This window comes from Lycium barbarum, chromosome 1 (assembly GCF_019175385.1).
Source record: "Lycium barbarum isolate Lr01 chromosome 1, ASM1917538v2, whole genome shotgun sequence".
NCBI classification, from domain to species: Eukaryota; Viridiplantae; Streptophyta; class Magnoliopsida; order Solanales; family Solanaceae; genus Lycium; species Lycium barbarum.
Genome location: NC_083337.1, coordinates 147,921,858 through 147,993,946, shown reverse-complemented (window position 1 = coordinate 147,993,946; position 72,089 = coordinate 147,921,858). Strand labels below are relative to the sequence as shown.

General features: G+C 35.5%; 3 protein-coding genes across 5 annotated transcripts; all 3 read right to left on the bottom strand.

Annotated features, from left to right (window-relative positions):
* Positions 1 to 19,055: 19,055 nt before the first annotated feature.
* Positions 19,056 to 21,677, bottom strand: LOC132642602 (pentatricopeptide repeat-containing protein At4g02750-like). Its single transcript, XM_060359704.1, has one exon. It carries the CDS (start codon positions 21,327 to 21,329, stop codon positions 19,323 to 19,325), a length of 2,007 nt encoding a protein of 668 aa, XP_060215687.1. The 5' UTR covers positions 21,330 to 21,677; the 3' UTR covers positions 19,056 to 19,322.
* Positions 21,678 to 23,265: 1,588 nt separating this feature from the next.
* On the bottom strand, positions 23,266 to 46,996 carry LOC132642575 (alpha-mannosidase I MNS4). Of its 3 annotated transcripts, XM_060359698.1 has the most exons (18): positions 46,766 to 46,904; positions 46,137 to 46,217; positions 45,750 to 45,869; positions 45,566 to 45,658; positions 43,878 to 43,964; positions 43,628 to 43,718; positions 42,900 to 42,955; positions 42,113 to 42,185; positions 40,564 to 40,673; positions 39,275 to 39,325; positions 38,655 to 38,743; positions 38,101 to 38,182; positions 37,863 to 37,976; positions 37,218 to 37,297; positions 27,342 to 27,477; positions 25,924 to 25,994; positions 24,840 to 25,086; positions 23,266 to 24,091 (listed from the first exon to the last, which is right to left on the bottom strand). In XM_060359698.1, exons 2-18 carry the CDS (start codon positions 46,143 to 46,145, stop codon positions 23,858 to 23,860), a joined length of 1,743 nt encoding a protein of 580 aa, XP_060215681.1. In that variant the 5' UTR covers positions 46,146 to 46,217; positions 46,766 to 46,904; the 3' UTR covers positions 23,266 to 23,857. The 3 variants fall into 3 exon arrangements, with proteins under 3 accessions (XP_060215681.1, XP_060215676.1, XP_060215678.1); XM_060359693.1 differs by lacking the exon at positions 46,137 to 46,217 and having other exon boundaries at positions 46,766 to 46,996; XM_060359695.1 differs by lacking the exon at positions 46,137 to 46,217 and having other exon boundaries at positions 24,855 to 25,086; positions 46,766 to 46,994.
* A 2,008-nt stretch (positions 46,997 to 49,004) lies between these two features.
* On the bottom strand, positions 49,005 to 51,422 carry LOC132613996 (CBL-interacting serine/threonine-protein kinase 4-like). Its single transcript, XM_060328358.1, has one exon. The coding sequence runs from the start codon at positions 50,550 to 50,552 to the stop codon at positions 49,218 to 49,220; it is 1,335 nt and encodes a 444-aa protein (XP_060184341.1). The 5' UTR covers positions 50,553 to 51,422; the 3' UTR covers positions 49,005 to 49,217.
* Between the last annotated feature and the right edge of the window lie 20,667 nt (positions 51,423 to 72,089).

The window sequence follows — 72,089 nt, the reverse complement described above, 5'->3', positions numbered from 1 at the left end:
AGAAGGAAAATCATGCTACAGGATTCATGCCATGGAAAGAAAGGACTAGCCTCACATACCTTTCTCGCTTAATTAGTTTATCGCTCGCTTGTTCTCCTTCAATGTCACGTGTCTACCTTCAAGAGAGAATTCGCATTAACGTTAGTTACTCATCCCTAAGAACGCGCTACTAATTCTAGGGAAAATTTGACATCATTTCCTCTGTTTACACTACTTTCCTCCATACTCCATAACAACTCCCAACATCCATAACAACAATCACAATATCATAAACAATAAGCATCATCTAATTATTTTGCCCACAATTCACAATTTCACTCCAATTTTTCATAGCTATGACCAAAGTCCATTATCGCGTTCTTTCTCGTACAATACTTATTCCATGTTCTAAATGTCATTTATAATGTATTTATAATCTCAACATACCAACATTTATGATTCATTTCAAACCTTCATCCAACAATGTCACTATTCACCTTTCATGACCCATTTCCTACACTCTTCTTCAATCCAAGTATTTTAACTTATCAACACTTTAATCATCATGAGAAAGTCATGAAACTTACCTTAAATAGTGGTTGAACAAGTCTTGAGTGGATTTACTCCTCTAGCACCAAAACCCTACTTCACTTCCCTTGGGTTTTCTTGAATTAAATGAACTTTGGCTACTCTTCATACACTTGGGTTCATGGATTTGGTGTTATTGATCATGGATTTCCCTTGAATTTTTCTTGTGGATGAATGTTAGAGAGTATTCTAGAGGTTTTCTTGACCAAGAATGGTGAAAAATATGATTTTTGGTCGAGTTAGGTCTATTTAAAGTGGTCTAGAAAATTCTGGACCGACACAACATGCGGCACACTTTGCTAGACGCAAAGTGTGCTATGCGAGCCGCATGTTGTGTCGCAAAGCTTTCCAGCTGACCAAATTCCACTGGCACACTTTGCTGTGCAACTGCGTGGCCGCATGTCGTGTTTGCTGGACGCATGTTGTGCCGCAAAGTGCGCCAGAACATGATATTTTTCAAACTTCCCCTGAAACTTATATCCGATGATCCAACGAGTCTTAAACCTCCCTGAAGCTTACTAAACATGGTGTTACTCCATTATATACTCAAGATGGACACATCTACCTTCATGACCTTGCAAGACTTATCCTACTTCCTGAAACTAGGACAATTAGCATTCGGCGGAACTCTCTCTCTCTCTCTCTCTATATATATATATATATATATATAAAAACGAGAGGTGTAACAACTTTGCCTCTACATAGTGGGAAACTCAAGTGAAAGCGAGGAGATTGCATGGACTTGCCCCTACACCTACTTGGGAAGGGCTAAAGAATATCTCGAGGCGTAAGTATGTCACCGAACATTACAAGCAAGAGCAACTCAAAAAGATATATACTTTGAGGCAAGGAAAAAAGAGTGTGGAAGAATACTATGATGAGTTCCAACTTGTGAAGATGAGAATAGACTTTGAAGAGGACGCACTGAATGCTATGACTCAGTTTCGAGCCGGGTTAAATAGAGAAATTGCTTCCCAAATGAGACTCCACAAATATAGTGACATTGATGAAACTCTTAAAGAGGCTATTGAGATAGAGGAGGGTCTCAAGGAAGACAAGATCAATAAGTCGAGAGGCTACATAAGTTCATGGAACAACAAGGAAAAAGGAACATCTTCCTCCAATTGGCGAAAAAATAAGGGCACCATGCAAGAATTCAAGAAGCCCTTTGTGAAAAACAATCAAGTTGAGAAGCAACCCCAAAAGTTTGCTCCAAAAGAAGGAGGTACAAAATCTAACCCGATCCGATGTTTTAAATGTCAAGGCTTTGGCCATATAGCAAGTGGGTGTGCCAATCGTAGAGCATTTATTCTAAGAGAAGCGGGTAGTGATGATGAGGGAGAACATGAGGTGGAAGATGATGAGGGTAATTATGGGGATGATGAACGTGGGAGTGATGAAGAGCAAGATGATATGGAGGGTGATGGAGATGTCACCGTTCCAAATTGTTTGGCAACGAGGGTGATGACATGTATGGACAAGCCTCAAGAAGGGGACATCACCGTCCCTAACTATGTGGTAAGGAGAACAATGATAAGCAAGGCCATGGATGATCCTAGCCAAAGAGAGAACCTTTTCCATTCTAAATGTGTTATCAACCAAAATGTGTGTCATGATCATTGATAGTGGGAGTTGTGCAAATTTTGCAAGTACGACGTTGGTTGATTTCTTGAAACTTCCCACCATCAATCATGAAAATTCTTACAAACTCCAATGGCTTAATGAATGTAGAGAGTTGAAGGTGACTCGACAAGCCTTTATCAAGTTCAAAATTGGGAAGTACCAAGATGAGATCCTTTGTGATGTTGTTCCCATGCAAGCTTGTCACCTTTTACTTGGAAGACCTTGGTAATATGATAGGTCAACCAAGCATGATGGAAGAACCAATCGGTACACTCTTGTTCATAATGGGCTTAACCATGTGTTATGTCCTATGACGCCTTTGCAAGTTAGTGAAGTTTACCACAAAATGAGGGAGTTGAAAGAGAAGGGCAAAGGTGTACAAGGAGATAGTGAGGGAAGTGGGAAAAAGAAGGAGTCGAGGGGAAAGGCTAAGGTGGTCCTTTTGGAAAATCTAGGAGAGATTAGGGAGGAGTTAGAGGAGCGACAACCGGTGATCCTCCTCCCTCATAGGGACTATGCTTTGCACACTAACGAACTAACCTCTTCCTTGCCTAGTTCTATTTCTTCTCTTTTGCAGGACTATGATGATGTGTTTCCCACGGAGCTTCCAAAGGGATTGCCACCATTAAGGGGAATTGAGCACCAAATTGACTTTGTCCCGGGGTCTCAATTTCCAAACAAACTGGCTTATAGGGCCAACCCGGATGACACCAAAGAACTTCAAAAGCAAGTAGATGAACTCCTTAAAAAGGGGGTTGTGCGAGAAAGTATGAGTCCATGTGTCGTGCTCGTGATCTTGGTGCCAAAGAAATATGGAACATGGTGCATGTGTGTTGATTGCCGAGCCATCAACAAGATAACAGTAAAGTATCGCCATCCCATACCTCGTCTTGATGACATGCTTGATGAATTGAATGGTTCATGCATATTTTGTAAGATTGACCTTAGGAGCGGATACCATCAAATCCGGATAAAACCCGGAGATGAGTGAAAAATGGCATTCAAGACCAAATTTGATCTATATGAATGGTTGGTGATGCCTTTTGGTCTCACTAACGCTCCTAGTACTTTCATGCGATTAATGAATCATGTGATGAAACCTTTTATTAGCAAATTCGTGGTTGTTTACTTTGATGATATATTGGTGTATAGTGGAACCTTGGATGAGCATGTTGATAATTTGAAATGTGTGTTTGAAGTGCTCAGACAAGAAAAACTTTATGCTAATGTGGCTAAATGCTCTCTTTGTGTTGATGAAGTTGTTTTCTTGGGTTTTGTTGTGAGTTCAAGGGGCGTTGAGGTTGATGAATCCAAAATAGATGCTATTAAGAATTGACCAACTCCTAAATCCATTGGTGATGTGAGATGTTTTCATGGATTGGCTAGTTTTTATAGGCGGTTTGTTAAAGGATTTAGTACCATAGCCGCTCCTTTGACCGAGGTAATCCGAAAGGATAAGCCTTTCTCTTGGGGTAAGGAGCAAGCAAGGGCTTTTGAAACTTTGAAACAAATGCTTAGCTCTGCACCGTTATTGCAATTACCCAATTTTGATAAAATCTTTGAAATTGAATGTGATGCTAGTAAAGTAGGTATTGGTGCCGTTTTGATGCAAGACCAAAAAATCATTTCCTATTTTAGTGAAAATCTTAAGGGTGCGATATTGAATTACTCCACCTATGATCTTGAATTGTATGCTTTGATTAGAGCTTTGGGTAATTGGCAACATTACTTGTGGCCTAAAGAGTTTGTTATTCGAACTGATCATGAGTCCTTGAAACACCTTAAGGCCCAAGGTAAGTTGAACAAACGGCATGCCAAATGGGTTGAATTTCTTGAAACTTTCCCTTATGTAATCCAATACAAAAAGGGGAATGCCAATGTAGTGGCAGATGCCTTGTCTAGAAAACATGTTTTGATAAATACTTTGTCTTCCAAATTAATAGGTTTTGAAAGCTTGAAGACATTGTATCCCGAGGACCCTATTTTTGCAAAAAAAATTCAAGGTAGCGAAGAATGGGAAAAGGAAAGATGATTAGGGATAGGTCTTCTACTCCCTATTCGAAATTTGATGGTTTCTTGTTCAAAAACAAGCGACTATATGTGCCCATGAGCTCTTAGAGGGAATTATTTGTGAGGGAGGCATATGATGGGGGATTAATGGGACATTTTGGAATTGATAAAACTTTGGGAATTCTTGTGGAGCAATTTTATTGGCCTAATATGCGTCGGGATGTTGCTAAACTTTGTGGGCAATGCATTGAGTGCTGTGGTGCTAAGTCTAGGCTCCTTCCCCATGGTTTGTATACCTCTCTCCCCACCCCACAAAGGCCTTGGCTTGACATTTCAATGGATTTTGTATTGGGTTTGCCAAGGACAAAAAGGGGCAAAGATAACATTTTTGTTGTTGTCGACCGCTTTTCAAAGATGGCTCATTTTATTGCATGTCATAAGATTGATTAAGCATCTCACATTGCATCTTTGTTTGTTGAACATGTGATCAAATTGCATGGTATTCCCAAAACCATAGTGAGTGATAGGGACTCTAAGTTCCTTAGCCACTTTTGGAAGGAATTGTGGGGACGACTTGGGACTAAATTGTTGTTTTCTACATCTTGTCACCCACAAACCGATGGCGAAACCGCGGTTGTGAATATGACTTTAGGTTTTATGCTTAGAGCCATGGTTAACGTAAAATTAGCATCTTGGGAAGATCATTTGCCTTTATTTGAATTTGCGTATAATAGAGTCATTCATAGTACAATTGGCATGTCTCCATTTGAGGTTGTTTATGGTTTTAATCCACTAACCCCTCTAGATCTCACCCCTTTGTCTCAAGATGTTGTTTTGAGTTTAGATGGAAACAAAAGGGCCGAGGCCATGAAGAAGTTGCATGAAAAGGTGAGACTTCACCTTGAGAAGAAGAATCAAGAGACGGCCAAGAGAGCAAACAAAGGACGCAAGAGAGTTGTGCTTGAACCGGGTGATTGGGTTTGGGCACATTTTCGCAAGGAGCGGTTTCCCAACAAAAGGAAGACCAAGTTGATGCCTAGAGGAGATGGTCCATTTGAGGTGCTTGAGAGACTCAATGACAATGCATACAAGATTGATCTTCCCCCGGAATATCAAGTCCATAACACCTTCAATGTGTGTGATCTCTCTCTTATGGATGTGGATGATGGCGACCCCTTAAATTTGAGGACAAATTCTTTTCAAGAAGGGGAGAATGATACAACCCAAGTTGCATCAAGGCCTTTCACAAGAAGCCAAGCTCGTGAACTTCAAGCAATGCAAGGGTTATTCATGAAGAGGGACGTACTTGAGTACACTCTAGAGCCCTCCCGGGGATTCCAAGTGTTGATGATTGCATGGGAGGAGGGATTGGAGAATAGTGTTGAAGATGGCTATGCTTGTAATGAGGCTATTACTTAAAGGCTAGCATTTCCAAGTTTCATTTATGAGGAAGACCAACCAAACAATGCCCTTACTTTATTAAGGGTAGAATTGTAATAACTTAGTTATCTTCCTTAACTTTCTAGTATAAATAATGTTATACCCCATTTTAACCTGGGTTAGAGCGGAGTACAACATATTGGTGATTCCTAAATTTGTTTTGTTTAAAGGAGTCGCCACCTAATTGATTTTTTACGGTGAATTAGGACACCTAATTATTAACTAAGGTAAAGTTAAAACTAAACCTCTGTTAATAGTCTGCTTAACCAGTGTGATTCTAGGTAAGGGTTCTATATTATCCTAAAGGGAAGGGGTTAGGCATCCTTTAGAATCCGTTAACTCACGGTTATCCGACTAAACTTAGATTAATTAATCAATGTTGGATATAGTGTTTAAATTTTAAAGGAAAGCTTGTGCAAATAAGACTTGTAAAAAATATAACAATTTATGCAAAAGAGGATTTTAAAAACGTCATTTTTTATAAAGAAAGAAGATTTTAAATAATGAAAAATGAAATGGGACTAATAATTCGCATAAAAGGGGATTTTAGAATACTATTTGAAATAAAAGTTTATAAGTGCTGCTAAGGCTCTTAAATAAAATGCTAATAAAATCTATAGAAAATAATATAATAATTTGTATAAAAGGAGACTTCAAATGCCATAAAATTTATAAATATTGTTAAGACTTTTAAAAAAATGCTATTTAGAATGAAATTTGTAGAAAAATATAATAATTCGCATAAAAAGAAACTTCAAATGCTATTTAAAATAAACTTATAAAAAATATACTATTAAAATAAGATTTTCGAAAAAATAGAAGAAAACGCAAGTTTGTGCAGTGTTTTAATGAATATTTAAACAATTCTGAACGATGGTATATTAATTTACGTTGAGTTTCAAAAGTATAAATGAGATACAAAATAACTAGTAAGTTTCTTCATCCTTTTTATTATTATTTTTAACTATGCTTAATTAAGGATATTACATGATTGACTCAAACTTTGAAGGGTTATTTAAAATATGTCTAAAATTACATTCGCACATTAGTGATGTCTTGAAATTAGTATAATAAGAATAAAATGTGATTCCTTTAACTCAAAATGAATTTATGTCATTAATTATTCGGGGGGGTAAAATATTCTAGAGATTGATTTGTGAGTTTTTTCTCCTAGGTTTACTACCCAATATGTTAAAATTAATTCACTAAATTCACTAAGTTCATCTAAATCAGGAAGAACAAAACAAAGTAAAATATTAGTCACATAGTACAAATCAAATGAAAATGAAATATAAAAAGGAGTAAATCAAATGGGCCCAGCCCATTTTGGGGCTGTTGGACCTATTTGTTGTTGGGCTTCGGCCCAACAACTCTCTCTCCCTTTTTTTTTTTTTTGCCATGGATCTGGGCTACTGCCGCTCATGCTTATTGGGCTTTGGCCCAATATTTTTTTTTGCTGTGAACTGTTGCTACTGCTGTGTGGGCTTAGGCCCAATAATAGTGACTCGAGCGGATTTCGTTGGGCTTTAGCCCAACATCGAATGCGGAAGAAGACGAGTCCGAGGGACTCGTATGCGATGGTCATGCACAAAATGGAAAGAAAAGGATTAGTATATAACAAAAGACTAAGGCTTAAAGAAAGGGACTAAGTACACATCTTGAATTTAGCACAAGACACTGTAAAAAGACACTTTAAGAAAATGTTCAAACCCAAAACGAGATAATAATAAAGAAAAAAGAAATTGCAGCCCACATGATCAATTTCATATCGACGAGTGAACTTAGGCCCAATAGAACCATATTCCAAACATTTTGGACAGGGGCCTAATAAAGAGAATAGAATTCCCAAAGGCAAACACTTAACAGTAGAACTAAGTGTCTAGACCGATACATCCAATATACGTTTGATATACCCTTATATATATTAGGACGAATATGCAGAGTTGAGTATACTATGTATATCTAGGTATATTTCATGTATGCACATTTACAAGAGTGTATAGAAGGAACATACCTAAAATTTAATGCAAGCGAGGTAAAAGATTCAGAAATTAGAAACAAGACCAACCCAACAGGAAGAAGACCGAATCAAATGTGAATTGTGATAGTGCAACATCACAGTTGAAACAAGATGCTTACAATACTCAAAATTGAACATACACATGTCACATTAAATTCATTTTTTAGGCATGCTGGGGTATGGAAATCAGATTCTTATTTTTAGATATTGACTCATGCTTATTCTACGCTTTTAGGATTTAAAACTCAGTCTCAAAAGAATCATATAAGTATCACAAGAAGCCAGAATTATTTAGGGACAGGGAAGGGTTCATACTGGACATAAAATTTACACAGAGATGTGAGGACAAAGCTCGAGGGGCTGCAAGGAGATCTAGATAGTTCAACAGGGCAAACATGCTAGCCAGTAGCATAGACAAACAAAACAATTTCCTGAATCAGCCAAATGCAACACATTCGAAAGAAGAAAGAACTTAGCAAAAACTGTAGAGAGAATAAAGAGAAATCTGCAGGGGCTCCTTCAATTCATGGCATTAAATAAAACTCAAATCTTTTAGTTGCAATAGAATATTTTTTTAAGACTGAGTTTAATATTCGCATGGAGATTGTCCTAGGATGGGGACTGATCTCTAAGGTCTACTAGGTAGAACATCACCATGGTGGTTGGTAAACCAAAAAGAAACATGCTAAACATGCCACACATAGCATATTTGATCAATACTGGAAAGGAATTTAGGCTGCATATTAGCATCATTTCAAACAGTAGCTGACACCACTATCAATCGAACCAAACAATGGCCTTAATACAACACAGCTAAACTGACCAAAATAATAAGAATTAATGGTCGACACCAAAATGTACAGCCTTGACTATAACACGTCAAATACATCACAATTGAAATAGGATCAAGCCATGTTAACATACTCTTCAATCAACAATTTGGGATCATGCTTAACAAGGATAAATTGCACAATGCTTTCATGCATATTTAAACTAACAGGTCGGTTATAAGTATAAAGTAAACTCAAACATTAACCAGGAGCATTCAAAACAGATCCTAAACTGAACTAACATATAATGCAGGCAAACTAATATTATTATCCGAGAGGGGGGTAGACAGCTAAACAACGGTTCGAATATCGGCTAGGCAATACTCGAACATTGTCGTGTTCATACCAACAAATCATCACTTCCAATCTGATATTCAAATAAACACATATCAACACACATTAAGGATAAAGTAACTGAGTAAATTTAAACCTATACGAACCTATGCAAAAAGAAAACTATATCCAAGTAAACACTGGTACAATTATTCATTACCCTTGACAAAAACCAGAGCAAACAGCACAGAACAAATAAGATCAAAAATAAAAAAAAAATAAGAAAATGCGAAGGGGAAAGGGAGAATCACCTGTTTCGGGTGCAGCGAAATGGGTACGGGGGAGTCGATCTATCCGCGAACACTCCGAATCTCCTTCGACCCAAACCCGAATCAAACTTGTGTGTTCTCGAATTCGATGCAATACAAAAAAGAAAGAAAGAAAAAAAAACAGAAGATCAATTGCCTATTTTAAATCGATGTGGAACGTTGTGACGACTACGATCTTAATGCTTTCTAGGGAATTTCTGGTGATAGAGATGAGGGCTTAATGATTTCTTTTTGGGGGGTTTTTCCGATTTTTGATTTTTTGAGGATTTTGACCACTGGAAATTTGTTCCTTTTTTGAGGGTTTTGGTTCGTTGCTATGCGTCTTCTCCTCCTCCTCGTTCCTCTGTCCCTCGATTCAACTCCGCCCCTTTATAGGTTTTTTTTTTGTTGTTTTTGTGCTGAAAAAGGGAAGGAGGAGCGGGAGAGAGAGAAAAGTGGGGGACAAGAGTGAGTGGGGAGCGGAGAAGAAGGAGGGAAAAGGGGGGAAGTGGGAGCGGCGGCGAGGGTTTTCGGGGAAAATGAAGGGGACGGAGGAAAGGAAAAGAGAAAAGAGTGAAGGGGGAAACCCTAAAGGGTTTCCCTTAATTTTGAGCGAAAATGGGCCGGACCCAGTCCATTTGTGGACTGGGTCAAATTTTGGACTGAGTATTGAAAGAAATGGCTAGAGTTAAAAAACATAGCCTGGTCTAAAAACTGAGATAAAAAATATGGTTTAGTCCAAAAATATTAGGAGTTAATCGGACTTTGATTTGGGGTCCGGTAAGTCAAAATACGGACCGAGTGCAAGAAATAATTTGGCTTCTAAATTTGAATAAGAGACACATGTTGATTAACGATGTACTAAGGGTGCCAAAATATCACCTAATACAGAAATATGTAATTATAAAAAAACCCGGGTAAAAATTATATGATGTCGCAAATGACCGTGCAATAATATTTAATAACAAACGCTATCATTAAAATGTGCGAAGTAAATGCGATGCGTATGCGGAAGTTGGTAGAAACGTTGAGAAATGCAAGTTTGAATAATACTAAATAATAGCAGCAAATAAATAGCGGTAGTAATACTGCTAATAACAATAATGATAATGGTAATAATGATAATATTGATGATAATGGTGATAAAAAATAATAATAGATATAATAATAGTAGTAATAACAAATATTGATAATTAAAAATGATAATAATTAATAATAATAAAGATGATAATAATTAATAATAAAATAATAATAATAAATAACAATTATTGATAGTGGCAAAATGTTAATAAATTAATAATAATAACAATAATAGTGGTAATAATAAGATAATAATGATAATAATAATAAGAAATAATAATGATGATAATAATAATAATAATAAATAACAATTGTTGATAAAACAATGATAATAATTAATAATAAAATAACGATGATAATGATGATTAATAATTGATAACAAAATAACGCTGATAATAATGATTAGTAATTAATAATAATAATAATAATAATAATAATGGAAATAACAAGAAATAATAATTAATGACAATTAGTAATAAAATGATAATTTAAGAATAATAATAACAATAATAATAATAATAATAATAATAGTAATAATAATTATAATAATAATAATGACTGCAGCGGAATAATAAAACGTGGGTGTTAATAAAAGACTAATAATTATAGTAAAATTTAAATGCATATTTTTTAATTTCTCAAAACACTAGAAGTATTAATAGGTATTTCGGGGGAGAGGCGGGACAAAATTGAGTGTCAACAAATAACTCGTCTAAACATTTTCTAGGGTAGATTTGGATGAATATTGAAATTACTAAACTCATTGAGAGTAGAGAGCTTGTGAAGCTTTTGATTGTGAACCTTGTTGAAAGGATTGGTTGCTTGGGATCACAAGTCCCTTGAGGTCATCCTAGGAGTTTGGTGCTCTGTTGATTACAATTTAAAGGTCTTAGTTATTGTAGAACTTTGGTTGTCAAATTGTGTCTTTAGTTGTGTCAATCTAGTTATCCTTTGTTTTCCTTGTCATTTTCTTGTCCTTTTATTTCCTTTATTGTATCAGCCAAGGACGATATCCGATAGGTAGGAGATGCTAGGCGTATGCATGATCCTGTTCCAGAGGGTCAGTATCAGGCGGCGCGAGGAGGCAGAAGTCATAGAGGCAGACGGGGAGTACAACCAGGCAAAGGAGGTGGCGATAGAGGACGTAGTGGCATAGGGGGTGGTGATAGATGACGTGGTGGCAAGTGACACCATCTGGTAGATGAGCCCGATGAGGTCGCAGCCGTTCGAGCCCAGCTGCAGCCCGACTGTCGACTTCATCATGACCGTCGACACTTGCGTTTACACCGGCACGCCTATTTGCGGATATTCTCGAGTCTTCATCTCAGCAGAGTCAGAATAGGTACCTCGGGATATGTGATTGTTGACACCCAATTTTGTCTCGTCTTTCTTCCAAATATTTATTTTTGATAGATTAAGAATAGTTGTTTATACTTTACCACAATTTTAATCGGTTTTCTATTAATACCGTCGCTTTTCTCATTATTATTATTATTATTATTATTATTATTATTACCTTTATTATTATTATTATTATTATTATTATTATTATTATTATTATTATTATTATTACATTTATTATGTTCACTTTTAACATTTTTATTTACCGTCTTATGCACACACGCATCGCATTTTATTTTATGCAATTAAATAAAAGCATTTACTTACTGTTAAACTTTTAAAATATTATCGCACGGCTATTACAACATCGTACAACTTTATTTAGTAATAAATATATTTTATAGTAAATAATATTTTGGCACACGTTAATATATAATTAATGGAAGAGGGTCTTTTTATTTAAATCTAGAAGCCCAAATTGTTTCTTTCATTCAGCCAATATCAGCCCAAATCTGAACCCAATCAACCACCAACATTTTTCTTCGGATCAGCCCAACACGACGCAACCCATTTATTTCGTTGACCCAACTGACCCATTTCATCTAAACCTACAAACCCGGCTCGTATCTTTTATCTTTTCATTCCTAAACCTAAACGATTATCCCTTCTCTTTCACGCCGCACCCCCACCCGGCCCCTCTCTCTTCCTCTCAATTTTCAGCAAAGCTTCTCCATTTCTTTAGCCGTGAACAGTCTTGCCTATTCCATTTCCACGCAAAAATTGTCTCTACGTCTGCTTTACCTGAGCGTTCTGTCGTTGACAGGGAAAGGCCTTCCCATTTTTGCTTCAAGACGCAGATAATCTTCAAAGACCAGAGAAAATCGGTCCATTTCGGGCACAAATCTGCAGCAAATCACGTGAATGATCCCTAACATTCGAATATTGTGATAGATATTTCTTCAGCTTTTCTGTCATGATTTGGACTGACCTTCAAAGGGATTTTGAAATGCAAATCGGAGATTGTGAAATTCCTCCCAAAAAGCTTCGAATCTTAAAAACCCTATCTGGTGTCCTATAAATATGAGCATTAGAGAACCCATTAGGAAAAAATGGAAGCCGCCACCCTTGTTCTTAAAAAACTAAAAATTCCTTGTTTTCTTCTCTCTTCTTATTTTTTTTTAAATTCGCTGTTCGCTGTTATTTTTCGCATACAAAATATATTCAAGTTCGACTGTAGATCCGAGACCCCCGCACCCCAGATTCGCTGCACAGAAAAGAGGTAATTCTTTATCCCCTTTTTTTTTTTTTTAAATTTTCTGCACTTGTATGTTTATGTGTTGATGTGCTTTGTATAGTGTAAACTTCTATTTGTTTTCATTATGTTAGACTGGTTGTGTGATTCATTTAGGTTATTAGTGGTTTAGTTTATGTGATTTGCTTAAAGATAGCATTATGGGCTGTTAGGACTTATGTTTAGGTTTTTAGCTTACTATCATGCTTAGTATAATAGTATCTCTATTAGTTGTATGATAGGTAAAAGTTTCATTACATGATTAGTTGGAGCAAATAATCCTGTTTAAACCATTACTAGCTATGCAATATACTTGATCAATACATGATTACATGTTTAGATTAACTAACAAGTTGCCCTTGTGAGGTTAATTTAAAGATAACTGTTTGGTTATGCTTTGTGTTGAACATTGTTTTAAACCTTAATGCATAATTTGACTTGAAAGGAGCATTTAGAGTCTCTGCGTAAGTTAGGAGGACTGTGGTACAGTTCTGTGTGTAGGACATGGCCTTGGGTTTAAATTGTTTGAGTTTTCAAGATAAAGTTATGTTTTTAAGCTAAGATGTTATAAAGAATGCATGCCTTATTGAGACTCTGTTGTCTTTAAAGATGTAAAGATCACATGTTTTAGGATGTTTGAAGTTTCTGGTTCTTTGTTTGAGCATGAAGGATTATATGTCCAACTTGATGGGGTTTGGTTTGATCCAGTCTGTTTAGTATGTGTTTATTCTAGAACTGTATGGAGCATGTTTGAAATGATTAAGGATAATGTTTTACTCTTTCATTTGAAAATATGAGTTTTGTCTTGGTTTAAATGTGTATAAGGTGTTTCTCCTGTTGAAAATGAGGGTATATTAACTAGAATGCATATTAGTCACTGGTCTGAAGTGAATCATGTGTTAGAGGGCTAGGGTGCAACCTAGGACCTATGTTGTAATGTTGTGTTCAGCTCCTACTTTGTGAATGGGGAATGCTTTGTATGTTTGAATGTGGGCTTTGCCAACCCAACCTTTCTGTGAATACATTGAGCATGTGAGTCTGGATTTCCATGAGCATGATCCCTTTCCCTACCCCTATTTGCTATGGTATTGAAGATGGGCCAAGTGTTCTAAGAGAGTCTATGTTTGCTCTTATCGATGTATGTATCCTAACAGTGAACTAGTTTAGGGGACCATGGGTCAACTCTGGTCATTACATGTATTTGATCATATTAAGCCTGTTTCATCAATACCTTAAGACTGCCTGCATCTAATTGTATTATATCTATGATAATCTTCTTTCCTGCTTTGTTTAGCTTCAGTTAAATAGGATCAAAGTGCTTCATGTTAGACCTCAAACCCGTAGCTATGATCTGTCCAGTATGCTCCTCTTGTTGTGCTAAATTTTTATTGATCCAGTTTGGCTTTTAGAATTCTATACTCCCTCTGTTCTTGTCTCCATGATGTTCAATAAGTCTTAAGGGAAAGTGTAGCAGTTGGGGTTGTCCTATTCCCCCGGTGTTAGCCATGCATGAGATTTATGAAATCCCTTGGAACTTGTGCAGCATTGGGAAGACGGGGGCGAAAGCTTTTCAATACTAACCATCTAGACATCCTTATGAATGTGTATATGCGAAGTATACTCAAATATACGTAATATATACATAAGTTATTTATTCTGAAAACTGGAACTGCCCTACTGTATTTTGGGCCTACTTCACTTTTTCTTTTGTGTTTTGACACGTTTTGGGCCTGCTCCCCTCCTTGTGTCTGTTATCATTTTAATTGGGCCTGCACCTATTTTATTTGACTGTTTGTTGGTATTTGGGCCTTACTGCCCATTTTATCTGTTTTCGTATGTCACTAGTTTCGGTTGCAAGCTTTTGTTTTTGGGCTGGATATTTCTTTTGCACATGATAATTGTCTTTATGTTTTCCGTGTGTGATGATCGTGTATATTATAAAAATTATGTCGTCGCTCTAATTCTTTTTTTTTCTTTTTTTTTTCTTTTGCATGACATCCGGGACTGCGAGGAGTCTCAAGTGAGACTCGACTTCGATATTTGATCCAAACAATTCCACTGCTCCACCCGTGTTCCTAGTTCATTAAGCTCGGCCGAAGTTAATTCCATGTGACGATCGGGATTAATTTATCTATTCGAACTTCTCTTCTCCCCTCGGAAAATGCCCAGTCCGAAGCAATATAGAGAGGGGAGGAAAAATGAAAGACTGTTGCGTTCTTTTTAGCATATCTTATATTTGTTTAATTGAGTTATGTTTGTAGGTGATTATTTTAGCTACTTTAGAATAATTAATTTAGTGGGGTTAATTGGGACGTTAGCTTACATAATAATGGAAATCTTTTCTTTTTAGTTCATTTCGTGAAATGTTTTAGTATATCTTTAAAAGGTGAAAACGGACGTTAGCCTATACAATAATGGAAGTCTTTCTTTTTTTAGTTATCTCGCGGGATGTTTAAGTATATCTACAAGAAGGAAAAACGGATGGTAGTTTGATATAATAATGGAAATGTTTTAATTCATTTTTTGTGAAGTATTTTAGTACATTTTTTTTTAAATGGGCATTATTTCTATATAATAATAGAAGTATTTTAATGCATCTTTTGAAAGGAAAAAATAAGTTTTCAATGTTTTCGAAGCCTTCGTTCTCGCCAAGTGCCTAAATTGACCAAGGAAGGTCTATTTGTAAAGTTATTTTTTTTAATTTGCATTAGCCATTTATCTATCTTATTTGGTCATTCAACATATTTTTTAAGTTGTTAAAATCAATTAATACCTAGTCATTGAGTTATTTCAAATATTGCACAATCTCATATTTTCGTTAGTTTACTTACAACTAAAGTCTTTTATGCAAATTATTATCTTTCTACAAGTCTCATTTTAAATAGCATTATTATAGTTATAACCTTAGCCACACTTACAAGCTATTTTCTTAAATATTTAAAATGTTATATTTGCATTTTTAGGCCTTAATTAATTAACCTAAGTTTGGTCGGTAACCATAATTAATGGATTCTAAAGGATGCCAAGCCCCTTCCCTTTAGGATAACCAAGAACCCTTACCTAGAATCACACTAATTAAGCAGACCATTAACGGAGGTTTAGTTTAGCTTTACCTTAGTTAATAACTAGGTGTCCTAATTCACCATTAAACAATTAGGTGGCGACTCCTTAAGTTAAATAATTTGGGAATCACCAATATGTTGTACTCTACTTTGACCTGTTTAAAATGGGGTATAACAGTGATGACATGGATTGGGCTGGTCTTCACGCATCATTATGTGAGGAGCAGCCATTGAGAAATGTAGACGGTCCTAGGTTTGTTGATTTCTCGGAGTTTCGTATCTCGATTAGTATTTACAATACTTATTTAAAACATTAAAATACTTATTTTAAATATATATGATACTTATTATTTTGTAATTTTTGATATTGTAGGATTCGCCGACAGTAGGTCTATCAGAGCCACCCATTCAAGTGTTTTCTCATGAGCCTGCCGAGCCACATGTAAGATTTCTAGTAAAACTTAATTTTATTCAATATAAGTTGAATATTACTTTAATCTTTTTAACATTTATTTGGACCTCAAAAAACACACTGTCTAGCTCCAGTTGTACAGGATCTCGTTCATGACACTGCTTCAGGTCCTACACCAGACCCTTCTCAAGAGCCCGCTCTAGAGCCCGTCGACACACATGTTTACAAAAGTTTATGTATTCAATAGAAATTAAAATTAGTACTAATTTTTTATATGTTTCAGGTTCATCCTTCGGCATCTGCGGACCCGGGGATGATGGGGAGGGTGATGTTGAGCCATTTGACCCTACTAATCTAGACAGATTGGCTCCGGTAGTAGCAGTCGGCAACAAACACGCTATGGTTCGGAGTCCGAAGAAGGGAAAAAAAAGTGGTGGATTATCATGGCTTAGAGCACTCGGCTATTAAGAGGAGGAAGGGGGTGGAGATGATAGCGAGGGTGGTGGGGATAGACTTAGGCCTCAGGGTATTCTAAAGTCTACTACATGCGGGACCTGTACGAAAGTTGCCTAATTTAGTTAGATAATATATATTTTGTGTATATTTTCTTAGTGATAAATATTATCTTTAGCATTTATTATCTTTTATTACCATCTCGTGTGACATCCTAAATTAATGATAATAAAAAAAAATCGACATATTCCAAATAAAGTTATGCACTCACTAAAAAGTAACGCGCTTAAATCTAAACCCTAAAAAAATATAACACTTAAACCTAATGATAACAAGTTTCAAACTTACTTCGGACACTTTACAACCCCTAAAACGACGATCTGAACTATTAGGTATCCTTGATGTATTAAGTCTACATTATTGTTCGCACAAAAAAAAACATCGGGTTCTATTTAAAATATTGACGTTCCGGAGTCTTTAGACATGAAAATGGAGTGAAATATAGAGTGAAACAAGTGTTGGAAATTTTGTAACCTCTTTAACGCAGGAATTTCCTGCGTTATAGGAGTTAACCCATATAACGCAGCAAGGATAGTTTGTAACAACATTTTTTTGGGGTATTTTGATTCATTTGGTCTTTTATTGAGTCATTTAGGTTCCGGACTCTCCTAGTTTAGCATCCTAAAAACAGATGTATGTTGATGTCTAAAGGCTTTTTTTAAAAAAAACTTTTTCAAACATAATTATCATAGAGCCCTGGCACGCCAGCACTTTAAGCAAAAAGTATATGGTACAATTAGAGATTTAACAAATTCCAAAACACATGAAATATAACAGATGTTCGTAGTTTCAAGATTATTCTTCATTTAACAATTTATTATAGCAACTTCTTTTTAAATAAATCTGTGTTATAGTGGCGGGGTTAGACATTATTCTCTACCTAACATAAAACTAATAAACAGCAAAGAATATGTTGTAGGAAAGGATGAGATTCTTTACTTATATAATTTTTTTTTGTGGCTAAAATACATGATTCTTTAAATGCTTTCAACTTAAATTCAAGTTTAACAAACTCAACTCTTTACATCTTGCATAACATGTGAAGTGTCTTATTTAATTGATCTTTCAAACTTGCTTAGTTTAAACCTTATTTCTTCGAGATCCCCTTTTGGTTTAAATTTAATCAGCTTTGCAATCAATAATGAATCTAATTAAATCTCAATCCTGTCAAAGAGTTATAGCAAACCAGTCTTGCCCATAGTTTATACCATACTTTCTACAGCAATATAACTACGTTATTGTCCTGAACTCTTAATATAGCATATATAACCAATGATCTACTTTGTCTTTTTGAAAGAATGGGGGTTGCTATATTCTTTTTCGAAACCCTGCTGGGATAACAGAGTTGAGCAAGACAATATAATCATGTCCAATTATCCCACCTTCAAAAAGATGGAACTTCCTTTATTCACTATCCATATGATGCGTAGCTCAAGCTGATTTTTAGTGTCCACATCATCTCTATACATAAGATTGACCATAGTGCCAGGATAAGTCTAGTACAATGTTTGGCATCAAGGAACCTTTACTACAGAGATGCTTTAACTCTGTAATTCCAAGCTTCAAGAGTAATTAAAAACTTCATGTAAATATCTGAAATTCTAATTCCCCTTCTTGAGTATTAGGATAACACAGATTCTTCCATCAAGTCCAATTATTATTATTTCCCGTCAAGAGGAGACTAGAAGGAGTGTGCAAAAAGATACTTCTCAAGCTGCAAATCATGGTCTTTGGTGGATGACATATGTCTATAGCAGATAACATGTTTAACTAATAAAGCCTTGCAATTAGAGATAAGATAAGGCCCTGCTTTCCTTCATAATTTTAATGGTCAAATCTGAAAGTTAGCTTACTTTCTTCCTCCTGTAAATATGGCCAGCCAGTATAGCCTAGATGGAATTCATATGGTTGAAAATTCAAGCATATGATAATTCCAGCAGCCTTTTGGATTTAACATTTTGCAATCCTCCAAAAGAAGCTTTTGCTGTTGTAGATTATCAATGCAGTAAAAATACCAAATATGTTTTATCGTCTTCCCATACTTCTCTTTCAACAAATTATTATTTTACGGAAACCATATGCCAACAAGAACCTCACGGAGAAAAGATCACCGAATTCCCCTCCGCCCTCTGGTTGGTGACCGGCCTTGTCTCAAGATAACGGATAGGATATTCTTATTCTTAGTTTTTCTCTAGATATGTTCCTCAACCATCACCTCATTCGGTTTAAGTTCACCAAAAATCTAGACAAGAATGAAGACATTTTGTTTTCCCCTTTGGCGGTTATAATAATGCCTGTCAAATACTCATAACAACACAAACGGAACTAAAGGAATATGCAACATTACTCGGAAGCAGGAAGCTTTCAATTTGGCTATGAATGTTGCAAACTTGCAATTAATTCTTTAAACAACACACAAGCCTGTTTAACTAAAATTTTATTAAGGACCAGGTTACAAATCCTAAACAATTTCAACATTCAAGATAAGAATGTTATACTGTCCAAATTCTTTATCAAGGACAAGTACCTTGGCATGTTGTGCCAGAAATCAGTCAAAACAGTTCCTCGTCCATTTCAGTATCACTTGAAAGAGACAGATAAGAGGGGTACAATGAACAAATTGGATTCAGATCTTTAGTTTTGGTATATCCCGAAAGCTTCATATCTTCATTTAGTAGACTCAATATGAAGCCTATCCTGTCTGTATCCACATGCGAGACATCTCCCATTACAAACTCATGCACTGCAGAATCCAACTCAATCCAGCTAGATCCCCGATTTTTCTTCACGTGATGCTCTCTTATCATTGCCCTTACTCTAGCTACATCACGCCATCTTCCTGCAGCAGCATAAATATTGGACAAAAGAATGTAATTTCCAGAATTCTCAGGCTCAATCTTGAATAACTCAGACGCTGCAATTTCAGCCATCGGGACATTGCCGTGAACATTACAAGCTGCGAGCATTGCACCCCAAACGGCTGATGTGGGGGCCACATGCATACTCAATATCATCTCATGGGCCTCCTGAAGGAACCCACCACGACCAAGGATATCAACCATGCATGCGTAATGTTTTTCTGTGGGCTGAATTTTGAATTCTTTAGTCATTTGTTTGAAGTACCTCCTGCCTTTATTAACGAGTCCTCCATGGTTGCAAGCACTGAACACCCCAAGGAAGGTTACATCATCAGGCTCTATATTCTCTCTTTGCATATCCTCAAATAAACACACTGCTTTTTCAACTAAGCCATGATTAGCAAATGCAGCAATCATCGTACTATAACAAAGCAAATCTTTTTTCTCTGCCATTTCAAAGACTTGCCAGGCTTTCTCAATATTTCCACATTTTGCATAGAGGTCTATTAAACTGTTAACAACACGTGTGTCAGAAAAATATCTGGATCCTACATCATCACTCATAATTGACTCAGCTGCATCTGCAATCCCTAATTGAGAGCAAGCTGAGATGATACTCAAAATAAAAGCCTCATCCAGTTCAAGACTCTGCTTTCTAAAGCTTTTGAACAATTCCAAAGCAGCAGAAGGCTTTCCATTCTTAGCATAGCCACCAATCATGGTAGACCAAGTAATAAGATTTTTCTCCGGCATTTCATCAAATAAACACCTTGCTTCATGCAAGTCCCCAGACTTAACATAGCCATCTATCATCATAGTCCACGACACTACATTCCTACAGGGCATTCGTTCAATGCATTCCCTCGCTCTTTCTAACTCGCCCACCTTACAATACCCTGATATCATCAAATTCCATGTCCTAGTTTCACGAATAGGCATTTCCTGAAACAAAAAACTCGCCATGTCCACATCACCAACATCCATATACCCCAAAATCATCACATTCCAGGCAGCCATATCCTTACTAGGCATAGCCTCGAAAAGATTCCTAGCCTCTACCATATCTCCCTTCTTAACATAGCCACATATCAAACTAGTCCAAGAAACTACATTTTTCTCATCCATGCTATCGAACAACTCTCGTGCTATTTCAAGTCTTCCATTACTCACATACCCCGATACCATCGAGTTCCAAGAAACGACATCTTTTTCCTCCATCCCATCAAATACTCGTCTCGCAAAATCAACTTCTCCACATCTCATAAAACAATCAATCAAAGAATTTTGCACTAACAAATCAAAACCAAACCCACATTTCCATATAACCCCAAACAACCCCTCACAATCTCTCAACCATTTCAACCGTCCCAACGCCTTTAATATCGATGATATCGTAAAATTCAAAGGCATAACATCTTGAATACGCATATCGCGGAACAGCGAAAAAGCATCATTTTGCTGAGAATTTTCAACATACCCATGAATCATTGAAGTCCAAAGAAAAGGGTTTCGTTCAGTAATTTCATCGAACACCTTGCGAGCATAGTCCGTCGCACCGAAACGAGAGTAAAGACGAATGACTTTGTTTAAAACAAGGTCTGATGAGGCAATGGATCCACATACTAATAAATTAGCGTGAACTGATTTTAATCTCTTAAGGGTTTTGCAAGTTTGGAGAATATGAGAAACAGTTTGATTCATTCTGTATCATGGCGCCAACGGCCAAGGGTTTTAAATTAGGGGCTTAGCAGTCATATGATTTTTTTTTAGAAAATAGCTAAAGTTCACAGATATTTACGAAATGTAGCTGCATTTAGCTTATGTACGAAACGTAGCTACGGTTGCTATATCAGATAGGTATAGCTGTATAGTAAAAGAGCTTTAACAGTTAAGCTGCGCGAAAGCGCAAGTTGCATAAAGAGTTGTGTCAACAAGTATTGTGTATTTGCTATAAAATCTAAAGTGTAGCTATGTTTTGTAATTTTTTGAAACAGAAGCTACATCTCGGGTGATTTTTCCTTTTTGTCTGCGGTCATATGAATTCTAATGCTGTTCTGGGCTTCTCCAATGGGCTGACTAATGTGAGAAATAACTCAATTTGGGTCTTAGAATTTTCTTACTTTTGGTAGAGAGATTAGATTCTTATGAGGAAATTACCCCCAATGATCTTGAAAATGGGTGATCTTGACTTTTTAACTTCTGTTTATTACATGGGCAAGTTTTCAAGCTCAAAAATTTAGGTAAAAGTGGCAAAACTTGTGAAACTTGAAGTTTTGTGCATCGGACAAGAGAGGTTAAAAAATTCAAGATTCTTTTACCTTCAAGGCCAAATCATTCTTTTTGTTGGGCTAATTTTCTTTATTTTCTATGTTTTATTTTTATTTTACATTTTTATGGTAGATTGGTGAACCCATGAATAAGAACAAGCAAAATATAGAGGAAGAGAGTATCCTTCGACGATAAGAGCACAATTAGCTCTATGACATTTTTCTTTTGACTTTCTCAATGTATCTGTGAATAATAATTCAAGCGCGTGAAGTAAGTACTTTCGAAGAATGGAAGATATTGGGAAGTGCTTTATATACTTTTGAATTCTGATTGTGCTCCGATTCATAGATTCCTGGGAAAATGAACACCATGAGGCAAAGGATAACATAGGATTGTACATGAACTGAAGTTGTCAATATTAGATCATACTACATTATCACTCATCCTTTTTCATTTTATTAAGTGTGTGTATTTATATGCTAGAGATACATTGAGGGTGTGTTTGGTATGAAAAAAAAAATCTATTTTTTTTTTGTAAACAAGTGAGTTTTCAATTTATTTTCTAATGTTTGATAAGTAAGCAAAACAATATTATTCCAAGAGCATTTGTATGTAATTAACAAAATATTATGGGGTGGGGAGTGGGGTTCAGGGATGGCAGGGGGTCCGATGGTCAAGGACTGGGGTTAGGCGTATTGGGTGGATGGAGAGGAGACAATGAACTTTGAATGCCACTTGTAAAATTTGCTTTCCCTGTCATTTCCTTATTTTTAAAGAATTTGTTTTCCTAAAGAAAATGTTTTTCATAATATTTTGATCAACTAAACATGAAAAAGTGATAAATGTTTTATGGAAAATATTTCCTCCCTACCAAAGACACCCTGAAACTCACATCTCTTCTTCAAGTTAAAAGTTTAGAGATTTACGTTAGTAATTTGGTTCTTACACCAAAACTAATGCAACCTACCATATTAAGTGATTTAATAAAGGAAAAATATATATTAATTAATCATAGTTAAGTGATGATTCTATATGTTCCAACACATGCACCTTTTATTTCCTTTCTTCTACTCCTAAGTGCACACTTTGCCTAATGCACTTGGTTGATACAGAAATCTCTATATTCGACTCGTTTCTGCATTTTTGGTTTTACTTCTTCAGATGCTCATCGCAAAGCACATATATCCAGAGTTGGAAGTATATATTAGACATGGATAAACAGTTCGAAATCCGATGACACTATTTAATCATGCCTTCCGATATAAAAAAACTCAAGAATTTCTTCTTCAAAAGCCGGAACTGGCTTCTTTAATTATTAAGTTAAAACTCGACTACAAGTATAAAAAATTCTAAATTTGACACCACTATAGAATCAGAAAACCTGTGGTCCACAGTACTCCAAAAATGTTCTCCATTGGCACTGACTGATATATTACAACATGAATTTGGGAAAACTGTAATCAAATAGCCTGTAGAAAATAACTGACCAAGGAACATTCGATACCTAGTGTTAGCAATTCTTAAATATACAAAAAATGAATACTCTCTCTTCCTGTCTCTGATCTGGATCACCAAAAATTCAGTCTTGCCAACTCCGTCGCAACAGTTAATAGGTTAGCAAACTTAGTATACAGTAAGAAGTCCTGGATGATACCTTGTTATACATATTTTAAGTCACCTGCTGATTCCGTCGTTCTTGGAGGATACAAACTTGACGTAAAAGAAGCATATGACCTAATAACCATTTAAGAATCATCATGGAGCACTTGCCACTAATACCATCTTTCTGGTTCCAATGGTTATCAGTCAGATCACCATATACTTGTAGAATCCGCACTTCACTTTCCAGGACCTTGAAGCTTGAACCCCTTCCAAATTATGACCAACTCTGGCAAGTCCTTTAACGGATAGCAAATTGGAAAAGGCTAAATTACATTACAGGTTGCTACCAGTCATCTTCTTTATTTAGAAGAGGGACTTTCTTCTTGGGGCGCATGAGCTGGGTCATTTTCATGATCATTATGAGAACCTGATAAGGAAACCTCAGGATTGGGGTTTGAAATCAGCACAACTGAATGACTCTGAACTTCAGTTGTCTCCCTTTGGCTTGAATGTTCATCCTCACTACTTGGATGCACCGGAGACATGAATGATATGCCAAACCTTTGTCCATAGGTTAGCCCTGGACAGAGTCCCTATCATAAAAAAACAAATCTTCCTCAGCATGGTGAGTGAAAATGACTCTTCTAGTAACATTAAGATCTCACTAGTTTTTTATTTTTTATTTTTGGGGGCAAAAGCAGTGAGAATGTCACTAGCCATAGTATCTATATGAAATAGAACAATGTAGTAAATCAAGGTTCATAAAATGAAGTTTCTCCTCAGTTTGGACATCCAAAGAATTTAACACATATTACACCAATAAAATCACTTCCCTCCTTTTACGGATTTCAAAATTCCAGCAAGAAAGGAACCACGAGAACTTGAGCTTAAGATTATAAGGAAAAACATGGTAATTTGGGTACGTGTGAGAAACATATCCAATGTATTTTAACACTGCATTTCTGAAGATAGTGCTAATGATAAAAAGGAAAAAACCTCAGCTACCTAATACTAGAGAAATTGGCAGTTTAGCCGATATAGGAATTTGAGACGAGCTAGTTTGTCTTCTCCCTGGAGAGTAATATCCAAGAATATGGATGTGTACCTATCTGAAAGGTTATTCTAATTTTTGTTTGATACATAAGTATCTATTTATGATATCAAGGAAGTGCTAATGCCTTGCAACTTGGTTCTCACAAAAAGAAAGACTTATGTCCAACTTTTCATCATACCGTCATGCATAATTTGCTAAACTAAATTAAACAAGGGGCATTTCATTTTAGCAAATTCTCAATGATTGGATCAAACAGTCAATGGAAACTAGTCAATAAAAACCTTTACCATTAAATTTCTGACCTTCAAACCAGAGAAAGGTGGAGTACTTTGATAACTGGAGCGTGATAAGAAACTGGAGTCTGCAGGCCCTGTTTGAGAGCCACTGGAATTAGTTTCTGCACTCTCAGGTGAATGAGTTTTCAGTCTCAAATTGCTGTTCCTACAATATGCTCCGAAATATGAACAATGCTCACGTACTAAGGATATTTGAGGAGTTGCAGGCAATAAATGGCCTTCTGTGCTGAAGATATACCTTAAGAAAAAAAAGAGTCGCCAAAAATAATGAGTGAAAGCATCTCTGCTGAGAAAGGATGCTGACGAATAAAATAATAAAGGAAATGGAACAGAAAGTGGTGAGTCTTCTTTTTTTACTTGCATATATTTCTTTTTGGGAAAAGGTGCAAATATACCCCTCAACTTTGCGATTTAAAGCAAATATATCCCCCGTAATATAAGTGGTGTAAATATACCCCCGCCTTTGTAAAATGGTGCAAATATACCCTTTTTGCTGACGGATTTTAAAAAAAAAATTATTTAGTTTATTTTTTAATTAAAAAATATACCACGTGGCCTTAAAAAAAAAAGTCTACCCATTTTTTTTTTTGAGTAGACATATTTTTCTAAAGCCACACGATAATTTTTTTTTCTGGTGGGTTGGGTCTGGTTCTTTTAACAAAATGGGTAGACTATTTTTTTTAAAGCCACGGAGATTTTTTTTTTTTTAAACGAACCAGACCCGACCCACAAGAAAAAAATTTACCATGTGGTGTTAGAAAAATATGTCTACTAAAAAAAATGGGTAGGCTTTTTTAAAAAATAAGCTAAATGATTTTTAAAAGAAATCCCGTTAGCGAAAAGGGTATGCACTATTTGTGTAAAGGCAGGGTATATTTGCACGATTTTGTAACGGCAAAGGTATATACACCACTTTTTTAACGGGGGGTATATCTGCTCTAAATCGCAAAGTTGAGGGGTATATTTGCATCTTTTCCCTTTCTTTTTTCTCTGTGTGGTCAGAGGAGGAAGGGAAACACAAAAACTTTAAAGAAAAGCTAGATAATGAATACGAAGGATGCTATAGCTGTTTTACTTGTATGGGCCATTCTCAACCAGGTTATCTGGGCCAGCAGCTAAATCAAAAAGAAGCCACAAATATTTAACCTGAAAGAAAGTATAATATCAATTAGATAGATAGATAAATAAATAAATAGAAAACTAGATTTGTTACAGATGATTGTCAAGTATAATCATGCATTGGTTCAGGTAAATGAAGCAAGCACTTATAAGCGAGGGCAGTCTCAAATATAATACACATTCCTTTTCATTTCTTTTTTCGTAGATAAATTATAAAGTAGTAAGACATAAACACCAGAAGGTTACTTCTCTTGTACTAAGCTAAGATCAGATTATAAGATCGGCCTCATTATCACCCATAACACATTGTCTTGTCTTTACAGTGAGTAGTAATCATCCAATGACCTGATTTTGATGACTAACGGACATTAATAGCCTACAATGTTAGGTCTTCGAACAAGACTGCTGGATATGTGATCATAGTAATCATCCACCGTCCTGATTTTGCCATCCTTCAATGACTTTTATATAGGCTCACTGTAGAAATATCTAAAGCCGAGGGTCTATCGAAAACAACCTCTCTACCACACAAAGGTAGGGGTAAGGTTTGCATATATCTACCCTCCCCAGACCCCACTTGCGGGATTTCACTAGGCATGTTGTTGTAGAAAAAAGAAGAGAAATGATACTTGCCTTAATCATGTCACTAAGTAAGACACCCATAAGATGCCCAACCACCCACGTTAAACATCAATGCTACCCTAAGTGCTTCACGAGGTTTCCGCAACAATGTTTTGCAGGTTCACGAGGTTTCTGCAACAATGTTTTGCAGGTTTTGGTGTCAAGATTGCAGAGCATAAGCCAAGGTTTATAGGGTCAGAAGGCGGTAGAAGGCCTGGAGAATCAGAGAAGCTGGAGGGCTACTAGTTTTCATTAATTTGGCTGAATCCAGCTGCAAAAGGACCAAACGTGCTTGACACACAAATTCAAGGTAAAAGCTATGTGCACTAATAAAAGGACTAAAATTGGAATTAAGAAATAATTCGAGAACAAATGATTTTTTTTATTTTCTTGTACTTGTACTTTTTAACTCCCCCAGTGTGATCTTGCTCACATTGCTAGCCCAAAGCCCAGTTAAAGGAGGAGGGTTGTGGTAGGCTGGCAGCCAATGTAAAACTTTCCAATTCATGATGAATCCTTCAATAAATGACGAAACATGATAAGTGAGGATTCATATAGCCGACCGCAACTTGGCTGAGGCATAGTTGTTGTTTTGTTTGTACTTTTACTTTTCCCAGTGTTATATCTCCTCGTTAATACCCAGGAGTAGAGAGTACCGACAGGATCATATCATATCATCTAGACAAGACACGGGAATAAATTGATATACCACAGACAGAAGAAGGTCAAATAAAATTGTGCCTTATTCCTTACAGTTTCTGCCAAGAAGAAGCTCTCCATGTGATCTTCTTGTTTGTGAAATTCAACATCAGATATATGACAATATCCGCAAGTGCATCGAGCGCCATATTGCAAGCTAGCAAGCATATCCCTTCCAGCATCAAGATACCTATGTCAAATGATTTAACAACGTAAATTAAGAGAAAATTAACGCATCTGAGTGTATTGATCAGATTACTGCCGAATGCCGATGATGCGACAGCCGCCAATGAAGAAAGAAAGGGAGCTTTAAATCCTTGATCAAATTTTTCAGGTCGTATTCAATGACCATGCAGCTTACTCAGACAGTGCGTAGTCATTAACCATTCTCTCACTCACCCTTTCTGGACTCACCTTTTTGTTTTTGGAGAACTGGCAGCCAATTAATTTTTGAAGTAGCTAATGTTTCTATAGAAGCATGGGGAAGTATTAATGGTCATAATGCTTATTATTTTATTTTTATTTCATTTTGTACACGGTTGGCCTGAGATGAATTTAAATGAAGAAACATGTTCAGTGAGGGTTCATATAGGCTAGAGCCGACCCTAACTTGTTTATGACTGAGGCGTTGTTGGTGGTAACAAGTTGAATTTACCTTGCTTAGAAAATGATAAATTGAGCACAGGTAAGATAAGCAGCACCGGTTAATAACAGCAGTGTTTGGAAACAAACAATTATACAAACGGAATAAGGAATCAAAGGCATTGTTGCAGATAGTTAGCCGCTATTTGCACTTGGTATTCACAATGTAAAATCTGAGAACTTAAGCTCGCTTTATGACACACCCAATTGTGAGGTTTCTTAAGCTTGCTTCATGACATATCCCCAGGGAGCAAAGAATAAGAATGACGGTATCTGAAGACTAAAGTTTGGGAAGAAGCTAAAAATTTAAAAGAGACTTAACACATAACTCTGGGAGGGGGAAGAGTGTCAGAAAGTCTGCGGACATATGAGAGAAGGCTTGATAAGTGAAGGAGAAACTTTCGGTGGGAGGGGAACAATTAGAGAACAGCTTCCCTCCGGTAAGCAGTAGCAAGGTGGCTGAGAACAGGAAGCAGGGTAGAGTGGGTATTACGAAACTTAGTCTAATAACAAGAGCCTGCTACTTAAAGGGCTGTAGAGCTATAACGAATCAGAACACGTAAGCAAGGCTTAATATTAGTGTAGTAGGTTCTGGTCCTGTGATAGGAACATACAGAGTAGGAGTTTGGAAGAATATCAGAAAGTTAAGGGAGCAATTTACCGCACACATTTGCTTCTCTATTAGCAATGGGAAAGAATTTAAATTCTGGCAGGATACTTTGAATGGACAACAGCCCCTTGAGGATGAGTTTTTGATTTATGCAGCTTTCATAGGGTAAGAGAAAAGAAAGTAGCACTTCACTGGTCTCAAAATGGCTGGGAATTGTCTTTCAGAAGGTATTTGAAGACTGGGACACAGGAGAGATGTTTCAACTGCCAAAAAAGCAGGAAGGAGCCAGAATCTATCAGGAACCAGGCAAGCTAATATGGAAGGACAATAACACTGGAGCGTATTCTGTCAAGTCTTGCTATAGCAGATTAGCTTCATCAGCAACACCAAAAGACAGTGGCCATGGAAGATCATTCGGAAGACCAGGGTGTTGGGTCCATCCCCTTATTTTGAGGAAGAAAACACCTCCCTTATTTTAAGGAAGAAAACACTTCCCTTGTTTTGAGGAAGAAAACATCTTCCTGGTCTTTGGAAAATTGTCAAGTGCTTGCTTGAGTCACTAATGACATCAATAGGTTCATCTCATACCTATAAATAGGGAAGCTTTCTCATTTGCTAGACACACCAAAAATTGAAGAAGACAACACATCCCAAAGAGAGAAAAATCTAAGAGAAATACTCTTAGTGAAAGGCCTAAGTAAGAGAAGGTCTTTGAGAGAATGTTTAGAAAAAATTCTTGAATGTAATTGGGATTGGGGTTGTGAGGTTGAGTGTTGTAAACACTTGTAATATTTCTTCTTTAATAAGATCTGCAGCAGCAACGTGGACGTAGCTCTCACATTAAGGGTGAACCACTATAAATCTGTGTGCTATTTATTCTTCGCTTACATCACGGCATAAGTAGGTTCTGTCTAAGGAGGTTGGTATTTAAGTGGTCCAGCTGTGACCCTCCAATCTTTCCTGGAAAAGTGCTTACAAAGGTCGGATTTGGGATTCAAATCCTAACAACTGGTATCAGAGCAACAGGTTGTGTTGTGATTTAGAAACGATGGGAGGCGAAGATGGTACGACGCACGGCATCGATAAATTCGATGGTACAGATTTTGCGTTCTGGAGAATGCAAATTGAAGATTATTTATATGGCAGAAAGCTTCATGAACCTCTGAGTCCGAAACCAGAGGAGATGAAGCAAGCAGATTGGGATCTCCTTGACAGACAAGTTCTGGGAGTCATTCGGCTAACGCTGTCGAAGAACGTTGCTCACAACGTGGCAAAGGAGAAGACCACCGCAGATATGATGAAGGTATTGTCTGATATGTATGAGAAACCTTCGGCAAATAATAAGGTATTTCTCATGAAGAAACTATTTCATCTAAAGATGATGGAAAATGCTCATGTTGCTGCACACATAAATGAATTCAATACCATTGTAAATCAATTGTCATCGGTAAAAATTGATTTCGATAATGAAGTACAAGCTCTAATTTTGTTGGCATCCCTACCAAATAGCTGGGAGCCAATGAGAGCAGCGGTTAGTAATTCTGTCGGCAGTGACAAACTAAAGTTCAACGATGTTAGGGATCGTATCCTTGCTGAGGAGGTGCGCAGGACAGATTCTGGAGAGGCATCGACGAGTTCTGCTTTTAATGTTGAAAACAGAAGCAGAAATTATGACAGAAACTACAACCAAAATAGGGGCAGATCGAAGTCAAGGAATGGCAGGGGTCAATCCAGACCAGGACGAACACTTGAGTGTTGGAACTGTGGAAAACCAGGTCACTTCAAGAAGAACTGCAAGGTGCCAAAGAAGGAGGACAACAAGGGGGCTGGAATCAACGCTGCTACGGAAGACATTGGCGATGCGTTGTTGCTATCGGTTGACAGCCCAATAGACTCTTGGGTGCTTGACTCAGGAGCGTCCTTTCATACAACCCCACATCATGATATAATGACAAACTACGTGGCTGGGAATCTCGGCAAAGTTTATTTAGCCGATGGAGAGCCGCTAGACGTTGTTGGCACGGGAGACATTAATTTGAAGATGTCAAATGGATCCTCGTGGAAGATTACAAAAGTTAGACATGTTCCAAAGCTGATGCGAAACCTGATCTCAGTAGGTCAGCTTGATGATGAGGGATATGATCTCAACTTTGGTAATGGGTCTTGGAAGGTGGCGAAAGGTGCTATGGTAGTTGGCCGAGGAAAGAAGATTGACACTCTCTACATGACGACTAGCTGTCGTGATACTGTTGTTGTGGTTGACAACACAAAGAAGACAGATTTGTAGCATTGTCGGCTGGGACATATCAGCCAGAAGGGGATGAAGCTGTTGGTGACAAATGGCTTAATTCCGGAGCTGAAGACGGTGGACCTTCATACGTGTGAGAGCTGCATTCTAGGAAAACAAAAGCGAGTAAGCTTCTCAAATGCAGGCAGGGAGTTGAAGGTCGAGAAGCTGGAATTGGTGCACACAGACGTGTGGGGACCTACCACTGTCCCCTCTCTTGGAGGATCACACTACTACGTGACCTTCATTGATGATTCAACCAGGAAGGTGTGGGTTTACTTTATGAAAAATAAATCCGATGTGTTTAGTGTATTCAAAAGATGGAAAGCCATGGTTGAGAATGAAACAAAGCTCAAGTTGAAGTGTTTGAGGTCCGACAACGGTGGAGAATACACTGATGGTGATTTCAAACGGTACTGTGCCGATAATGGGATCAAGATGATGAAGACTATTCCTGGAACGCCGCAACAAAATGGAATAGCCGAAAGAATGAACCGAACGTTGAACGAGCGTGCTCGGAGTATGAGAATACACTCTGGACTGCCCAAGACATTCTGGGCAGATGCAGTCAATACCGTGGCCTTCTTAATTAACCGAGGACCGTCAGTTCCCTTGGATTTCAAAATTCCAGAAAAAGTCTGGAGTGGCAAGAAGGTAAATCTTTCATTTCTGAAAGTGTTCAGCTGCTTATCATATGTTCATAATGATGATACGGCTAGAAGCAAGCTTGATCCGAAATCAAAGAAGTGTTACTTTATTGGCTATGGTGACACCGAGCTTGGTTACCGATTTTGGGATGAACAAAATCGGAAGATCATCCGAAGCAGGAATGTTGTCTTCAACGAAGAGGTACTGTACAAAGACAAGTTGCAAAAAAATTCAGAATGTCAGGACAAGGAATCAGAAATAGTCGATTTGAGGGACTTCCCGACACCTGAGCCGCAGCCAGGTACAACCGAGGCAGAGGAACAAACAATCCAAGAAGGTGCTGATGAAAGTGCCGATTCTGAAACAAATAAGCAGACGCCAATCACAGAACTACGTAGATCATCCAGGATCAGGAAGCCGATTCACAGGTACTCTCCATCCCTCAACTACATTCTACTCACTGATAGAGGGGAGCCGGAATGTTATGAAGAAGCAATGCAAGTCGATGAATCGACCAAGTGGAAGCTGGCAATGAAAGATGAGATGGATTCACTATCGGCAAATCATACATGGGAATTAGCCGAGTTGCCAAAGGATAAGAGGGCATTGCAAAACAAATGGGTTTATCGGATAAAGGAAGAACCCAATGGAAGCAAGCGTTATAAAGCAAGGCTGGTTGCAAAGGGATTTCAACAGAAAGAAGGCATCGACTATACGGAGATCTTCTCTCCCGTAGTCAAGATGGTGACTATCAGAACTGTTCTTGGACTGGTAGCAAAGGAAAATCTATATCTGCAACAGATGGACGTGAAAACTGCATTTCTTCACGGTGATCTAGACGAGGAAATCTACATGCGACAGCCGGAGGGATTCAAAGTCAAAGGAAAGGAGAATCTGGTGTGCAAACTTCAAAAGAGTCTGTACGGACTAAAACTGTAATAACCCATATTTTTTTTTTAGGCTTAGTTGGTAATTTAAATAATAATAATAAATATATATATATATATAAGAATTAAGTGGTACAAAATAAAAAAAAAAAGAGGATTAAAGGGTCCTTTAAAAAAAAAAAAAAATGTGGGCCAAGCCCACAAAAAGAAGAAAAAGAAAAGAAAAAGAAAATAAAGAATAAAAGGGAGTAAAAGGGGTCAGACGTGAATTTGCAGAAGCAAAAGCAATAGAGCCGAATAGAGAAAAAACACAGTGGAAGAAAGGGAGAAAAGAGAGGAAGAAAGAGGATAAAAATAAAGATTCTTCACCCAACTCATTAAGGTAATGACTCTAATCTTTTATTTAAGTTTATTATATAATTATGAGGAATTGAGAAAGTTTAGTTTTATGGGTGAATCTTTATGGTGAAACATGGGGATATTTTGAGGAATTGAGAAAGTTTAGTTCTAGGGTTCTTCAACTAAAATCATTGATTTGAAAGGGCAAATAGCGTCGGATTTTAGACTTCTATATATCGTTGGAATCCTCTCGTTAAGGCCTTTCCGAAAACATAAGTCTTGTCGGGTTTTGAACACTTTGACCAGAGGGCGTTTTCGTCCTTTAAAATTTGACTTTAACCGTTTAAGCCTCTAAAAATATAGAAGTGGTTTACCCTAAGGGTTTTGACCATTCTAAATCCGTTTTGTGTAGTTTGAGGCAATCCGGAGACCCGAGAACGCAGTTTTGATTTTTTTGGGAAGTGTGCTTGAATTGTGAATTTGAGGTAAGTGAGACTTTAAGCTTTGGGTAATTGCTTTTCAAAACCCGTTTTAAAAATATGTTTTCTCTGCCTGGTCCATGTGTTGGAACGAGCGTGTGCTTGGCAGAATCGGTGGTCCTTCAGGCCAGCCGCATATACTTTATTTTCAAATAATCCAAAACTCTCTTTATAAATTATTTTGTGATGTGATATAGCTGTGAGCCATGATATTAGGGCATTGTGTATGCTTCCCTTAGCATTGTGTATGCTACTTGATTATATTGGGGCATTGTGTATGCTTCCCTTAGCATTGTGTATGCTTCTTGATTATATTGGGGCATTGTGTATGCTTCCCTCAGCATTGTGTATGCTTCTTGATTATATTGGGGCATTGTGTATGCTTCCCTTAGCATTGTGTATGCTTCCGGACATATTTGGCACATTGTGTATGTTGCCGTGGATTCATAGTGTCGTCTAATTCTTTCACTGCCACTTATGGCGGTTCGTAGTGTAAATTGTGTTGAGATATATAATATAATTGATAAACAGTGGTTTGGACCTTGGTTGCTATTATATAATGATATATTCATGTGCATAATATTTTTGTGCTTGTTGTGTGTTTGTATTTTTTAACACTTGTTCCAGGGGTATTTGAAGTGGCGGGTCGAGGATCTTACTGGGTTATATTTATGTATAACTCACTCCTTACCTGCATGTCCATGCAGATACTGTTGTTGAGAACGAGGCTGGTAATTGAAGACTTCGTGAGTGGACACTGTTGTTGAGGTGAGCCACCGCATAGTTCGTGGAGGCAGCCATTTCAGCTTTATCTAGTTTATTTCTAGTTATTTCTTTTATTTTGGGTTTACATGCCCGACACTCAAGCTCATGTAACTCTGTTAGATGCTCCATGATCTTAGCGTGGGATGTGGGCTAGAGATTCTTTTATCTTAGCGTTGATTGATTTTCATAAATCGATTATGGATTTGGTTGGCGACTATTTCGCATTTTTATCATTAATAACGTTGTTGGACCTGCACTTATTTTCTTTTAGTGCTTTTGTAAATGATTAAGAGTATGATATATGGTTCACCTAGCGGGTGATGTTTGTTGGGTGTCAATCACGTCTAGCGGGTATTTTGGGACGTGACAAAAACAGGCTCCAAGACAGTGGTATTTAAAAGTTTGACAGCTTTATGAAGAAAGCTGATTTTTCAAGGTGCGAGGCAGATCACTGTTGTTACTTCAAGAAATTTGAAGACTCGTACATGATACTGCTACTCTATGTCGACGACATGCTAATCGTAGGAGCAAACCTACAGGAGATTGATCGGTTGAAAAAAGGGTTATCGGAAGAGTTTGCAATGAAGGATTTGGGAGCTGCAAAGCAAATCCTTGGGATGAGAATCGATCGAAGCAAGGAGGGCATCAAACTCTCACAAGAAGAATATGTGAGGAAAGTTATCAAAAGGTTCAACATGCATGATGCCAAGCCAGTCAGCACTCCCTTGGCTGGACACTTTCGGTTGTCAAAGGATCAGTCGCCGACAACCGAGGATGAGAAGACTACCGAGGATGAGAAGAAGCAGATGGACAAGATACCTTATGCATCTGCAATCGGTAGTCTTATGTATGCAATGATATGTACAAGGCCAGACATTGCACATGCAGTGGGAGTTGTCAGCCGATTTATGAGCAATCCGGGAAAGCAACACTGGGAGGCTGTGAAGTGGATATTCAGATATCTGAAAGGCAGCTCGAGTTCAGCTCTGTATTTCCGAAAATCAAAAACAGGATTGCAAGGGTATGTTGATGCTGACAACGGTGGTGATGTTGATAGCAGAAAGAGCACATCCGGGTATGTTTACACCTTCGGAGGTACTGCAATCTCTTGGGTTTCCAAGTTGCAAAAGATAGTAGCTCTCTCTAGTTGTGAGGCTGAGTACGTTGCTGTGACGGAGGCCACAAAGGAAATGATGTGGCTACAATCTTTTCTGTGGGAATTGGATCAGGACCACGAGGGAAGTGTGTTATATTGTGATAGCCAAAGTGCCATTCATTTGGCAAAGAACCCGGTCTACCATGCTCGAACGAAGCACATACAACTCCGGTACCATTTCATTAGATCAGCTTTGGAAGATGGAGCGCTAGTGCTTGAGAAGATCGCAGGGAGTCAAAATCCAGCAGACATGCTGACAAAGGCAGTGACGATAGACAAACTGAAGCTATGCTCAGCTTCAGTTGGCCTGCACGAAGTATGAAACTAGGAAAGAGCTGCTGCATCGATCAAAGTGTGAAGACAAATTAAAATTAGTCTTCAAGTGGGAGATTTGTTGGGTCCATCCCCTTATTTTGAGGAAGAAAACACCTCCCTTATTTTAGGGAAGAAAACACTTCCCTTGTTTTGAGGAAGAAAACATCTTCCTGGTCTTTGGAAAATTGTCAAGTGCTTGCTTGAGTCACTAATGACATCAATAGGTTCATCTCATACCTATAAATAGGGAAGCTTTCTCATTTGCTAGACACACCAAAAATTGAAGAAGACAACACATCCCAAAGAGAGAAAAATCTAAGAGAAATACTCTTAGTGAAAGGCCTAAGTAAGAGAAGGTCTTTGAGAGAATTTTTAGAAAAACTTCTTGAATGTAATTGGGATTGGGGTTGTGAGGTTGAGTGTTGTAAACACTTGTAATATTTCTTCTTTAATAAGATCTACAGCAGCAACGTGGACGTAGCTCTCACATTAAGGGTGAACCACTATAAATCTGTGTGCTATTTATTCTTCGCTTACATCACGGCGTAAGTAGGTTCTGTCTAAGGAGGTTGATATTTAAGTGGTCCAGCTGTGACCCTCCAATCTTTCCTGGAAACCTGCTTACAAAGGTCGGATTTGGGATTCAAATCCTAACACAGGGTCCCTCCACAGGGGCCAGATTGCAACACCTGAAGCCTGCTTAACTCACTCAAATCTCCAGAAAAGGAGCGTAGCCATCTGTAGTGAATTCTTCATGTGTAAGGCATTGGACAACCAACTATTACATTGCCAGATAGCCAAGCAGCATTTGACAAAGTTTCGGGTATGCTGGGTAATCCCAAGGACCGTTAAAGAGGCTTCTATAAGCTGGGCAGAAAGGCAGGTGAAAGGAAGATAAAAGGTGTCTGGATGACTACACCAGCTGGCCTTTTTGGTCCTTAGGAGAGAAGGTGAAAGTAAGATAAAAAGGGTTTGAATGACAATGTCAGCCTATATTTTTGGTCCTTCAGACAGAAAAAATAAGAGATCAGAGATGCTTCAAAAATAAAGCAGAATCATAGATTGAAATAAAGATGTTTGAGCTTTTTTGTGTAACATGCTGGATGATGCCTCATAGACACTTTACCCGATTTCCCCGACTCCCTTTTGTTGGAGCTTTGAGTTTTTACTACATATCTATTTGGATCTCTTGGGTGCCTCAGATAAGTAAAAATTAAATCCTAATTTGTGAGGTTAATTTCATACACATCCAGATTCAACACACATGCCATAACAATTTGTCACAACTACTTTGGTGAAATCAAAGATCACGGATATGAAACTCTACAAGAGCTACCTATAGGAAACTAGGAATACCACTTTATAGGAATCTTCGTCTGGGTCTTTCTGGGGAAAAAAGACTAGTAATATGTCCTTTAGACGGCTTTTCTGTGTAAGTCCTGAGCATGCTTCTATGGACTAACATGGGATAATCTTATGCAAGAAAAACATAATCTTCCATTCCTTGAACAGAATGACTCTGCTAACTCGGATATAAAACACATTCACAGTAAGATCTTTCCTGGTTGTAATTTTCCTTTAATTCCAGTTCTGTTAAAAGATTGAATAGACTGCAAAACAAATAACTAAATGAACAAACAAAAACCTAATCCTCTGAAGATTGCACATGCCTAAAATTTTAGCCTTCGCATGATACAAGCTACGGAAAGCTCAGTGACCAATCAGCCAATAAGTTCTGAGTTCAACTTGCTAGTGAAAAAAGGTAGGCATAAGAAAAACAAGTCAAGAGCAAACAAGCAGACCTGGGATCTCTGGTAGCTTTGTATAGCCAATATGTGCTCTCAATCAATTCCGGACGCAGCGGATAGCTCTTCTGGCCTTGCTACAATGTAAACAAACAACAAAATGAAATATAAGATAGTGATAACATAGAAAATAAACAACTCCTAGACAAACCCCGCAATAAAAATCAGGTGCTCAGTCGGCACAAGGAGCGACAACAGAAAGAACAAGGTCTATGAAAAAAGAGTTCCGAGGAAATGAAAAAAGAGTTGCGAAATGATCTATCCCTAAAACGATCCAACCACTTCCAATCTTAAACATGGCTGACTTTATCTGAAAAATACTTGCCAAAATAACGATGAAGTGTTTTACAGAATGGCCCAATGGAAAAATAGCTGTATGAGACAAAGGCATCATGATAAAGTGGGCCAAATAAAACCTTTTAATCTTATATGTTTGCTCGCAATGCTGGCTAAGTTGGGTAACCAAACCATACAAATGGAGGTTTTCCTTTTAAGCACATAAAAGGTCCATCCACAAAAAGTTCATGCTAACAGGAACTGCCTAAATCTATGGCAGTTTCGACACAGAAGGGCAACGACCAAAGAACTAGCACATAAGCAAACTTTAAACATCAAAAGAATTAGACAAGTAAGGTAGTATACTTGAACACTGAGTGTAGCGAGATTGAAACCCTCTGGGGTAAATCCATATCTTCTCCAGACGCTGAAGAAGGCAGCATGTGTTCTAATGGCAGGCCTAATATCCCCTGCTAGAACCTTTCAACAAATACACAAAAGTTAGTTCTGTCTATGAATTAACATTTGAAGGAAAAAAGTTGGTTCGCTAACAATTAAAAGAGTTAGTTTGCTTGTGTATGAAATATCTCCATAAGCAAATCACCTGAAGACCTGGCCAGAATGCCTGCAAGCTGTTAAATAGAGGCCAGACAAGGGCAGCAGAATTCATATTTACCTCTACATACCTACATATTGAAAAAGACAGATTTGTAAAGAACTTTTAGTTCTAGAGAACAAGAGAAAATTAAACCTTGGTGCAGGGTGAAGACAAGACTTTAAAGTTGTAGAGTACCAACTTGTAAATTGAGAGGATACAAGGAAAATATTGTCATGAATTGGTTATTGACTGGACAAGGAGGCTTCCTATATAGGAGCCTTAATCTATGTACAGTAAAGTGAGTTGTAATTCTCTATTTCTGTGTAAAATAATGTAAGTAATCATTCTCTTACAATTAAGTAGAGGATGTTCTAAAATATCCTATGAAATACGCTACAAGACTTATTCATACTCAAACTAAATGAATCTAGACAAGTTGCAAATCGATATACTTCCTAAAAAGTAACTTTATTAGTTGTATTGATTTTAGGCAGCAATAGAATATAGACACGGGGTTTTCTCTGTTGTGAATACAAGCCTTAGAAAGGAAGATTACTTACCAAGGATCACTAAAGAGATAGTTCATAGCAGCCTTGTAAGCTTCCTGGAAGATGAAAAGATATTCTTCATCCCCAAATAGCAAATAAGCCTGAATTAAAAATGTTAAGTAGGTTAGGATTAAAAAACCAGAATGTACATACAAATCAACCTATAGGCACAGAAATCAGTGGGAGAATTCATCACGGAGAGTGAAGCTTCTTTCCAGAAAACAGAAAGTAAATCCTGAAGTAAGGCACCATTATATTGCAACAGAGCCATACCACCAGTCAGTGCCTTGAATGAGATGATGCTTCTTATGAGGCAATCCAACAACTAAAAGAGGCCAATACAGTCAATCGTCTAGGTCTCAAACCCGAACTAGTGAGACCAGTTACATGAATCATCTGTACGCATTCTGCTCTATTAACTGAGTCCAGAATCATGATAGCAAAAACATATCTAGGAGCAACAGCAACAGTAGAATAGCTATTACAATCATTACTTTGAGTTTTGAGTTGCCAATTAGAAATGAACGTTAATGATTTCAAGCCAACAAACTACAGATAAGTGCTATTCATTTATGTTTTTACTTATTTTGTGTTTCTTAGAAAGTAATTATTCCGGATAGTTGAGTATTTACCTTCAGGAGATATTCATAGAAAGAGTCTATACTCGTCCCTATCCCAGCATCCTGCAAAGCAATGAACATTTTATACTGCATCACTGCAAAGGGAAAGCAAAAGAAATCCAAAAAACCAATCTGAATAATACTAAGTTGCAGAGCAAAAAAATGATACTAAAGCTGCAGTGCTAAAAAAAAATGTAAGTTCCTGAATCCTAAGTGGAGATGGAATGACTAAAGCAACTTTGAGTCAACCATACCCGTTAAAATGTCTAGGTTCTAATAATCTACAAACAACTGGATTAGTCTTAAGATCTAATGATAAACACTTAGGAAAAGTTACTAGATCAAGATATTTGAGCACAGAGAGGATGTTTACGCTTTCTGTTAGACGATTAAACCATAAAATTCTCGTCATCCAAAGAGAGAATAAAAAGAGTGATCAAAAGATAAGAGTATATATTCTGAAGATAGTTGCAGTTCAAACACCTCCATTTTTCAGACACTCATGAAATTCATAAGATTTCAGCAGTTCCTGATTTTTCTCCCTTTTTTTAGGATCTTGCAGAAAAAGATTAAACTGAAAGACAAATTTTTCACTTTCAATGCTTTGTGGAAGCAAGGTGCAGCTGGACTGGTAACCTGACTCCTTCCCTCCATATATTGCAATACAACCTCCCTCCCCAGGAAGCTTATTCATTTACTCCTACCATTAGTCTACCTATTATTCCATGCACCCCATCCTGGACATCCAAATTATTTCTACCACAATCCCTTCTTGAGAACATATCCATGCATATTTCACCACCAACAAAGATTAATACAGATAATAAGAGTCTTTTCCTTGTTTGAACTGCAAATGTTTGAGTTTAACGAAACTGGGAAGAGAATGATCGAAGTAACTCTAATTTATCAAAAGAAATTGATTAAAGTCAGTCTAGAGAAAGATATAAGTCGTTAGACATAAAAAAGATGGTCCACTTCATACAAAATCTCTCTCGACTCTCAACTATGCATCAAAACCAAACTAGTCAGACTCAACAATAAGGATCCTCTATCATCATAATTTGATGCTTTTATACAGCAACCTACTACAATTCTCCTTCTTTATCCGGTTCTATAACCGGCTATGCTTCGTGAACTCGTATAAGATTTTTGTAACAAAAGTTAATAGCATTACTACGTGAAGTTTTTGGCATATCTATTAAAAACAATAAGGATTTCAATGTGTGACGTCATGAATCAAGTCAAATCAAATGTGCTATCATAATAACAAAATGCATATCCTAGTTATAAAAGAATGTGACCTTTTGTGTCCAGTCACCCGAAAAGACATCAATATGAGCACCAACTAGATTAATCTTTGACCGGCGAGCCCATAATCCTCGAACCGCATTCTTTGCAACTTGCTCAAAAACTGCATTTCATAATGACAAGAATAAGCATAAGTTCCCAAAGCAAAACTGCAAGAATTACCTGCTTAATTCACCAAACACACAATAAAAGCAGCCAGGTGCACTAAGCTCCCGCTATGCACAGGCCAAACACAAAATGAAGAGGAAAATATAACTACTGTCCAGAAAAATGTAGGTCTGCTAGTTGAAGGGCTTGAGAAATGAGAATTGTGTCAAAAAGTTAATAGTCACTACGCACAACATATCTAATGGACGATGGAATTATCTCTGTAAAAAGTCAACATGAGAGAGTTGACTATTCTTAGAGACTCGGATGAGTGCACAACCTTTAATGTTAATTGTTAAGATGACCGAAAGACATCTATTTGGGCACCTCCCCTGCCTAACTTACAGAACACTTCAAATCTCCCCCGCCCAAAAAAAGTAAGGAAGTTTTACTCCTATAGGTCCAGGCTTTACTTCTTTCAATCAAGTAACTTCCAAAGTTAAAAAGAAATTACATAATGTTGTTCGAGGGATACATAGAACAATATACCAAGTCCTCTACCAGGACAAAAAGCAAACGGAAGTCCATATCTGTTGAAGAACCCAAATAATATTGAAAATTTGTTACTAAACAAAGTTAAAGAGTAAAAATCAAAGATCTAGATCCCAACCAATGGTACTGGGGAAATCAATTTAGAATCAGCCATTGTATTTGCTCACTGAACTGTCATAAAGAAAACAGTTCTAACATGTAAGTTTGGTGCAAGATAGTTCACACGCACTTGAAGAGATCCTAAAACAATATAACCCTTAACTCGTAGATGTGCAGAAACCATACCGAACAAGCATTCTAAGAGAGAGTTGTTCCTTTGTTGTTCCAACTAAGATCAATCAATAGACAAATATCAGTGTATTTGTAACCCTTCTCCAAATATGCAGATGCTTTTATAATGTGCTTAAAATTATTAACAGTTATGTTGTGGTTCTTGAAAGGTCACATAGTTTTTTTCCTTTACCTTCACAACAAGAAATGGAAAAGAAATTCACTACAAGGCTTATGCAGATTCATTCTGCAAATTCATTACAAGGCATAATATTCTCTTTTTTTGTCATCTGCTCTTTTTCCTCTCACAATAAGCATTCTTAATGTTTCCTTTTGTTCGAGTACCCATAGTTTATCCATCATTAGAGCAATAATCGAAGCCTCACTCTAATTCTCAAACTTCAAAAGATCCAACGCATTCCTAAAGATATACTCATTGTTCCTACATTACATGCTCATTCATGTTCTTTCCAACAAGGAATTAAGTGTGTAACTTTACTCAGCTGAAACAAACGACTATTCATGACAGGGTCACTAGAAAGATTAAACCTGAGAAAAATAGTAAAGGTCCTCTTGATAAGATCAGAGGTTGAAAGGAAAGTTGATACGCCAGATCAAGAGAGTAACACTTACTGGGATCATTAGTTAAGCGGCTGAGTATCCCAAATTCTAACGTCAGCGTCCCTCCACCAGCAGTTGATGTTATCTAGGCACCCAAAAATATGGCTTTAGTATAGGGTGATAATGTGTGTGCCTGTGTCAGGCAAGAAAGGTTGATTAAGAATTAAAAGCAAGTAGAGCATCAGACAGCTTTAATAACTAAAGACATCTATAAAATGTCCATGGCATGAACAGCACATGTAAGTTTAACATACATGGTCCTCCAGACAAGTAAAACAGAATATTTATATATATCACTTTCCATGACCTAGTATCAAGTAGATTATGTCTTCTCCTATTGTACAGGTTCTCAATTCTCATGCAGGCCATCAACCAGGTCAAATCTTTTAAAAATAACAGTAATCCTTTATTCAAAAATGTCAATCTGGCTGTTTTCTCTAGCCCCTTTCATGTCTGTCGGATGATTAAAAATGATCATCCCAAGAGGGTCTCTGCTGTTCTCTTCTTGACCTTTTTTTTTTTTTTTTTTGGGGGGGGGGGGGGGGGGGGGGGGGTGAAGGAATAGGGCAGCACGATGCTAACACAAGATGTTCCGTCTTCAAAGATTGTGAATTACAAATAGAAAGAAAAAACACACATGTTGTCACAGATTTCTTTTCTGATAAATTCATCTGAAGCAAGCTTGAATAGAGAATGTCTGCTCCATCTCAACCACTGCCAGACAAGACATAATACTACTATAGACGGAAGTCCTATACAGCACGCCAAAGAGGAAAAGGAGAATACAAAGAGGATATGCCTTGCTTTCATTTTCATCGACTCCATGCAACAAATTTACTGATCCAAATGGAATTCCTGCAGCAAAAGTAATTCAGAACATAAGATAGGCAAGATCTTGTTAATAGGACAGGAAAGTGTTAGATTCGAATTCACACTTCAAAAATCTTAGGCTTTTATAATAACATCCTTGCTTGGGTCATAAAAATATCCTACAAAAACAAGTAACGGATAATTCTACTCATAGATCAACTTTGGTGCTGCAACTGGAGATTGTCGTGAGTTGGATAACCTCATGGCAATCTAAAACCAATTACCATGAGATGGACAAGCCTAGGATCTTTATCAAGCACCTCAAGCTATAATATCTAATTAATGGAGACAGCAATCTATTCAACTAATGTTGAATACTCTAACCGCCAGTGCATGCCGAGGATTGGACATCGGAAGCATGAATAACATAAAAAGGAGGCCCAACATTAGTATGGGACTGATTCTGAGGCCATGTGAGAAATAAAGAACACGGGGAATGTTGACAGAAAGCTTAGCTTAATTATTCCGTCAAGCTATTAGGTGTTTAGATAGTAGTTTTCACCTATCTAAAATATGAACCAAATCAAAGTTACACAATTACAAGAAAAATGATCTCCCTAGTTGATGCACAACTTATTTACAATACAATAATTACACAACATTCTTAACAAGCTTGATTCTAGCCGACTGATATCTATCGCCAACCACAAGGGATACCTGTAGGAGTATCAAATGCTGGCAACATTCTCCGTGCCAAGTCCTCGGCCAAGTGAAGCAATTCATCATCATAAGAGGGAATCCTCATGCCCTGCAGTTCTAGAAAGAGCCTGATTAAAATATTCTGGAGAAACTAGCTTAGAGCATTCCACTTGGTAAAGTTAACATACATAGAAGACGTACTCTGCAGTTTCAGAAAATAACACTTTTTTAAAGGACACAAGGAAAACATAAGATATGAGTATTATACCGTGTTATGGTCACTTGCAATGAGATGAGCAGAAATTAAACCTCCAAGGATACGGATTGTTGTCTCAAATATAGATACTGTTTTGTTCTGCAAACACACAGTAAAATTTCATAAACTCAGGAAAGTAGTGTACAAGATATGCGTCCTCAGAAAGCATGACAGAAATGGAAATGGAAATGGGAAATAATTTCACAAAGAGGCCAGGCAAAAGCTTAAAGTCAAACATAAACCTTCAAAATCAGCAAATCAGATTGAATGGCCAAAATTTCCTTTTTGCTCTTTTCTTTATTCAGATGCTTGTTAGAAGTATTAATACAAGGTAAAACCTCTTCAGGAAAGTAAAAAGCAGAGTACATGGGCAAATGTTTTTTCTTGCTCTTATCTTAAAAACTTAAATTCTAGTTAGAAGTATTGATGCTCCAAGCTAAACCTTCTTCGTGAAGATACAAAGCAGAGTATGACAAGGCGGACAAAGGACCGTTTGCTCACCTAAGTAAAAGTAGAATGCACCAATAGACTTTCTAGCTCAACAGGATTAAGTAAACTAGTCATCAAACGACAAACATATTGCAATAATGCAATAACATTTCCTAATAAATGCTATATTATTTCAAGTAAACGTTCACTAATCACTCAAAACTATGAACAGTCACATGGAACCCAAAATGTGATTCCTAGTTGAGGATTTTAAAATCACTTCGGTCTCTTGTATAAGGATTTAATTTTGATTGGAATTTAATTGTTGTCAGTTAACCATTCAATTGATACAAGTTCGTTAAATCTAAATAGGTATAAACACGCTAGATAGTACAGTTACCAATTTCAAAAAAATAAACACGCTGGATAGTGAAGAGACACTCATATTTTGCACCTTAGTTTCACGTCAAATTGGCACTTCAACTTTGTTCTGAATTATATCGTGATTTACATAACTCTTACAGGTCAACAACTCAAAATGCAGATTTCAGATTTTGGTGTATTTAATTTTCACTTTTATCGAACATAACCAAAATCTGCAGCAAGAGAAGTGGGCAGTTTAAATTCTAAATCCATAAAAGTGAACAATTATCACATTTTCACAATTTTTCTAACAGATATCAAACATTGAAGCCAGTTTCTAATGGATAAATTCTGGAATGAGCCGTGAAGTATGCAAAAGAGACTGCTTCTATGTGAACAAGCTGTAAACAGCAAGCAGCAAACTCTAAGCTTACCATATAGTGCTAGCAAATACAAGTAAAATGACTTGTTTAACATTCTCAATTTATTAATAACTTAAACTTACACAAGTCTGTTATTTGCTGAATTGACCAAAGCATCAAATTTAGATAACTAGACAAAAGTGTAACCTCGTCAAACTACTTGATGGTTCTTAATTTTGATTTTGTCATACAAGTTGAACACAAGGCCGCACACATGAAAGCTTGTATATTCAACAATAGAAGCATTATGGCCACTAAAAAGTATCTGATTTCCTAAAAATAGACAGGAACCATTATGGTCATATTGGAGACCACCTTTCCATGGCACTCAAAAGAAGTTAATGGGGACAAAGAACTTTCAAGAACTCAGATGAGTGCTTCTAACTTCAACAAGTTAATGATTTGAAGTTCATATGGCAATGCCTATTAAAGAGTAAAATCATCACTCCTAAATTCGTTATGTTTTTATACAAATTCCATACTCACAATATCAAACCGAAGATTTTTACCAATCCATTCAACAGAAGTAGTAAAGCGCTCTCTGTCACCAAGCAAAGCCAAGGTGTCCAATGAGTCTATCTGCAAAAATGCACATGATCTGAGCATTAGCTGTATGTCTACATGTTTACCAAGCAAAATTAGTAGTCCAGCAAAAGAAGTGTCTTGTTACCAATGTTAGGGCATAGCCACCAAGAGTGTCTTCTCCTCCGCAAGATAAAGGCCTTAACTCATCACGTGGAAAAGCATGGTCCATGTATCCGTTAAATGCATGGTAGAACATCTCATACACCTAAAAAGTAATGAATATATCACAATTATTTAGTCATGTTAGAAAGGAATTGGAAGGGAAGGCAAAACAGAAGAAAATGAAGTCACTTTTTTTTTTCCTTAACCACCTACTACCAATCTAGTATATCAAGGCAGGATTAAAACTAAAAGCAATTATAAGAATGTGAGTCTGGAACGAACGCGAAATACTTCTTCCCCTTTACAAAAAGGGTACCAATTGTTTTGCTCTCCAAACGAGAAAATAGACTAGCATGTTCAATGGTAGTACCTTCAACATCAATCATCATGCCATTGTCATTCCTACCTCTTAAAACTTATTCATGGCACGTTTCAAATGCTTTGATCTCTTCTGTAAACATTCCAACAAATGGATAAATTATTCTTTTATAGTGACATCTTTACCCTCCAACCCCAAACCCCCGCACACACAAAAAAAAAAAAAAAATTAAGAAACTTGAGATATTCTCCCTTATTTCAACTTTAAAGTTGCTATTGAATTCTCAAAAAGATAATCTTAAGTAGAAATCAATACACAAGCCACTTGTTACATGAAATAAGTGAAGTAATGGCCTTCATATGAATCCAAGAACACTTTACACAACTACATTTAAGAAAGAATACATTTTTCTTCATAATTGACATCTGCAAATTTTATGAAACATGAAATCTTCTCCAACATTTCAACTTTAAAGTTGCAATATTTTTTGTTCGGTAGTTACTTTAAAGTTCCCATTGAAGAGCTGTCAAATTGATTCCCAAAACAATAATTCTATGCAGAGACCAATACACAAGTCACTTATTATGATAAAATAAGTAATAATAACTGAACTTCAATATCAAAACAATTGTGGATCTGATATTGAACAATTGATAAAAGAGGACAGTAAAATAGGTGACCTCATCTCTGAGTTGTTTGGCTTCATGAGGAGTGACGCCATCTGCGAGGGATTTGCGTATAAAAAAGTCGCAAGGAATCAGCAAAATCAATACCAATAACTTAGCAACATCCATACTCTTTCACTCTTCCTTCTCTCTTTCCGCCTATATAACATATAACCGTGTGAATCTAAATTTACTAGTATTCGAGCCACAATTGGCCCTCAAACTTAACGATGTTGCATTCTCTCTACTCTATCCACCTGTGCTTATATTCCCTTTGTTTCAATTTAGTGTACATGAAATTTAAAAAATAAAATAATTACAAAAGTTAAATTATTTTTAAATATATAAAGTAATTATTTATTTTTGCACGAAATAATAAGTAAGTAGGTTCACGTAAATTGAAACGGAGAAAGTAAATAACATGTACAATGTTTAAAACTCATTAAATAGAGTTTGGTCTTATTAAAATTACAAAAATACTTTAATTTGTTTTTAAACTATTCAAAATTCAATATTAAATATGTGTTTAGCCAAACTTCTAAACTCTGTTCATTTTTAAAAGTACTTTTTATTGGAAGTGTTTTTTGAAAAAATAATTTTGGAGAACAACAATTGTGTTTGGCTAATGTAGTATGAAAAAAGTACCTTTGTCTATATTAGAGCAATTTTTTGTGCTTAACCAACATTTCAATAGTGCTTATGGGAAAAATTATTTTTTGGCTACTACTCAAAAACACTTATTTTTCCGTAAAAGCTTGGTTAGACGGGCTATTAATCTCATTTACTCAACTTTTCTGAAGCTCTCAACTCTCATTTCTCATTAGTCTTTATATTGCTCTCACCGCAGTACTTCCCTCGTCAGTCCCCTATAGCTCATCCAACGTCATCACAGTTTGTACTTTCTTGACACCATAGTACTCAGATAATAGATACTCCAAAACTGAAAATTTAGGTTTTTTTTTTTTTTAAGTATTTTGAACTTTTATAGGAGGAAGTATTTGTTATCTTTCCTTATTATTTTGAAGAAAGGAGGAAGTGAAATGGCCTTGTTGAGTGTTGGGCTTTGTAGTTGGAGAAGGGTCATTTGAAGTGGAGGAAGTGAAATGCATGTGTTGTGTGTTTGAATGTCTGTATTTTGGGATGAACTAATAAATTCTGGTTAATCTACTGCCTATTAATTAACTTAGTGGAATATGAGGACTGTTTAGTTTAATGTTATACTATTTGTTTGTATTTGTTAATTGCTTTTAGTTATTTTGTGTAAGTAGATAAAATCAGTAGGTTTAATCTTATGTTGGTTGGATATGCACCTTAAGTTACGTGGATTGTATGTATATATATAGGTTGTATAATTACCTTGTAATGTGGAATTTTCTGTACTGAACTGAGCCACTGGGCACTCAAATGGCCTTGGTTAATTATATAAGTACATATAAAATGGAATGAGCCAGCGAAATTATATCAATTGGCATTGAGATAGTCAGGGCCCAACTAAGAAAAATAGGGGTCATATTATTAATAACAATAAATATTTTAAAAGCTATAAATAAGTGGAATAAGATTTGGGTATAACTAAGAGGTTCATAAAATATTTTTAGCTTGATCATGCGGTCTAACAGGACCATAACAGTAGATTATCTCTGGTACAAAATTCTTGTTTTACTTCTATTATCTGAATCCTAAATTGTACATAAGACCACCAATTGTGTGAAGTATGCTGCACTGAAGGAGAAAGGAATAGTCAAAGTCAAGAGCTTGAAAAAGTCTTTGATTTCATATTGGGAACCTTATACGTATGTGTTTCTGTTGCAGACCACAGTCTGACTTCGAAAACTTCCTAATTATTTGGCACGTGGTTTAAGAAGTAATTATAGTACAACAACAACTTCCTAATTAATTTCACTTAATTTGTGATCCTCTAGATTATTAAATTGCTTGATTTTGTGTAAGCACCGGGGCAACTAAATAATTTCTTCAAATTAAGACTCAAAATAAACCATGTGACACTTTGGTCCTACTCATATTTTTCTTCACTGCACATGATAAAGCATACAACTCTGCCATACTTTGGTGGTGGTTCGTTTGAAAGAGACCTTTTAGGTTAGTATAAATGAGCCTTCAAACATTTTCTGATTTGTGAGACATGCGAAAAATATAATGTTCATGTTGACCATTGCAATATCTGGTTATTAGGAAGTCATTGTTGCATGCGTTCACCGATTCTTGTATGAACACAACACAAGAAATCATGAAATTGACTTTTTTCATTTTTCTTTCTTTACCAATGGAAGCTATATTAGATGCTAGCTCCTAACAACAATAATAACTACGCTTCAATAATCTCAAATAAGTTAGTATCGGTTACATGGATCCTTGCCAATCATTTTTGTCACTTTAATTCATCTCAAATGCCAAAACTTATACAAAATTTAAAAAAAATAAAAAAAAATCTATATAGGTCTTCCCTTCAAGACCCGTCATCATTATACCACGAAGAAACAATATCTTTCAGCCCAACTTCCATTACTTTCCATTGAGTTTCATCAAATTCTTGTCCTCCATCTACAACCTTAATCTCCACCAACCATAGCTTTGCTGCCATTTCCCATATTTCCACCAACAAGACCACTCTCCCTTGTACTAACCCTATTCCTCCGCCTTTCGTCCTTTCCACTCTATATCCTTCTTCTTTTCCAATTTTCATCACCTTCTCTTCAACACTACCTACATGAACACTTGTAGTAAACCTCAACTTTTTCTTCTTCGATCTACCACCGAATAACCCCGATAAATCCAACCCGTGCGACATTGATATTATATCAAACGCATTCATTAATCTCCCCGATTTTTCACACTCCTTTTCAAGTATACCTTGTCCAAATAGCTGCTGCTGATTATTTGACTCTTCCCCTTTCGTTGCAGATCTCTTGAACCACGACATCTCCGTTAATTCCTCAATGCTTAACCTCGTGCTCGGGTTAGGATCGAGCAACCGGTTTATTACACTCCGAGCAGGCTTTTGAACCCAATCAGGAAACTGATACTCGCGACGATGTTTCGCTAGATGCAACCTGGTGTAGCTGCTGTCATCGAACGGAAGTTTTCCTGTGAGGAACACAAAGAGAATAACCCCACAAGAAAAAGCATCTGCTTTAGAACCCTCATATTCTCTTCTGTATATTATCTCTGGAGCCGCGTAAGCTGGAGTACCACAAGCCGTTTGGAGTAGGCTGTTGCTGAGCTGTTCATCATGAAGAGCGCTGAATCCAAAGTCGGAGACTTTAAGCCGACCTTCTCCATCAACGAGAAGGTTCTGTGGCTTAAGGTCGCGATGAGCCACGCCTTTTTGATGGCAAAAGAGTAGAGCTGAGACAAGTTGATGGAAGTAATACCTAGCCGTGGAGTAAGAGAATCTGCCACGTCGGTTGAGCTTGGAGAAAAGATCGCCACCTGGCGCGAGTTCCATGACAAGGTAGATTTTGGACTTGGTGGCCATCACTTCATTGAGTTTGATGATGTTTGGGTGACTGTTAAGGCGATGCATGGCAGAGACTTCGCGTATGATTAACCGTTCCATGGTGGCGTCCACTGTGGTATTTTTGTCCATAACTTTGATGGCAACGTTAGTACCATCGTCTAAACGGCGTGCATGATAAACTTTCGCGAAGCTGCCACGTCCAAGAAGATGACCTAGTTGATATTTGCCTAGAATTATCGGCCCACTGCCACCACCACTGTTAGAACTGGTTGTTCTTCGGATTTTAACGGTGGAGGAAGGTGGCGTGGGCCGTTTTTCGTCCATGCTAAATGGACGAAGGAGAGAACAAACAGGACCAAAAAGCAGGACGGCAAAAGAGAAGATGTTATTTTGTTGGTTTTATATGAAATATTAGTAGAAGTTAGATAGTTGAGTTGGGCTGGAGTGTCCTATCTGTATTATATAAGATCAAGGACTCTTCCGTTTTTGTTCCTTCTTTTAATTTTAGAATGATTAGGATTCTAAACCTAAAGATAATAGAATAATGTTAAACATTGTTGTGTTCAGGTGTCTGTAGTAATTTGGTTTCCATCAAATTAAATTATACACCACGTTTCTATTTCCGGAATTATTAATTACTAGTACGTCCAATCATAGAACGATTAGGAGTCTGCCAAACAAAAAGAAGATATAATAATAATAATAATAATAATAATAATAATAATAATCTATCTATATAAAATAGGAGAGGCAAAAGCATAATAAACTAACAAGTGTCAACACCAGATAATTCTTATTTAAAAATAAAATAAAATAAAAAAGACAAAAAAGGGATGAAACGAAAAGACAAAAAGAGAAAAAAAAATTAAGAAAAAATAACTTACCACTACCCATACTCCCATTTCCCCGGCAATTAACTCAAACACACACATGCACGATTTAAACTTTAAAATCAATTAAAACACCTTTAAAAAAATTTAAAATGATATGGTTAAAAAAAACTGCAAGGAATAGATTAACTCCAAGTTTAAGTTCTCAGGAAATTAAAAAAATAAAAAATAAACTGGTATAATAAAATACTTGAATTTGAATTTAAATTTTAAAAAAAGTTACATGACTCATAATAATTATGGAAGAAAGCGGGAAGAAAAAAAATATGAAATGATGTTTTGAATGATTTTTGAGAATTAAAAGTTAAACAGTTTCACCATGCTATCGTTAATGCATATTTAAATTACATATAAAAATTCAAATGGAAAGATACAATAAGTATCTTAATTGAGGTAACAAATTTGAAACATCATGTAAATATTTTTCTCCGCAGACTTTTGGCTTTATTTTGGTTGAAAATGAGAAGTTGGTTTTGGGGTTTAACTTTTTCAAATGAGCTTAAATTTGGGAATGTGGGTCTCCACATTGAGTTTGCATGCCTTTTATTATGGGACGTGGGTCTCAAATTTAAGGTTTTCTTCCTCCCGCTTAAAAACAATTTTCTCTTCTCTCCTTATTCATTTTTTATCGTCTCTCTTTCTTTTCTCTATTCTCACATCTATTTGCATCAATATTATTCTCTCCTTTGGTGATTTACTGCATTACTTATATTCTTCATTTTTCAAAAAAAATCTATCAATTTTAATGTATTCACTTTCTATATGTAGATGGTGATGATTGTATTACAGGAAATTATGACTTCATTTACTAAAATTTCCTTTGTTTACTATGTTGAGGTTTGTACTCAGGTAAGTATTATTTTTCTTTGTACACTTTAAAAAAATGAGTAATTTGTGGAGGTTGAAAATTGCAATTTGCTAAGATTATACCCTCCTTTAGCAACTAGCGGAGAATTGCAACTTTCAACTCCGCAAATTACCCACTTTTTTGTAGTGGTAATTTTTTGATTTTGTTCATTGTTCATTTAATTTGTACTGTTGATTATTATGAGAACAATATTTAAAATAAATATTTAATACATCTTGATAAAAGAAAATTATGCAAACGGAAAAAAAAGTCCAATCATAACATATCTAATTGATTCTTATAACAATTTAGAATCCAAATAATATGAAGCGTCCCTGTAAAAAATAATTTTGGAAAACGAATGTCCATATAATGTTGAATCACCTTAGTTAATAAAGTTAGTGCTTCGAAGGCACACACAACTACGTATTTATAAGGTTATAACTGCATTCAAAGTAACTCATAATTCCTTTAAGTGAAAAGTTTTGCTTTGGCAGATGTGAAGATCTTTGAACTACAAAAATTTCCTCCAAAAATTATTGATATACTCATTGATAAAGTCTTGAAGAGTCATATTGATGAGTTGACAATATATGGTTTGTCTATACAGTAAGTTTTCCCCCCTTTTTAATTGCTCAAGTATTTTTCTAACCGACAAATTTTTGTAATAATGTGTGCAGATAAGGTATGAAATATGTTCTAATCTTCATGTTTTTCTTGAAAGAAAGGGTATTCTACAATTTATTTACGTACTAAAAATTTGTTTTTCTATAGCAATGTGTGCAGCTAAGTTATTAAATTTGTTCTAATCTTTATTTTTAAACAAAAAAGTACTCTACAGTTTATTTCTTATTTGTGGCTTTTGAATATTTATATACTAAGATTTTATATTTTTTGTTGGTGATTAGGTGTAAAGCTATCCGCAAGATATTATTGTTGAAAAGATGTTGTTGCATCTTACTTTGGTGAGGATCTATGATAAGGTTCCCGTGGTAAGTGAAAATGGTTTAAAGTTTTTAAAAGAGTTGAAGAAAGAAGGGGATAAACATGCCTGGATGATTCTTGGGATAAAGCAGTATATCTCATTTTTATTAGAAAACATATAAAGATGTTGGAAAAAGCGGTTGATTCTTCAATTCCACACTCTGTACAATTATTGGAGAGCAGTGATAAAAGAAAACAATAATAAGCGTATTGAAATTTTGCTACCATCTCTGGAACCTGAGTACTATAATATTTAAATCAGAATGGTATGGCCACAATTATTATATGAATGCAATTTGTTTCATGTTACATGTACTTTCTTGATACCCATCGTATTTAGATCTTTCGTAATTTCAAGCTCGTATTATTTGATCTTTTGGTTGATATTATGCGTTTTTATTGTTGTTAAATGGTCGTGATAATTTATCAATTAATCCAATGTTGAGAGAGAGATATTGAATGGATTACCCATAGAAACGAAGATTGAGAAATTGGTAATTTAGCATGTTAATCCAAGCTTATGAGAAATCAAAAGTTCTTTTTATTTTTATTTTTTAAAAGTGTTATTTTAGAAACTCAGGTGTTTGGCTAAGATTTTAGGGAAAAAATAAATGCTTTTGAATAATAAATATTTTTCGAAAACTAAATATTGTGCACAAACATATAGCAAGTCAGAATTCATGAACTACAATGCAATTTTCATTCTTGGCTCACTTTTTGAGCCTATCAATATTTCAACTATCTTTGAATTAACTTAGATAGTATCATTGATGAATTCAAACAATATTATTATAAAATTAATGCAATTTTAAATAATAAATATTTGAGTAATATAATAAAAGATTAGAAATAAGAAAAATTAATAAGTAAGTAAATCTTTGTTTATATACATTATATTAAAACAAAGGGAAGTGGACAAGCAACAATTAATACAAAGTCGCATGTCACTGAAAATATTAAATAATGCATAATGCAATAAAAATGGACAAAAATCATAGAAATGATTAATTTTCTAAAAAAAAAATTTATAGTGTAGATATATTTGGATTAAGATTTATTCGAATATGAGATGAAAACATCATTTGGATTGTTATTAGCAAAGTTATATTATGGATAAAATCACGCAACTGGAATCATTACAAAGTAAGTTACTAATAAAAATATTGAACCATACAAGAATTTCAAGCAACCAAATACAATTATTAAAATATAAATTATATCTTCTATATATTATGAAAAACCAACTAATCTATGAAAATATAAGTCAAATAGCAAGCTAATAAAATATTACTTCATAATGTAATGATACCAAGTAAGAAAATTTAATACTTATACCGATAAACAAGGTATAAAAAAGAAAAAAGGCGAAAAACTTTAAAGTTGGAATTATAGAGAAATAAGAGTTAAGTATATATATAAGAAATTTCAGATAAAAAATACGTAGTTAATATTCACCGCGCATCGAGCGGATACTTATACTAGTAATAATAATAATAATAATAATAATAATTATTATTATTATTATTATTATTATTATTATTTTGAGGACAAAGTTAGACGTTTTACCTTTTGGAAAATACATTCCATGTAGATAAAAATGTACATATTTAGAGATAACTTAATTTAAACTTCTCATTGTATGCTCAATATGAAAATTTATAACTATACAAATAGTATCTATTAGTTGTTTTATACCACATATGCAATTTTGATTCTTCTATTATTGGACTGAAGCTTAGCTACGCACAATTATTAGTTTTAGAATTCAGACTGACAAGTGCTCAGCAATGATATTTTAGTTTCGCTTATAAGGTCAGTCAACGAAAGGTCGTGGTTATAAGGAAGATCAGAACTATTTAGAAAGGGAAAGAGGTTTTAAATTTATTTTATTTATATAAAGCTAACATATTAAATGGTTCCATTGTTCTCCAAAAACTGATTAGTGGTGAAGGCTTCACAGTCGTATTGGCCTCTAGTTGTTTATGACATAAAAATATGATGGTTCCTTTTTTTTTTTTTTTAATCGGATTTCTCCAAAGGGACACATTGATGTTTCCTTTGGGAACGCTAAAACAGACAGAATTAGATATTCATGTCAAAAAGAAGATAGAATAGTATTTTTACAATTTGAATAGAACCAAATATTGATTTACAAACAAGTCCTGTATCTTTTACGAATTTGTCTGTTAATTCTTACCTATTTCATATAAGAAAATCATATGATATACTCCTTCTGTTTAAATTTATGTGAACCTATTACTATTTAGGGAATTTACGATGTGGTTCTTTGACCACTTTTTTCTTGCATTTTTTTTAAAATTATTTGAAATATAAATTATCATGGTTTATAGCACTTTTTATGTAATTTCTAAATATATAAATTTTATTTTTATAAATTTGAAAAATCTATGTCAATATCTATTGTCAAAATTACAAAGTTTGACTCTCGTACTCCGAAAAGGTTCACATAAATTAAAACGAGGAGTAAATAATATTCGTATTGAACCACAAAACTGAATTTCCCAGCTGAAGATATACTAAGGAACCATCTTTCAACGACTCAGCGGACTTCTAATTCGATGACATGTACAATGATTTGAATTATGAGCACTGTGAACTCTCAAGTGCAATTGTGCGAATACGGAGTAACAAAGTGTAGTGAATTAGATCACAATTACTCTTTAATACTGGATTAACAGATGATTTTTAGGCAATCACCTTGGAATTTTTTATATATATATATATATTCAATTTAACGAGAAATTCTAAGCGTTATTTGAATTAAAAGCATAGATAATACAAAAAATATATACTTTATTTAGGAAAAATAAAATACTTTATAATGATTGGCGTACCGCGTACGTATGCGTGCCAACCATTCAACTTTATTTAGGAAAAATAAAATACTTGATAATGATTGGCGTACCGCGTACGTATGCCTGCCGAACATTCACTTTAAAAATGGGATATCAAAGAAAATACACTAAAGAACGACGAACCAAGGATTATGCACCATTGAAATTATGCAAATCATGACCTCTAAAAGGAGATTAAGAAAAAGCATATCTCATTGAATAGCTATCCTATCTTCACCTGTAGGCTGTAGCCATTCAGTAGTTTGAAGGATCAAATAGTTCGGATAGGTCATTTTACTTTATTTTAAGAGAAATTGAAATAAATGAAGGGGTATTTAAAGTTAAAATTATTTATACTCATGGGCCTGGATATACTTGCTCGAGTTTTAAGTATGACAAACGTCACCGTGCACAAGAAAATTACTATAAAGCAATTGGCATTATTCAATCATTTATACTAAATCCAATTGTGTCATGCTATTGACACTACAACAAAATATGCTTTTAGCGGTAATTAATTAGCGGCAATAACTTAATTGCACTAATTATATTCTAGAATCAATTATTACCGGCAATATCAAATTTTAGCCCTAACAATAAATGCCACAAAAGGCTTTAGCGAACTTGGATCTAATAGCATTAACCAATTGCTGGTAAATGTTTTTGTGGCAATAACTATTAGATCCAAGGTCGCTAAAGCCTTTAGCGGCATTTATTGTTAGGGTTAAAATTTGTATTGCCGGTAATAATTGATTCTAGAATATAATTAGCGGCAATTAAGTTATTGTCGCTAATTAATTGCCGCTAAAAGCATATTTTATTGTAGTGAGATCAATAGCATGACATAATTGGATTTAGTATAAATGATTGTGAACACTTATTAGTTGAAGAGTTAATGATCTCCATATTAGTAATAGCTGCAGCGCTCAATCGTGTTAATACTTAAAATAGACGATGATTTGTAGCTTAGTATTTCTTTATTTGATTTTTTTTCTCTTAATTTTTTGTTATGGTCCTTATTATAATTGAAGATGGCTATACAATGTCAATTTTTTGGGTTTCGACTGCTAGACCTAATCTTTGCCAAATATCGTATCAAACGAGTACTTAGGATTGGATATTCGTATCAATATCCTTTAATAATTCAACAATTTTAAGCTGTCTAAATTCAGCCTAACTCGCTCATTTGCCACCCTTAATACTCATTATCCTTACGAAGAAGTGGATTTTTTTTTTTTGCTTTTTCTGTTAGAATAACATGAATTCAAGGTTAAAATATACTCCCTCTTTCGTTCTTTTTGTATTTGTTCAGTATGTTAAAAATAGATTCTTTTTATTTGTTCACTTCCGCTAATTAAGAGGGAATTTATTTTTTCTTTTCAATTTTACCTTTATCATCAAGTAACCATTTCCCAAACAAATAGGAGTACTAGTAGTCATTAGATTTTCATAGTACCATTAAAGCTAATTAAGAGGGAATTAATTATTTTTTTCAATTTTATTTTTATCATTAAGTAACTATTTCCCAAACAAATAGGAGTATTAGTAATCAATTAGATTTTCATAGTATCATTAATAAGGATTTAGTAAAAACATGCATTTTAATATTTTTTATGAGTGTAAAATGCAAACATAACAAGTAAAAGAGAACGAAGGAAGTAATTTTAAGGCCGAACCCATCAGCGGCCCGTTGTGGTCACCCAACTACATTAAATTTGTTCCAATTTGACACTTTTTTTACAATCAGTTAAACTTACAAAGTGTGAGTAATACACTCGCAAATGACGTGGCATGATGACTAATTAAAAAAGGACATGTGACATTTGGATGAAAAATAATAATTTAAAAATAAATTATAAGAAAAAAAAAACTATAGTCAACAAAAAATATATAAATATACCTATTTTCTAAACCCCACCCCTATTGGCGAACCACCTCGAACACTGGCAATTATTGTATTAGAGAGATGAGTTCAGTGATATATACAGGAGAAAATGTAAAAATTGATCCTTCTTTGGTCTTTGAGAATAATAGAATCAAGATTGCATATACGTAGAGGCGTATCTAGGATTTGAAGTTTATGGGTTCCCACCCATCTCAAATAAAAAAAAAAAAAAAGGCAACTAGGATTTGAAGTTTGTGAGTTCCTACCATCTCAAAATAAAAAATAAAAAGAGACAAATAAAGGCCTAGATGGTGACAAATGGTATTTGAACCCTTGACCAAGAGGGTAGCAAAGCTTAAAAGGTTGACCAACAACACCCTGAGTTAATGTTTCTCAAGTCATATCACTTATATATTTACTGGATTTTTCAACACAAATACAGGATTAGCGCAAAAGTTATTGGGTTCCCGGAAACCCCATCTAAAGCCCTAAATCCGCCCCTGCGTATATGCTTTACAAGCATGGAAACAAGCTATCATTTCAGATCCCTTTAATATTACTGTAAATTGGGTGGTCCCAATGCGTGCAGTTACACCAGAATTGTCTGCGCTCCGGCGTTGGATAGCCCTAAAATCCGTACAGTCTCCGACATTGACCTTAATCCCAATGACCTTTCTAAGTATCTTCCAGACGAACTTGGGCTTCTTACAAATCTTGGAATTGTTCACAATAATCCAAACAGTTTATGTGGTATGATATTTCAAACCGTTCTGGGAATTCGCCTATTTCTGGTAATTCTGGCGAATAACAGGTTTCATGGTTGTCTTCTGGCGAGTATTGGGAACATGATTTTCCGGCGAGGTTCAAATAAAGATGACCGGATTTTTCTCTCCCTTTTCTTTCAATTTTTCCTGTTTTGTTATTCCATATTCTTGTAAGGTTTTTCAAAATTAGTGTGGTGGTGGTGGTGGATGATGGTGGAAGGTGTCAGGGAGAAAGAGTGAGGAAGAAGGAGAAAATAAATATTTTCCACCAAAAAAAACCTCATCACACAATTGGTGTAGCACACGTAATGTGTGTCAGCGAAAAGTATTTAACTAACACAGTCAGTCTCATTTCAGATATCTAAATGAAACAAGGTTTAGTTGAGGTGTTCAAGTGAAAAATTTTGACGACCACAAGACCTAATTTTAAAAGTCACATGTTATGTTGTGAATGACAGATCTATAGCATCTTCTAACATGCGCTTATAGTCAACTATGTAACATGAAAATGCCGCCAACTATGCGTCAATGCCGTGACATGCCAAATTGAAATAAAGATCAATACTCAATAGTAATATCATTTTGTAATAAACAATTCCGTGAATATACCTCCAACTGCACCATGACTACGCCACCATATATATATCGCGAACGTGTATTTTATTTTAGTTAAGCAAAACATTTTTAAGATGTAACATTTCTGACTAAATAAATGTGTATGGATGTATGAAATGTATTATAGTGATGTACCAGGACATCTTTTGAAATTATATAACACATGAAATTTATTACTATGAATTTTCAATTTACTCTGATTATATATAAATAATCACCAAATGATTTATTAGTAAGCATGAAGAGCACATCAATATATATATATATATATATATATATATTTTTTTTTTTTTTGGAAAAGTATATTTAACTATTCTATGATAAATTTTTGTTTAAAAACCGTAGAATTTCTTATTACATGTAAATGAAAGTAACCATAAGTACTTTTTTGCAGTTCTAAAGTAAAGCTGTGTTCGGGATTTTTTTTTTTTTAAATTCTTCTTAATCTTTTACTTAACGGCTTCAAATTTAAAATTTAGCGAGGTGTTTGCTTTAAGTCAATCATAAGACGAGTTTCATTAGTCGAGAGATTATATATATTATAACTGTAATAATCTATATATTTTTTTAAGGCTTAGTTGGTAATTTAAATAAAAGAAGGGAAATAAAAAGAAAAAAAATAGAAAAGAAGGAATGTAGCCAAGCCCAAAAAGGAAAAGGAAAAGAAAAAAAAAAGACTTTAAAAAGTCTGATGGCTAACGTGAAACACTACATGAAGGAACCAAAAAAAAAAAAGGACGAGCAAACAGAGGGAGAGAAAACCAACAGGAAAAAAAAAGGGAGAAAAAGAGAAGAAAGGAGAGGAGAAAAATAAGAACTTTCACCCCAAATCATCAAGGTAATTACTCTAGTCCTTTATTTAAGTTTATTACATAATTATGGGTAAATTTTTATGATGAAACCATGGAGATATTTTGAGAAATTGAGAAAGTTCAGCCCTAGGGTTCTTCAACCTAAATCATTGATTTGGAAGGGCAAATAGTGTCGGATTTTAAACTTCTATATATCGTTGGAATCATCTCGTTAAGGCCTTCCCGAAAACTAATATCTTGTCGGGTTTTGAGCGCATTGACCAGAGGGCGTTTTCGTCCTTTAAAATTTGACTTTAACCGTTTAAGCCTCTAAAAATATAGAAGTGGTTTACCCTAAGGGTTTTGACCATTCTAAATCCCTTTTTGTGTAGTTTGAGGCAATCCGGAGACTCGAGAACGCAATTTTGATTTATTGGGAAGTGTGATTGAATTGTGAATTTTAGGTAAGTGAGACTTTAAGTTTTCGGTACTTGCTTTTCAAAATCCGTTTTAAAAATATGTTTTGTCTGCCTGGTCCATGTGTTGGGACGAGTGTGTGCTTAGCAGAATCGGTGGTCCTTAAGGCCAGCCGCATATACTTTATTTTCAAATACTCTAAAATTCTCTCTATAAATTATTTTGTGAGGTGATACGGCTGTGAGCCATGATATTGGGGCATTGTGTATGCTTCCCTTAGCATTTTGTATGCTTCTTGATGATATTGGGGCATTGTGTATGCTTCCCTTAGCATTGTGTATGCTTCTTGATGATATTGGGGCATTGTGTATGTTTCTTGATGATACTGGGCATTGTGTATGATTCCTGACATATTTGGCACATTGCGTATGTTGCCGTGGATTCATGGTGTTGATTAATTCTTTAACTGCCACTTATGACGGTTGTAGTGTAAATTGTGTTGAGATATATAATATACTTGATAAACAGTGGTTTGGACCTTGGTTGCTATTATATAATGATATATTCATGTGCATAATATTTTTGTGCTTGTTGTGTGTTTGTATTTTCTAACACTTGTTCCAGGGGTATTTGAAGTGGCGGGTCTAGGATCTTACTGGGTTATATTTATGTATAACTCACTCCTTACCTGCATGTCCATGCAGATACTGTCGTTGAGAACGAGGCTGGTAATTGAAGAATTCGTGAGTGGATTCTGTTGCTGAGGTGAGCCACCGCATTGTTCGTGGAGGCAGCCATTTCAGCTCTATCTAATTTATTTCTAGTTATTTCTTTTATTTTGGGTTTACATGCCCAACGTTCAAACTCATGTAATTCTGTTAGATTCTCCATGGTCTTAGCGTGGGATGTGGGCTAGAGATTCTTTTTATCTTAGCGTTGATTGATTTTCATAAATCGATTAGGGATTTGGTTGGCGACTATTTCGCATTTTTATCATTAATAACGTTGTTGGACCTGCACTTATTTTCTTTTAGTGCTTTTGTAAACGATTAAGAGTATGATTTATGGTTCGCCTGGCGGGTGGTGTTTGCTGGGTGCCAATCACGTCTAGCGGGTATTTTGGGACGTGACAAAGTTGGTATCAGAGCCTAGGCTTTAAGTCCCGGGTCATGGAGCAGTGTTTAGTAGAATCTTGTTCATGGATATGTAGGCGCCCATACTTATGACCTTGAGGCTACTGAACATCTAGGATGGTTCCCCTTCTTTCATTCCTTATTCGTGTGTTGAGTTGAATCTAGTCTAATTGTTGTAATACTTATTCCGCAGACGGCTAGGACATGCATATCCTCCTTTGCTAGATGTCACGGTTGATTCGAAAGTTTTTTTTAACGTCAGATGTGCAACTGAGAGTGATACTGAGTACATGGAATGTTGTGTGCGTTGATTGTAGTTGAGATTGGACCGGTGTACACTTTGGGATAGTTTTATTTACAAAGAAAATTCTGCCAATTTTTTTTTTAATGTTTAGGAGTTAGTGAAAATTTTGAACGTTAAGAAATCGTTGAATGAAAGGGTAGCGTCTGCAGGTTCCCTAGTCATCAAAAAAAAAGTGGTCAAATGATATTAAAAAAGAAAAATTGTGTAAGAGCGACCATCCAAATCTGGGGTTGTTGGTATAACTTTATATTATGAGTCTTATCGGTAAAGAGAAAGAGGGTACCGGGAAAGTAAGAAGTGTAATTGCATACCCATGCCTAAGTTGTTGGGCTTTATGGTGAAAGATATTTTGAGGAAAGTGCTTAAATGGCTCTAAGATTAATGCCTCTTAAAGCGATTCACTATTATTAGTAACGTCGTGATGGTGATGTCATAAGTGTGACTGTGGCGTAATATTACATATCTTAAGTGTATTAAGTATGAGCATGATAATGGCTTTATGAGATGCACAACTTGTTTATGGAGTAGGTCCCTGGGTGAATTCCAGATTGTGAGCGAGAATAAGACTTAAGTATAAGAATTATTAAAACAAGATAGTAAGATGTTTAGCATGAAACTTAGTGTCTAGTGGCTTGATTAGTTGTTGAAGGGAAAGACGTGGAATATTAAAGACTATCACGCACCAAGAAAATAAATGAACCATAAAAGAAGTTGGAGTAAATAAGAAATGACATGATTGCCATAGATAACCAGTTCACACAGTTTTGTTAATATACGTTGTTTTCGATAAAGCACAAGCTTGAGGAAGATGAGAAACACGTTATGAGATGATAGTATAGATGAGGATAAAGAGAAAAGTTGATACTTAGATGTACCCTTTGTGATTTCGCGGTGGAGTCTACTATTATTGGCCGGTCTATCGAACATGTGTGGACACAGTTCAGAGTCATGATACGTTTATGTGCTGGGAAAAAAAAACATGGTGTTATTGACCTTGAGGTTATCTTTGATTCAGATTGAATAACTTCGTCTTGCCTTAAGCTTGATTACCATAAAAAGACCGTTCCATTTTCCATTTCGATAGAGCCTAATATTGAGTTTGTAATGAGTTTAAAGGATTCAATTGGTATGTCCACAGACAAAGTAACCTCGTCGATAATATAGGTCGTATCTAACTTTAACTCGAGGCACCTGAGTTGAATAACTAACTAGTGGGTTAGTGTGAGTAGTTAATAAGTTTTTGAATATGAGTTGGTAATAAGTTTTTGACTATTCTTTCAGCGAACCTACTAATTATACCATATAATGGGGAGGTCGACTAAAACTTGGTATTGATATGCTTTCATTAATCTGGTATATTTTTATTTTTAATTATAGAATGACTGCAAAGTCAAAGGAAGTAAATTATAAGTTACAAGATTTCGTGATTGAGAGGTCACTATACCAAGTATAGAGCCCGGAGGTGCTTAATTTCTGTTTGTTGGGGAGAACATTGAATCTATGCAGATTTTTATCACTAAGAGAAAAATGAATTATTTTTTATCATATGATGGACAAATATCTTTTTGTCCTTTCCTAAACTACATGATATGTGGCTTCAGTTACAGGGTGTTATATGCTATTCTAAGATAGACGTGTGATTAGGATACGCTGAGTAGTAGGAGAAAGGGTTGGATAATCTGAAGACATGTACCAAGACTTATTTTGGTTAGTGTATATTTCTGGTGATATCTTTTGGATAGAGAATGCATTAGTGATTGTCATGCACTAGAGGATTGGGGTATTCAAAAACGTTCCTTAGCTCTCTATTTGTAATGTTCATTAATGATATATACGAATATCTTCTTAGTCGATAGAAGTATATGCTGTGGTTGAAAAAGATGCCGGGATAATACTGATTAAACAATTGAGGTTAAAAGTGTGAAGTTTAATTTTTACATCATGGCGTTATGAGCCTTGTGGTGTCTAGTAAAAGGATGGAAGGTTGAGTTTAATACACACACTAAGGCTCTATCATGTGTTATGCTACAGTTGTTTTTGTTTGAACATGCACAGTTGATCGATACGAGAGTTTTGACCTTATTGGGGATTAGTGATAGTCTCTAAAGACGAGGCTACTTGATAGTGGAAAAAAAAAGGAAACATTCTAATTGAAGAGTTGAATGTGTGTACACCTATGGTGGTTGACTTAAGGAAATTTGTACTCGAAAAGATACAATGTTTATTATATTTATTACTTTTTAGATTCACAAATATGCATTGGGGCCGCAGGAATGCTACAGTTGTTTTTGTTTGAACATGCACAGTTGATCGATATGAGAGTCTTGACCTTATTGGGGATTAATGATAGTCTCTAAAGACGAGGCTACTTGATAGTGGAAAAAAAAAGGAAACATTCTAATTGAAGAGTTGAATGTGTGTACACCTATGGTGGTTGACTTAAGGAGATTTGTACTCGAAAAGATACAATGTTTATTATATTTATTACTTTTTAGATTCACAAATATGCATTGGGGCCGCAGGAAGAGAGTTAAAATTGACAAAAGTTATTTAGGGTACATAAATGTTGTTCTAGTGTTTAAATCGTTAATATATTAAATACGAGTGTTAGAGACACAAAATTTCCGATGCATGGTTATCTCCGATAGAAAGTGGTTATCTCCGATAGAAAGTAAAAATAGATCAATGTAGACTTTGTAGCTGGTCTATATGTTCATTCAGAAAATCGTGATCGTAGCTTGGGTGATATTGATTGACTTAGCGAGATTGTGTACCTGATTTAAGCTGAACTATTTTTTTATATATCATACTAGCTTATTTATTTATTTATATATCATCGCCTTTAAGATAAATATCCTTATTTATTTGACGCGACAGGTATGAATTAGACCCGTTCGAGGACGAACGCCATTTTAAGTGGTGGAGAATGTAATAACCCATATATTTTTTTAAGACTTAGTTGGTAATTTAAATAAAAGAAGGAAATAAAAAGAAAAAAAATAGAAAAGAAAGAATGTAGCCAAGCCCAAAAAGGAAAATAAAAAGAAAAAAAAAGACTTTAAAAAGTCTGATGGCTAACATGAAACACTACAATCTGAAGGAACCAAAAAAAAAATGGACGAGCAAACAGAGGGAGAGAAAACCAACAGGAAAAAAAAAAGGAGAAAAAGAGAAGAAAGGAGAGGAGAAAAATAAGAACTTTTACCCCAAATCATCAAGGTAATTACTCTAGTCCTTTATTTAAGTTTATTACATAATTATGGGTAAATTTTTATGATGAAACCATGGGGATATTTTGAGAAATTAAGAAAGTTCAGCCCTAGGGTTCTTCAACCTAAATCATTGATTTGGAAGGGCAAATAGTGTCGGATTTTAAACTTCTATATATTGTTGGAATCCTCTCGTTAAGGCCTTCCCGAAAACTGATGTCTTGTTCGGTTTTGAACACATTGACCAGAGGGCGTTTTCATCCTTTAAAATTTGACTTTAACCGTTTAAGCCTCTAAAAATATAGAAGTGGTTTACCCTAAGGTTTTTGACCATTCTAAATCTGTTTTTGTATAGTTTGAGGCAATCCGGAGACTCGAGAACGCAATTTTGATTTATTGGGAAGTGTGCTTGATTTGTGAATTTTAGGTAAGTGAGACTTTAAGCTTTGGGTACTTGCTTTTCAAAATCCGTTTTAAAAATAAGTTTTGTCTGCCTGGTCCTTGTGTTGGGACGAGTGTGTGCTTGGTAGAATCGGTGGTCCTTAAGGCCAGCCGCATATACTTTATTTTCAATTACTCTAAAATTCTCTCTATAAATTATTTTGTGAGGTGATACGGCTGTGAGCCATGATATTGGGGCATTGTGTATGCTTCCCTTCGCATTATGTATGCTTCTTGATGATATTGGGGCATTGTGTATGCTTCCCTTAGCATTGTGCATGCTTGTTGATGATACTGGGGCATTGTGCATGCTTCCCTTAGCATTGTGTATGCTTCCTGACATATTTGGCACATTGCGTATGTTGTCGTGGATTCATGGTGTTGATTAATTCTTTAACTGCCACTTATGACGGTTGTAGTGTAAATTGTGTTGAGATATATAATATACTTGATAAACAGTGGTTTGGACCTTGGTTGCTATTATATAATGATATATTAATGTGCATAATATTTTTGTGCTTGTTGTGTATTTGTATTTTCTAACACTTGTTCCAGGGGTATTTGAAGTGGCGGGTCGAGGATCTAAATGGGTTATATTTATGTATAACTCACTCCTTTCCTGCATGTTGATAACGTCCAAATCCACTCCTCAAAGAGAAAGTGTACACGGTCGTATGCAATATAATTTACTCAACTATGAGTCGGGGTCGATCTCATAGGGAACACAATGAAGAAATATACCTGACAAGTATAACACCCGACTATTAGTCTATATTTCAAGGGGAAAGGAAATATAATAAGAGTTTGATTGTTGGCTGTTCATTAAAAACTGAGAATGTTTATAAGATGTAACCAATTGGTAAATGGGACTAAGGTTGTGGTTCCAATGGAAAGTAATGCAATTGGGTATCAATTCAACTTATTTATATGCCTAAGTGCATTAAGCCAAGGGTCACGCGATTCTTGCCAAAAGTTTTCCAACCAAATCAGCAAATTTCATCCTAAGTTTTTCCAAGCCCTAGGATGTTTTATAAGAGAGCACCCATATAGCCTCAACTAGCTTTCCTATTCCTAGATCAAGCTATTAGATGGATTTAATGACCCACATTGTTGCTATTAACTCTTTTCCTAACCTCTACTTTCTTTTCCAAGCAAAGTAATTGTATTAAGGCACAAGTAATGTTGTACCCCATCACAAGACATTGACGCTTGAAGAGTTAATAGAAAACACCATTAGCATATAAATGTAGTATGAATATGAAACCCAATCACATAACTAACACATTGGATCCCACAACCTTAGCTGAAAGATTAGCTACTGATATTCATTAAAAGTAAATCAATCAAATAAAATGTATTCATAAATCTTACAAAAGTGTTGGATGGAGAAGATGACAAAGCCAAAAGGAATCTCTTAAATGCTTCACCAACCAACAATAAATGAACTCCACAAGAGTCTATGCTAAAAACTGCAGAATAATCTCAATCCAAAACCCTAGCAATCTATTTATAGCATGTCCAAAACGGGAACAATTTCCAGACGAAAATACCCCTGCGCATTAGGTGCGAATCGCAAATGGTGTCGCATGTTCAACCTGCGAGTCGCAGGTTGCACCATATCATCGCAGGTGTCGCATCTTCAATTATCAGTTGGGCAGCATCCGCGACACCATATGCGAATCGCATGTTCCACCTGCGACTCGCAGGTGGTGTCGCATGTGGTGTCACAGGTGGTGTTTTCTTTGGCCTTCTCTGTCAGCATATGCGGCACCAACTGCGACTCGCAGGCATGACCTGCGATTTGCAGGTGATGCCCTGGTTCAGTTCAGCTGGATTTTTGCCTACTTTGCTTCATTTTGCTTCAAGTGGCTTCCGACACATGTTATTCTACAAATTGACACAAAAACACGAGAAACAACATCAAAAGTACTTGGGGATTTACAAAAGACTAAGTAGTTGGCGTCAAATGAGCCGTAATTTCACGACTCATCACATGTCCATGCAGATACTGTCGTTGAGAACGATGCTAGTAATTGAAGACTTCGTGAGTGGATTCTGTTGCTGAGGTGAGTCACCGCATTGTTCGTGGAGGCAGCCATTTCAGCTCTATCTAATTTATTTCTAGTTATTTCTTTTATTTTGGGTTTACATGCCCAACGCTCAAACTCATGTAATTCTGTTAGATGCTCCATGGTCTTAGCGTGGGATGTGGGCTAGAGATTCTTTTTATCTTAGCGTTGATTGATTTTCATAAATCGATTAGGGATTTGGACGACTATTTCGCATTTTTATCATTAATAACGTTGTTGGACCTGCACTTATTTTCTTTTAGTGCTTTTGAAAACGATTAAGAGTATAATATATGGTTCGCCTGGTGGGTGGTGTTTGCTGGGTGCCAATCACGTCTAGCGGGTATTTTAGGACGTGACAATAACCCCTTTAATATCCTCTTGTATATATACCATAAACAAAATTATCCTCTTGTATACATAGCCCAAGTTATAAGTATCTTTTCAAATCATATACAAAAAGAGATACCAAATTTAAACTATAGTAGTTGCTAAAGAAATCCTTGAAATATTAAATGCTATGTTAGTTTTTGTAACTTTTGTATGTGCTAAAGAATTATACTAATTTGAAGATTCAAATTTAATAATATGTTTAAAAAAAATTGTTGCCACGCTATACTATTATATTTGAGCATGACTGTTGATACATAATTCATACATTTATACGCAATGGAACTACTATTTTATCCTATCTTATATGACACTATTACTATGAAATTATTTAATAAATAAAAATATCTAATTATTAATTTTTTTTATCGGTGGTGGGTGTATATGGTCTAAAAGATGTTTAATATGCCTTAATTTGTACAAATAGTAATTAGATGATTTATAGTAATTAGATGATTTAACCCTCATACTCAAGCGTCTCCACATAAAATGATAGAATTAGAAATAATTAACATCCAAGCTTTAGTTAGAGTTTAACAGCATCTTTCATTTGACATACTAAGTCGAGGAAATGTCCTATATGCGCAATTCACTGCATGATTGGTGGCATTAAAACGATATTCCTAACTTCTAGTTCACATCACTATGAGAAATAAATAAAAGATCATATTAACGTACTACTGCACAACAGATGAGAAACAAATGCATTAATTCTCATATGCATCTTCAGAAAACTACGTGTCACATGTACTCACATGCATATACTCATAATAAAACTTCGTAATTTGTTATCCAAATTTGTAGACTAAGTTAATTAACATGTATTAGTCCAATAACTACATATCTCATGAAGTTAAAGTGCAATTGCCAATGATAGTATAAGGAGAAGAAAAATGCTACTACTAATTAGCACCAACACAGTGAATTTTTTCTGGACAAATAGAATATCTTTAAGAATCCATAATTCTTAAAGATATGTAATCCTCCATAACAAAATCAACATCTTGTGTCGCTTCTCAAGGATGTATATGTTAATATAAATATTTGATTAAAATTTTCAGGAGTACTTTGTCGTTATTTTATAATTAAAAGAGTGTTATGTATATTACATTTGTTTGCTTCCAAAGTATCTAAAACTTTATTTTCAAAAAATAAATAAATTTGTAGCCAGTTGCAGTCCAAAATCATTCGTAAGGCAAACAAAAAAAAAAGTATAAATAAAAAAACTTAGTGAATGTGAAATGTGAAAACCTGCATATAATATTTGTTGGATACATTACTTGTAGTAAAAGTGTCTTAATTTTATTACTATTTGAATTAAGTCTATTGAAATTCTTTTTTTTTTTTGTGTGTGTGGGAGAGATTGGAATTCTAATTAACTATAACTTGCATTATTTAAAAAAGACCAGCCTGTGTAGCACTTGCAGATTAAAATGAAGTCAAGAAATAATATAGAAAACTAATGAAAGAGTTACAACTTATGACAACGTCTGTCTATAAATTACACCTTTACAAAGCAATGCGATATATTCACACAAAAAATTTGTGACGTGCTACTTTTCACATGTCATCGCTTAAGCTAACTTTTGTCACCATTCTTCTCATGGCAGCCACTCGTTAGTATCCTTTTCACTTCATTTTCTATATCTACATTGCTGTATATGTTTGCCTGATAAAATGCATATATGTTTGTAGTTTTGTACGCTTAAAATTTGAGTGTAATTGATTTTTTTTTTTGTTTCATTATGATTTGATTTTGATCAATATGAGTGTGAAATATTGCAGTCAATGTGTTATGGTTCTCAACGAAACAAGCTATGGCTGTAGAAGATGTCGATCATGATCACTCAGGACTCGAAAGAAGACTACTCCCCGAATTTAATGACTTCTGGACTTGTCAGAGACAGTGTACGTCTGACAGTGATTGTTCTGATTGTTGGGGTTGCTGTAAATGTGCGAATGATTATCTTTTTGATCAGGTTGTTGGGCACATCTGTTCAGTGTTGTAAAAGGTGCAAATGGCGCACTAGTGTCCCGTTCGTGCTCCTTGCATATCTCACATTTTACATTCGTATCATTTTCTAATTTGCACCGTGACATCAGTTTTTCTTCTACGATCTTTTATCTAAAATAAAGTTCGTCATTTTATATGACTTGCTAGAGAAAGGTGAAAATAAGTGTATTTGCACAAGAATAATTTGCAATAATAGTGAGGTTGCTTGTTAAAGGCCACACTTCAAACTGATGAAAGAACTCTTTCAGGCTCGTCCGAGCAGCATATCAATAAAAAGAATATATATATATACTAGTTTCCCTTAATAGCTATTATAGATTCTTTTTAATATAAGTTACACATTTGACCGGTCAGTAAAATACTTCTAATGATGACTATATGGACTATTTTCTTTGTTTCAATTTATGTGACACACTTTTCTTTTTAGTTTGTCTAAAAAATAATGTCGCATTTCTATATTTAGAAACAATTTAATTTTACAACAACAACATATCCAGTGTAATTCCACCAGTGGGACTGGGGAAGGTAGAGTGTACGCAGACCTTACCCCTACCTTAGGAGGTAGAGGCAGTGGCGGATCCAGGATTTTCATTTAGGGTGTTCGGAAAAAAAAAAGAAGCTAAATATACACTGTAATTTTTTGCCAAGGGTGTTCAAAAGTTAATATATGCACATAAACTCAGAAAATTTACCCTATATATACACTATAATTATTTGCCGAGGGTGTTCGGGTGAACACCCTCACCCCCAAGTGGATCCGCCCCTGGGTAGAGGGGTTGTTTCTAATAGACCCTTGTCTAAATAAAAGCAAATGGAAGTCGTTCAAAAAGGAGTAACGACAATGAGAAAAAAAAGGTGTGTCAAAGCAATCTAAAAATATGAAAATTAGCCACAACAGAATAATACGAAAGTAGAAGTACAAGAATATAATTTTATGAGATGATTTATAGTCACAAAAATATCTAAGACTTCTTTGGATTACAAATTTCAAAAGTCATCATTTCTTTCTTAAATTTCATGCAAAGTCAAATGGTGCCACATAATTTGAGACGCTGGAAGTATGATTTATGTAGATATGTGCCTAATTTATGTCGATGTGTGCTTGGTGTCGCACTTTTTAAAACAATTATATGAGAAAATATTTTCTGAACTTTATATGACTCCTACTGACAAGCAAATTGAAATTTTGGATTAGAAAGTCAATTTTGTTAAGGAAAATAATTAGGTATCCTTTAAATCCTTTTCAACACTTACGAGTCTAATCTTAATAATAGCAATGTTTAAACCAACTATGACACGTACTTCTCCCTGACAAGGAAGAAATTTATGGAGTGGAATTTGAAAAAGAACTGCACATAAAAGTTCACAACGAAAACACAATTTGAAAATTTAATTCTATAAGTCGTTTGATACGCGGACTAAATTATCCTGGCATTATAATCTTGAAATAATAATTTTGGGATTAATTTATTCCATCTGGAAGGTGGGATAAAATAATCCCAACTTTGATGGGGATAAGGTAGGATATCCCAAGATTAGTGTTGGACTTCATTTTATACTCTGCTTGGTACAAGATATAAAATTATCTTGAGATAAATTTATTCCTTATACCAAATAAAATATAAAAATAATATCAAACTTAATCCTGAAATATCCCATCTTATCCCGCATATCAAACGATCCCCGTGATTGATATAGGAAAATCTACTTCAAAAGTCACACTTACATTAATTGTACTGCAGAAAACGGGAAAAAGGCATAAAATATCTTAGATTTGTCTCGAATTGCCAGTTATACGTTTAGGGGTAGTTTGGTTTGAAAACAAGTTATGTTGGGATCAGTTATTTCATATTATTTCTTATTGATTGTTTTGTTTGTTGTATTAAAAGTAACTTATATTACAAAATTTCTAAGAAGATGTTGCTTGTTCACAAAAATACCCTTCATTTTATTTAGTAGAAAAAGGGTTAGAGGGACCTAAGGGCTATTTTTGTCATTTCATTATTTTATCCTGGGATCGTTATTTCACTCTCTGTCAGGGATAATTTATTCCAGTACTATTTTTAATCCTGGGATAACTTATCCCAGGATTAGTAACCAAATAAGGGATAAGGTGGTACTAAATTTTAATCCCAAGACTATTTTTTCAGTTATCATAGGATTAGTGACCAGACAAGGTATAAGATGGTACTAAATTTTAATTCCACAATTATTTTTCCTTATCCATCTTACCAAACGACTCCTTATACTTTG

Excerpts from the sequence above, each read along its gene's own strand:
- LOC132613996 (XM_060328358.1), bottom strand. The coding sequence starts at position 50,552 with ATGGACGAAAAACGGCCCACGCCACCTTCCTCCACCGTTAAAATCCGA.
- LOC132642575 (XM_060359693.1), bottom strand. The coding sequence starts at position 46,879 with ATGGATGTTGCTAAGTTATTGGTATTGATTTTGCTGATTCCTTGCGAC. Across the intron at positions 43,965-45,565 it reads AAAATCTTCGGTTTGATATT|AACAAAACAGTATCTATATT; the intron begins GTGAGTATGGAA and ends GTGTGTTTGCAG. Across the intron at positions 37,298-37,862 it reads TCGCTACACTCAGTGTTCAA|CAAGGCCAGAAGAGCTATCC; the intron begins GTATACTACCTT and ends TTTACATTGTAG.
- LOC132642602 (XM_060359704.1), bottom strand. The coding sequence starts at position 21,329 with ATGAATCAAACTGTTTCTCATATTCTCCAAACTTGCAAAACCCTTAAG.